Genomic DNA, 65,222 nt, shown 5'->3' with positions numbered 1-65,222 from the left:
AAAAAATGAATTTTCGACTCAAATATCTTTTCAAAAATTTGAGTTAATAGCTTATTACTAATTTTTTCTTATAGGAAATATTGTTTTCAGCATTAGGGCAAATTTTGAGAAAAATCAAATTGACAATTTTTGTACAAAAAATAAAAACCTAAAAAAAAATTTTTAAAAGCTGGTAAAAATTTATTTTGGACTCACATATCTTTTCAAAAATTGTAGATATTGGTTTCAAACTAATTTTATCTTATAACAAATATTGTTTTCAACATTCGTTAAAATTTTGAAAAAAATCGAATTGCCAGTTTTTTTTACAAAAAATAAAACTCTAAAAAAAAAACAATACTAAAACTTGGTAAAAATTTACTTTCGACTCAAATAGCTTTTCAAAAATTAAAAATATTGGCTTCAAACTTATTTTATTTCACAGTTATTTTTATATAAAAATAGAACAATCCCTTTTTTCATAAAAAAATAAAATCTACAATAATAGTACTCAAATTGGGTAAAAATTGATGCGAGTACATATAGACAAACTTTTAAGCAAGACAAATCGACAGACGGGATGGGAAGTTATCAGTGTGGGTCGCATCCCAGCCTCTTTTTTAATTGATGGAGATGAATCATTAAATACGATATCTAACTAATAACCAGTAAGGTACGCTTAACTATATGTCTACCTTGCTCGGAGTAATTTGCGTTGCAAACAATGATTGTAGTGTACTGATAAATGCCTGAATTTTATAAGGCCCTAAGTTAAAAAGTACGGGTTTGAAAATTAAGGGTTATTCTTTAAAGTATACAACTTTCCAATAAAATAAAAATAAAATTATTTTATTTAATTGCCATCAAATTTACTTCATCGATTTTATACCGACTTACTTATCCTAATACAAAAAATCGTCAAATGATGGTAAGTCGGACGACCCTGGATACCAGTTCAAGGGTCCGTCACGTAAAACTATGCGTTCACCAAACTTTTCCTTCAATAAATCGATTATATGACGGGAGTTGTGTGTGGTCTTGATTTTAAAATCTTATTTTGTGAACGAGATTTTTAGTCGAAAACCAATTTTTACCAATTTTAGTAGTATTTCTTAAAAGTTTTAATTTCCTATATATAAACAAATATAAATTGAATGAATGAAATAAATTTGAAGTCAATATCTTCTATTATTCACGAGAAATCGAGAGCCGAACATCAATTTTTATAAATTTTGCGAACTTTTTTTGTAGATTTTAATTTTGTATAAAAAATGACTGTGGAATTTTTATAAAAATGTCGAAAACAATATTTTCTGCGAGAGACAATTAGTTTGAAGCCAATATTTTTATTTTTTGAAAAGAAATTTGATTCGAAAATAAATTTTTAACAACTTTATTTGTTGTTTTCTTTTAACTTCTTATTTTTTGTAAAAAACAATTGTCAATGTAATTTTTCTCAAAATTATTTTTTTTCAGTTCTAATTTATAAAAAAACTATTAATTTGATCTTTCTTAAACTTAACTTGTTGGGTATCATTTTACAATATATAATATACAATTTAATTCAAGTCTCCAGCGTTATAAGTTCGTGAGATATTTTGTTTTAACTAAAATGTTAACCTTTTTTTAAATTGCAATGGTAAAAAAACCAATAACGCAATTTGGTAAGAGTCCTATCTGCAAAACAAATTTATTTGACGTCGGTATCTCTATTATCTCTTGAGGTATGGCCGAAGAAAAAACTTTCCAAATGTACAGACGTACGAACGTACGTACACACGCACGCACAGAATTATCTCTAAAAATCTGTTATTTAAATAATAGGAATCTTGAAACGTCGAGAAATGTGAACGTTTTCAAATCAACAAATCGGACCGATTACAATAACATCATATGGGAAATTGAAAATATTGTTTTCATCATTATTGAGAAATAGCGAATTGCCATTTATTTTACAAAAAAATTTATTTTCGACTCAAAAATGTTTTCAAAAATTTAAGATATTATCTTCAAATTAATTGAATCCGATAAAAAATATTGTTTTTAACATTCAGTATAATTTAGATCACATCAAATTAGCAGATTTTTTACAAAAAATAAAAATCTAAAAAAGCACCGCTAAAAGTTGTTAAAAATTGATTTTCAACAATTACTTTTTCAAGAAAACACGAAAACCTACAAACGTTTTTAATCAAGACAAATCGACAGATGGGATTTGATGTTTTCAGTGTGGCGCGCATCCCAGCCTCTTTTTGAAATGCCAAACTAAACTAAATAAATTTAAATGTCCGCCAGTTAAAAAAGCATCAACCTAAAGCCTTATGCCCCAAGAACGAAACACTCGTTTTTCGAAATGCTAACTTTAAGTTCAATCAACTGTCACTCTTTCACTTAACTATGAGAAGGGAAAGTAAAATGCTTTCTCATTTTTAATTAAACAACTTCTTAACTCACGTATGAATGATGTGGAAACAATTTTCAAAACTGTTAAATTTTTTGACTTCCAAATCTTTGATAATCGCCCCAAGTCTTCTGAAGTGTCCGGAGATTTTGTATTATTGTACGACAATAATACAAAAATACTCCCGATTACCAAATTATGTATTGACACTTTATTCCAAGCGCAATTAATGCAGAGTCGATGTATTCGAGAGAAACTGTTCACATATTTAAAAAAAAAAAACAGCTTTTGATGGCCTATGAAGCATTCAGCCGATTTAACGAACATTCTGCAAATGGCTTGTTCTTGAAAAGGAAAGTATGTTTTACTATTGCCTAAGGTTAGAAGACAACCACCTTAGTAGACATTCTTGCTTTCGCTACAATGATAAGGTATACGTCAATGGTCTTCCGGAGCAGTCAAAAACTCCCAACTTAATTTATGCAACTTAATTTTTTTAAATATGATTTTTGTGAGAATTTTAGCTGTGAGGCCTCATTTCGGATTGTGTAACTTTATTTTTAGAAAAAAAAAACAACAAAACATTCTATAAAATTTCAGGCATCGCAAGTTGACAAAATTAAACACAATAATTTTAAGTTTAAACATTCTATGCTGTCCAAATGAATTCAAAAACGTAAGAAAGGATTAAAGATCACTAAAATATCGGTCTAAAAGAGGTCAAGTGTTAAGTGCCAAAAGGCATTGTCTTATTATGTTAAAAAGCGACCAGACAGCGTGGTAGAACTTGTTTGCGCTACATAGAAATTACTTAAATGGATTTTCGTCTCACAGTTTTTGAGAACCTAAAATGATATTGACCTTAAGCTTCTTTATATTCAACACAATTTTTAACTTCCATAGGAAGCTTTTTTAATCTGTCCGTTTGGTCGAATTGAAATTTTTTACATTTATCGACTTTTCAACGTCCCTAGAGTAAGCAAAAGATTTTTAGATAGAAGTCTGTGTGCGTACGTTTGGGAAGCTTTTTCGTCGTCCATATCTGAAGAATTATATCGAGTTAAATTTTGTTATACAAATAATATTTCAAAAATATACAGACAGGATTCTCAAGAAAATGAATTGCTTATCAATTTCAAGCAATTTAAAAAAAATTAAATTGTTGAGTAACAAAACAAATCTCACGAACCAATAAAGCTAGCGCCTTGGTCATGTATTGTGACGTTAAACCAAACCATTATATTAAAAAAAAAAATCAATTAAGGTTTCTTTATACATCAAAAAAACTGATACAAAAATAATTATCACCTCGAATATTTTACGAACAAACAAAGACATACTTTATCTAAAAAATAATTGTATGTAATAAAAAATAACGTTTTTGACAACTGGTAAAATGTTGAGTAAAATCGAACTGACAGTTTTTTATTAAAAATTAAAACCTAAAAATAAACATTTCTAACCGTGCGTTGGTAAAAATTATTTGACTCAAATGTCTTTTGCAAAATTTAAGATATTACCTTCAAACTTACATGTTTCATCGTTTTCAAAATTAAGTTTTAAATAATTCATAACATTTTGGTGTGCCCGATACATAAGAAAGGAGATCCTCTAAATTGCGCCAACTACAGAGGCATCATTCTCCTTAACATTGCGTAAATGATCTTCTCTGCCGTATTATGTGAACGTCTGAAGCCATTCGTCAACAACCTCATTGGTCCTTATCAGTGTGGCTTCAGACCAGGAAAGTCCACTATCGATATTCAAATTACGGCAGATCTTGGAAAAAACCCAGGAGCTTCAAATCGATACCCACCATCTCTTTATCGATTTTAAAGCCGCGTATGACAGCATCTATTGGAAAGAGCTCTGCAGAGCAATATCTAGTTTTGGCATCCCTGTCAAACTTATCCGTTTGTGCAGAATGACGATGGAGAATGCACGCTGCTGTATGAAGGTCGGAAAAGATCTTACCGATGCATTTGATGTCAAAAAAGGTTTTAGACAAGGCGATGCACTGTCATGTGACTTCTTCAACATCGTTCTGGAAAGAATTGGGCAAAACTCAACCGTCAACACTAGAGGCACAATCTTCCAAAGGTCCATCCAATTACTCGGATACGCAGATGATATTGACATAATTGGAAGATCAAAGCGTGATGTCAGAGGAGCGTTTTTGAGCATTGCGACGGAAGCGAAGAAGATGGGTTTAGTGGTCAATGAGGGCAAGACCAAGTATATGCTGTCATCAAAAAAGGACACTGAACAACGATGTCTTGGACAAAACGTCACCATGGACAGCTATAAATTTGAGGTAGTTAAGGACTTTGTCTACCTAGGCACCGCTATCAAACGAAGAATATCTCTTGCAAATCGCTGCTTCTTTGGACTTAGAAGGCAATTGAAAAGTAAAGTCCTTTCTCGAGCATCTAAAATCACCATCTATAAGACACTCATCATCCCGGTTTTCATTTATGGCGCTGATGCCTGAACCCAGTAATAGTTCGATGAACGTTATAGTATGCTTCGAAAGAGAAATTCTTCGGGTGGTTTTTGGTCCCGTACACCTAGATGGAGAATGGAGGAGAAGATATAACGACGAACTGTACGGGCTGTACAGCGACACTGACCTAGTTAGCAGAATTAATGTCCAACGGTTTAGATGGCTAGGTCATGTAGAGCAGATGGACATCAACGCTCCAGCCCGGAAGGTCTTTGAATCCAATCCCGAGGGACGGCGCAGTAGAGAAGGACCGTGACTCAGGTGGCGCACCCAGGTGGGAGAGGACCTCAACCAACTTGGCGTGCGAAACTGGAGACAGCTAGCTAGGGACCGAGCTGGCTGGAGACGCATGTTGGTTGAGGCCCAAGTCCGCCCCGGACTGTAGCGCCACCTTAAGTTAGTAAGTAAGTCGAAAACAATATTTCTTGTTAGATAACATAAGTTGGATGCCATAATATCAAGTTTTCTAAAAGATATATAAGTCGAAATTCAATTTTAACAAACTTTGAGTAATGTTTTTTTTTAAGTTTTTATTTTTTATGAACAAATACTGTCCATTTGATTTTTTTCAAAATTTTACCAGATATTAAAAACATAAATCTTCGTTGCACAAAATAGCTTTGGAGGTAAAATCATATCTTATTCGTAAAATTTTTTACGTGACAAATATTTTTTTGCAATTTTTTTGATTTAAAAAAAATCATTAGTTGGATTTATGTCCAAGAATTTACTTGTTTGGTATCACGTTGCAATATAATAATATAATATATAATAATATAAAACAAAACTAGCCATGAAATTTTCTTGAGAGCCCTTTTTGAATCTTTTTGCATTATTATCTGTATAAAAAAATGTATTTGAAGACGATATCTGTTTTGGTTCTTGAGCTATGGACGGCGAAAATAAGACATCTTTCTTAAAACCTTTTATTTCTACTTTAGGGACCTTGAAACGTCGAGAAATGTCAAAAATATTAATTTGACAAATCGGACCCAATACAATAACTTCATATGGGAAGTTAAAAATAAATATTACTTAAAGTTCATTTATTTTTGATCTCAAATATCTTTTTAAAAATTTAAAATAATGGCTTTAAATTTACTTCATTTGAAAAAAATTATTGTTTTCAACATATAGTAAAATTATGAGAAAAATCGAATTTGCAGAAACGTCGACAGACAAATGGAAAGTTAATATTATTTTTTTTTTTACAATACCTACACCTAGGTATACGTATATCTAAGAAAATTTAATCGAATCACGTTTCTTGAGATGTTTTCTGGGATTTGTGCTTTCGAGATTTATTTATTACAAAAAGTTTAAAATCTAAATCTTTTACGATTAATTTTCTTCTTGTACATTTAGAATTTTAATACCCAAGGTCTTATTTCAAAAACTCTGATCTCTCTAAGGCATTCATTTTGATTTGTATTGTTAATAACTCTGTCCACTTTAATTCCGAACCTACTGTTCTGCTCTAATGCGTCACTCAAAACCCATAAACGAAACGTTTATATCCATATGTGATATACTCACCCGACTTGGCTTAAACGATGAGTGAGTTTTTAATCCCGCAGTAAAAAGAATCTACTCCCTATATAACGGTGCAAGTTATATCTACCAACAAAACAAACACAAAAAGAACCCAAAAAACCTTAAAGTAAAACAAGTTTCTTCTTCGTGTTGCTGTCTCTACGCTACTGAAACCTCCGTTTGGCCCCTCGATCCCTTTGGTAGCTCCAAAAACTATAAGCTTCACAAATGGCTTCGTCATCGTCGTTGTAGTCGTCGTCGCCATCATAAGCACCAGAACGAAAACGAAGCAACATTGTTGGTAAGGCAAAGGTTTCGACGTCGTCGTCGTCGGTCGTTCGGCATCGGAATCCCATGCTCCTCCAATCGAAATGAAAAAAATTGTTGAATTTCCGCTAGTGCCGGTTAGATGGTGCTGGGGGTTAATCTAGTGGAATTAATGGAAAGGAAATTCATGGAGCAGAAACTTAGATGGGGAATTTATAATTGTCGCTCGCTAGGGCTCTGGGAAGTTTGCCGTTGTCGTTGTCGTTGATGCTTGATTCCATTGCATTGACTTGGCCTGGTCGTGGAACGTGATGGTAAATTGATCCCTCGCTTTCGCTGCTGGTTATTGGTAGTTGGTACATACATACCTTCTTGGATGCTTGGCGATGTTATGGCGGTGATGGTGACGTAGTCCTGGTAATTGCCGTTTTTGTTTTCGCAAGCGTATTGAAAGTTGCTTCGTAGGCAGTTTTAAGGGCGAACAATCGATGAGCGCTTTTGTATAGGTATATACTCGTAGCAATAGCATTGCCATCCATTTGCCGTCATAGTGATGGAGTTGGGGGATGGCATAAAATATTGTTTTTCATTGTTTGCTTTTTAAGTCAATTATTGACTTTTGCTTTTAGATGGTATAATATTTTACGTAGTTGATGCAGGAATGGGAGGACTCAGTCTCGAATTCCAAATAGTTGTTATAAGTGGTGATTACAGTTAGAGAAATTTTGATCCTCTTAAAAGGAAGTTCATTATTTTTAGCGTTAGAAACCTATTTGCTACAATACAAAAGTTTTAGGAATGTTTTACAGACGTTGCTTTACCCATCAATTGAAATTGTTCAAGGAACTCTTACAAAACTGTCCAAACCTAGAAGATTTATAACTTTTAAGTTTGGATGCTCAGTTTGAACGATGCATTGATAAACAATGGTAGGTGCGTTAATAACTTTACTCGGATAGGTAGATTTATGTGTAGGTTTTTTGATAGAAATATATTTAAAAAAAAATAAATTAAAATGAAGACATATTCCAAGATTTTGTATACCTATCAGTTTCATTCTGATGCATTGTTAAGTAAAAATCTTTTTAATAAATCAGTGGGATAGCGGTTCTTTTTAGGAGTATACATATTTTTAAACTTATTATGAAAAAAATGTATGTTTTAGAATATAATCACGGCTTTTTTGGTTATAATAATGGTATTATAGATCCATATTATTCTGTCTATACGTAAACATGCATAATTGTCAAAAGCCAATTTCTACACGAAAAAATCCAAGGAAAGGTTTTCAGATTAATGTCCGTGAAATATGCAAGAAAATATATTTTTTTAAAAAGTTCTAATATATTTAAAAAGGAAATTAATTCGTCGACTTAGGGATACGAGAGAGACCTAAAAATGTATTGCAGATACTTAAGGTAGATCCCAAAACTTAATAACAAACGCTCTCAAGCCCAGAGGAGAACGCAAAAATAGAGGCTGGCTGAAAAACAACATCAGCTGCCACTGCTGCATAATACTTCTAGCTAAATATAGTCCTTTTATTTCATCAAGGACTATAGGTGGACAAATTTATAATATGGTCAGTGCACGCTCGATCAGACGAATGCTTCTAAACTTGAATCTCCCAAAAAGAATAGCCAAGAAAACTTCATTAATTAGGGCTAGAAATATAAGGTCCAAAAAAAATTGCTTTTTAATACAATTCTAACAAAATACGGATATAGTGATATATATTTTGAAAGATGTCATGTTACCGTTTTCTGAGGAAAATATGACCCTGCGATGGACCTTTTAGCAAAACAACGATTCGCAATGTACCGCAGGTCTTTTGAAAGATTGGTGTCTGTTGTACCCGTTGTCCCATGGCCAAGTCAATCACCTGATCTCAATCCTATTAAGAACTTGTGGCATGACCTTAAAAGTAAATAAGGGGTCAATATTTCACTAATGGAAACCAATTGTGGGAAGCGGTTCAAAGAGAATGATATTCGCAAACAAACATGCTAAAAGTTCATTAAAATATACACCAATATTTTCTTAAACCCTTTAGTAAAGCCATTAAAAATAGGTATTTAAAAATTGGAAATAAGTATAAAAACAATATTTTGAATTTCAAACTATACAAATGATAGTTTATCTTACTTTATATATTCCGTAAAAAATTAAATCAAAATTTGTTTAATTAAACAATCTTCACGGTTTGGGAAACCAAAAACTAGCTATTTTTAATAATTTCTAAAGTACCTCTGTGACAGTTAATCCTCTAGAACCTTTTGGTATATTTTTTGAAGAAAAATATCAGAGAAAAAGTACAAGAAATTAAGTCGGCAAACTAACGTCAAAATTTTATTTTTGAAAAATCTAAAAAAATCAATAATACTATTTCCTTCTTATTCAAACTTTCTTCGTATATTTAAATATTGTTATATTATTTAAGAGCCCACAAATAAATTACTTTCACATTCACAGGAAAAAAAATAATTCGATCAAAACCGACTTAAAGAATATAAATAAATAAATTGCATATAATAACTTTTTAAGCCAAGCAGCTTGTGTGTACATTTTATGCCTCAAAATATTTTATGCTACAAGAAAATTGGAAAATAGCATCGTCAAATTGTCAGCGTTAGCATTTAATAAAAATAAAAAAGAGATATTCAATCATATAACTTCACTATCTTACGACATGTTTAAGAAGTAAGGTCTTCATATAGTCTAAGATTTTCCCGTGAGTAATGAATGAGAATCGTAAATAATTCAAAATAAAAATTATATGAAACAAACGGAAATTGTTTTGCTTTAAAAACTAAATTTTTAAACCCATAATTTACTATAAGAAGTGTATTCTATTATTGGCATACAAATTTAAACTACTTCTTTTTGGTAACATAGGTTTTGGCAGAGTTGATGTAACAACTTTTCGTTTTGTGTACTGTATTATATCTCTAATTTAGTCTACCAAATTAATTCTAATTTTGTTATAAAAATTCAAAAATTCTTTTACGTAGGTTCATGGAGTGATTCTTCTTTTATAAGCTAGTCTAATCGGCCTACTGAGGCGGCTATTTAGGCTACCGTCTCTAAATTGTACACCAAATATACATTTTTGGACATTACACCAACAACACACTTAGGTAAAGTGTGAACTGTTGAAAATATAAATTATCGATTCGGGCCCTTCGGAATTTTTGTGATTGGACTCTTGAAAATTTAGTCAAAGATCCACTGTTTTTATCTAAACAAGCTTATTTTTGGTTGAAATGATGCGTGAACAAGCAAAGTTGTCGAATAGTGAACAGCCGCCAGAAACATGGCAAGAACTACCAGCTCATCCAGAAAAAAAAAAACAGTTCGGTGCGGATTTTGGGCTAGCAAGCATCGAAGTCAGTGCCACATGCAACACACTACGAGTAGCAGCGGACGAATTGAGAGGCGAGTTTGATGAGCAGTTAATATCACGTTTGATGCCAGTCAATTGAGAACTAAGATCGTGCGAATAAAACCCCTATAGCCTATTTTGTTGGGGCTATCGTAAGGGTCATGTTTATAGCGATAAACCCTCTTGTATTGACGCACTGAAATCCAACAAGCATATATTCCTGAGAAACTGACGGAAATTAAAGAAAAGTGTCACTGAATTGGATTATGCGCAATTAACATTTAAGGCGCTTTAATCTTTGAAATATATCGAAGTAACTATTGATTCAAATTAAGATTACATTCGTTTTTCTGAATTGTATGTGTTTTTTATTAAATTTCCAATCAGTCGTTACATTCTGTTCAAAGCATTTAAAATAATGCTTTCAAAGCATAACTCACCCCAACTCAAGCTAATATTTAAAACTGCAGCGTTTTATCACATATAATTATAGTTCGCCAAAATGTCACTCACGTACTTGTAGATTGTTTTGTGTACTTTGAATATGCAAGTCAAGAAAACCAAACTGATATGTAGAGGTTTACTTATTAAAAACGAGAGCTTGTTGATTTAGTAAAAAAATGATTTTTAAGAAAATCAATGAATTTAAAAGTAATTTGTTTGGACGAATTTAAATATGACTTCGATGTGTTGAAATACCTATTTAAAATAGATAGATATTTACTGATAATTTTTTATTACAGTAAAATATACATTACATAACAAATTTTTTTACAAACATCATTATAGCATGGCGTTTGCAGTTTGCCAACGTAAAGAGCCCTCTATACAAATACTTTTCAATAGGTATTAAAAAGCGATTTATGATTTTTTTGATGGTTATATATAAAATAATTTGGCATTCCTCACCAAAATCGTGCCCCTCTCGGTACCAACTATTTTGATCTTGAATCGCTTTTATGGACACTCTTTTCACGACTTATTCATTCATTTTAAAAACGTTAAGAAAGTAGTCCGCTTGTTAAGAGAAAGAGCCCTATTTTTACTTTGATGTATTACTACGACCATTACTATTTATAACCATTACCCTCGATTTATCAATTTTAAATACAAAATTCTATTGCTGATTCTGCAGAATTTCCGGAGAATGCGCAAACGTGACTATATCGTCTGCAAATCTACTCCGAGCGGCAAGTAATCTAAAAGGTAGTCTATGAATAGTTCAAACAAAATAGGGCTTCATGTACAAATTGTCAGACTTCCGAAGATGATTCGAACTAGTCAGAGAGTTCTTTCCTGTCCATACTGCCGCCTTTGTTTCTCTATATAAGTTTTCAAGAACGCGACCAAACTTTAGTGATAACCCAAGACTATACAGCATATAAAGGGTTTTTCAATAAAGACGGGAAGATGTTGAAATAGAATAAAACTGTGAGGTATTCACAAATTATTTATTATTTGATAGGTGCATGTATGTCATTAAGGTTGGAATATGACATCATTCAAACACCCGCCTCGGCTTCTTACGTTGACACGTATCCGAGTGGTCCAATTTTTATTGACCTCTACATTAAATCTTGTACAGAGCAGAGATCCTAGATTATTTTGGGCTAATGTGCGTATTTTAAGTGGGCGCAATAAGTCGCCTGTTATTTGTATTTGTGCCTATCAAATGACATCGTATTTCGAAACACTTCTACTGGCAGATCCAAATCAAATATCTTTAAGCTTTGCGTTACCGTTTATTCACATTGAAGAGTTAGATGCTCCATTCTCCATGCATGCAATGCTTATTGCATTAAGTAAAATGAAAAACAGCAAAGCTCCGGGCTTAGATTGCATCCCGGCTAAGTTTTACAAAAATGCCAGCTCACAATTTCTTGAACATATTTTAGTTTTGTTTAACAGAATTTTTGATAAGGAAGATATCCCAAATTCTTTCCGTTCTTCATCCATCTCTTCAATTTTTAAAAAGGGTGACCCAAACCTTCCTGAAAACTATAGGGGAATTTCTGTCCTTAGTTCACTGCGGAAGCTATTCATTTAAATTATTTACTTAAGACTTTCTAGTTGGGCTGAAAGTTATAATAAAATAAGCTGTTTCCAAGCTGGGTTTCGTGCTAATCTCTCCGCAGTGGACAAAAAACTTTACTCTCACTAGTGTTGCTAGACGCTTTATAGAAAAGAAAACAAGTCTTAATGCATTTTTCGTTGATTTTAAAGCAGCCTTCGATACCATCAACCGAAGCTCATTATTATTTAAATTTTCATGTATCGGTTTATCAACAAAATTTATAAAAATTTATGAGCAAATGTTAGTGGTTAAAAATGGCATGAACACGTCGAAACAATTTAGGTCAGAAACAGGTGTCCCACAGGATTGCATTTTGAGTCCCTTGGTTTTCTCGCTCTTTATAAATGACATTATATACCAGGTGGTGTTGTTTTTTGGTGATCTAGTTATCAAGGTGCTCCTTTATGCGGATGACCTTCTTATTTTAACTGATAATCCTGTGGCGCTTCAACTCCAAATTACCAAGTTAAAACAATATTGTGATTTGTGGGACCTTCAAATAAATAATGCGAAGTCTTAGATCATGATATTCAGACACCATAATCGCAGTGCCCGTAATGACCGTTCTTGGAACTTGAGTGGTTCAAATATAGAAGTAGTGAAGGACTTCAAATATCTAGGTTTCACAATAGCACACAATCTAAACTTTCGAAGTCATATAAAAGATAAATTGACCGCAGCAAAAGCAGCTATTAACTGTATGTGGTCAAATTTTTTCAATAACAAAAATATAGATCCGGCTTCGAAATTTAAAGTGTTTGATTTAACCAAGAAAAGCTGCCTTTGCTATGGAAATGAAGTTTATTGCTACATGCAATTAGACGAAATAGAAACTATCCAAAGATATTTCTTTAAGCGAATCTTTAGACTCCCATCTAATACCCCCAATTATGCCATACACTATGAGTCGGGACTACCACAAATTTTTTTAAAGAATCTTAAAGCGAATGCAGACTATATAATCAAAGCCATGCAAAGATCTAACAACAATTTGCTGAAAAGGATTCTCCTAAGAGCGTTACGCTTCAGATATACACCTTTTAAAGATTGGAGTGAGTTGGGAGCTGGCACTCTAGTCAGTAATAAAACCATTTGCAATCGACTACAGGAAGACCGATTTGGGGCCCCGGTGTTATGGTATGAACTGGACCCATAGGTTTGTTCTAATGCAACGCAATTCTCCCCACATACTCCGTTTTCACGGAAGCAGCTCTTTCAGACGGGCAGCAAAGAGCCCAGACATCAATCTGATTGAGTATTTATGAGAACTCATCTTATCGAAAACTTACCAGATAGGCTTAATTAGTGCATACGGAGTAGAGGAGGCCCTACTCGGTACAAAGCAAAAGAAATCAACAAGATATCTAAACAACACATAGTGATGTGTATAGGTTTTTTATTGTTTGTAAATTGTTCTATAAAGTGTTTTTTTCAGTGTAAGTTGAATAAATATTTTAGCTGTCCATGTTACGACTGTGTACGCTATTACTTAATACTAAGCTGAAACACAATATCCAACAAAAAAACATAAACACTCATTTTTTTCAGACGAAAGCCAAAAAACTTTTTCGGCCCTATTTTGTTTTGAGTAGTTTATTTACAATATTTACAAACAAACTGTTCAAAGGAAAGAAAATATTAAATATCCTTGTCGGTTAATACATTTATAAGTGCAAGGTATGTGATGTTTTATTGTATTTATATACTAATCAAAACAACAAAACTGTCTTTTAATATGTCTGAATATAAAGCAATACCTTAATAAGTGACAATCATTTACGACCAAAGCACACAAATTATGTAATGTATGGAGTAAGGAAGATATTATATGCGGTATACCCATTTATACGTATAGACCGCGATATGGCATATACAAAAGCAGTTACATATCAGAAGAATAAAACATGCGAAAATCCCATAAACATGCAAGTCCTTATACAACACCACAAAATTACTTCATAATCTTTGTGTAAATCACCGCCACTCTCTGCCAATCCGACCACCCTTGTCGCACACCTAATAATTTCGTTTTTCGTATACAACAACCCACTATATACGCAAAAGCTGGATATGCGACTATGACTATATACAAGTTAAGGTATGATATCTCAAGGATCACATTCAAACAATGGGTGCTTATAGTTTAGCTGACTGTAAATCCACATATCTTTATATTTCAAGTATACTCAAAACAGAGCGCTCCGAATTCGAAACAGCGATTTTATTATTATTATTATAACTTCTTTTATCCTTCTACCCACATACATAGTCCAATAATGTTTACGAATGTTGCGTGGCCGACCTTTTAAGTTCACCTTCCCAATATAAATAAATATGTGTATATGTATGTTTGCTAGTCTTCTTTTTTAATTAAATTATCCCACAGAGTTATTGCGAGACCTATGGCAAATTTATTGCACTTTCAGACTGAAATATCGAAATGGTTTGTTGATGATGATGATGCGCGAGAGCCCCTCCTGACCATACAAGGTCTTGATCATTTGACTCATTCTGTAGACAGAAATGAAAAAAGAAATAAATACAACCCCACAGACCCCAAGTTCATAAAGTACGCAGCCATTATGTATTGTACCTGAGCAGAAATATAAAGACGGTGGCTATAGAGCTTAGAGTCGCACAATCGAAACGAAGACCATTTGAGTGTCCTTTGCATATCCACAAATTGTGACGAAAAATAAAAAAAAAACACGGACACAGGGAAAACGCGAATATTGAATGGATATGCGAAGTCCTTAAAATATGCAAATGAAGAAATAAATATTGGTCCTGTTTTAGACGCACATATTTCTTTTATTTTTTTATAAACACAACTAAGCAAAACTCGTGGTTGTTGCATCTAAGGGCCTTGTAAAATTGTCTCTGCCGCATAAATAGTTGTGGATATACCATTCACAGAGAACGACACTAGCGGCAGCAAGATTAAGATGCAAAATTCTTTATATGCAATACTGAAAATAACATTAAATTAAAAACAGGCATCGTGCGCTGCGTCGTCGTCATCGGTCGTCGGTCGTCGCATCGCCTTTAAAAACCTGCAAGTATCATCGCATCGGCCCAGCAGCGAGGCCAGGATGGCTGTCCCGGTCGCTATCCTGCAAGCTGACTTAGCGGTTGTAGATAGCGTAATTGGACGCGGTAAAGGTAAAAGTATAATCATGCAGATGGGTAGATTTATTTACGTCATAGGGTTGCCAAGGCAAAAGTATTTGTTTTGTGTAATATTAAATATGGATAAAAAGGCTAATTTGAATTTTGTATTAAGCCTTCAACTGGGTTTGCTGTAAGGTTAAATGCACCAAAAAATGGAGACTTTTACAATCTTCATTTAGCAGTAAAATGATTAAGATTGATAAATAAGTCATTTAAGCTTTAAAAGAACATATTATAATTTGAGGCTTTTGAAAATTCTGTGAAAGCAGGATTTTTACTGAAAACCTTGCTTTAAAACCTCAAGGAACTTACAAAACACTTAAATTGATCAGTTATTTTATTTTTATTCAGTTCAAAATTTTAATACTTGTCATATTTTTTTTTAAGTTTATCTTAAGTTTTTAAGTGGTTTGGTCGATGGCCGTCTACCAGACTGACATTTACATTTTAATTTTTATAATAATAATACTATGGAAGAATCTAATATAACATTTTCAAAAACCAAATTTAACAATTTTGCAAAAAAATTTGCATACATTAAAAACTTTCATTGATTATAATATAAGTGTTCTGTACGTAAGGCACTTAAACAATACTGGTATAAGACTTCCCACCCTGGTTCTCCATTCATCAATTTTATGGTTTCTCCTAGACTGGGTACATCAATTCAAAATTATGTTTTGCGGAATTTTTTCACAATTGGACAAACTCCGAAAAAATTAAAGATGTCTTTCCGTTATCTTCGATTGCATAGATAACACAATAGAGGAAGATCTGGACGGTGAGGAATAAAGTTTAAGCTGAGCAGTACACCTCTGACATTAATGATTGTACTGATTTTGCGAATGGTGTGCTCGGCGAAGAAGTGTGTTGTATAGTGTTGTTTATCAAAGATAATTTTGGTTATTTTGTACAATTTGGACAAACGAGCTATGATATGGATAAGAATTTGCGAGCACAGAAGGGGCGCTGCTTAGGTATTTAGTTTAATTTTAAAGTATATTTTTAAATATTCTATCTGACCTTAATATTATAAGTTTAATTAGTTTTTCATGATGATCAGTAGCGGTCGGTGTGAGCAATACCATGCGTCCTTGTCGGTTGTTGTTTTGTAAGATTAGGGAACGGATCCAGAAAGGAATTCCTGATAGCTATAGCCTCTGTTGCGCCGCGGGCTGGCGGTTACGTAAAAGGTGCCGAAGCTTTTGTTTATCGATATTCCACGTGGAGCATCTGTTATGGACAGCACATCTAGATATCGGTCGTCTGGTGTTGAGTTCGAAAATAAATAAATTAAATTGGGTGGCGCAACAGTCCGTTCAAGAAGTAGGGCCTAGTGACTTACAACTCTCAACCATTCCTGTGTCTGAGAACTGATGTCAGGGATGAAAGGGACCTACAGTTGTAAGCCGAATCCGAACCACAAATTTGAGAAAGCACTTTTCATGACAAGAATTACTCTTGGAGAATTTGTCAATTCCTAGCAAGAGGTAGTACCTGATGTGAAAAAAACTTTAGGTGGCATAGGCAGAGATCGAACCCAAGACCTTTCGCATGACAGTCCATCGCACTAACCATCATGCCACGATTGCTACTGGAGTTGAGTTGCCTGTAAGAATGTTGGGATGGGTAGGGATTTTCCTTAGCATGTTAGTGCTAAGGTGGTGGAGGTATGCATCAATTAGGACGATGCCAGCAGCTTCGTAAAGACGCGTATTACTATAAAAGCGAACGGAATTTGGTTTCCTACAGAGAGAAATGCAAGCTCGGAGAACCTTACGTTGAAAAACTTGAATCTTCTTCATGTAGGTGGGACTTATTGTATACGATGTAAGTAAAAGGTAGGTTAGAATAGGACGAATGAGTTGCTGGTAAAGCAAAAGCTTCGTCAAGGTTTGAAGACCGCCTCTTTTACGTAAGAGGGGGCGTAAGAGAGAAAAGTCACCTTTGAATCTCTCAGAGAAATGAATTCCAAGATAATTTCCGCTTTGTTAAGGTCTTACTACAGTATTGTCAGAGAGTGTCAAGGATAACAGAGTCCATTTTGTTGCTAAACTATTCTTTGAGTCTGTTCTGTGGCACGTTAGTTCTGTTTTGGAAGGGTTGAGAGTTTAGAAATGTGCTCTTTGATTCTACGGAGAACTAATTGAGGACTTCTAGACGTTCTGTACGTTACTGAGTCGTCAGCGAATAAAAGTGTCGTTGTTTGTGGGTTATTGATCGGCTGATCAAAGGTGTAAAGATTGAACAAGTCAGGTCTAAGGACCGATCCTTGAGCAACCCCCGTTAGGACATTCTTCAGAGTCAAATCAGTGTTTCCTATTGAAACGTAAAACTTACGGTTTGAAAGGAAACTGTGTACAATACGGACAAGGTGGGTAGGAACTTAAAAAGATTTCAGCTTGAAGACCAGACCTTCTTTTGAAACGGAATCAAATGCTTTGTTAATATCAAGCAAGCAGGCTATTGTCGTTTAGTTCATGTTAAGACCAAAAGCTGTGTGAGCATGAAGCTTCAGCAATGCATTGAAAGTGGAATATTTGACTTTGAAGCCTAACTGGTTATGCTGTAATAGATCCAGTGATTGGCTTAGTGAGCGAAGTTTACTGAGGATCAGCAGTTCAAGAAGTTTGCTAAGATTATGAAGAAAGGATAAAGGGCGAAAGTCATTCACACTACTTGCTACTAGCATTTTGGGGATTGGGAATATTTTTGCTATTTTCCATTTGTCGAGGAAATAACTGTTGTTGATACAATTATTAAGAATTATTGTTAGGAAAATAAAAGCAATGGATGAAAGTCTTTTTATGACAAAATTGGAAATTTTATCAGGTCCAGACGATTTATTGGCGTTTCCACATTGGATTGTCTCGAAGAGATCAAATGGATCGGTAAAGGAGTCGTCGATAGTCGTGCAGACTGACGAGTTATCCTCAGAGAACGTTGTGAGGTGTTCAAAGGGCTGACAAGTTAGTCTCGAAACATAACTAGGAAGTCGGGCAGGTGAACGGGAAGGTTAGGAGTGAAATTCCTTTCAAAATTGGTAGAAAAGGCAGTAACCTTTTCTCTGTCACACGATGGGGAAGTGCCATAGAGTTGTAGTTCACTATTTAGAGGATATTTCTTTCCTATTATTTTGTTTATTTTTTAAAACGTATCTGGACCTGTTTTAATGACGTTGAGTCTTTTCCTAAAATGTAAATCAATAAATATATGTGTACTTTGATTTATAATTATGGTTAAACATTTAAATTGGGGAAGAGCACTTTGGTATTCATTTCCGTACGATGAAATATTCTTTGAAGAATTTTCCTAAGTTTTTGCCGATATTTATACATAAGACATGTGTGCGGAAAGATCTTTATATTTTTAATAGTAAACTAGGAGTTGTGCTTGATCAGCAAAAGTGTCTGTTGTGCAATTTTCTAAGAAACGGATACCAGAATCGATTTGGAGGATGAACTGGAAGATTAATTTTTTAATTTGTCCGTTAGGGAACCTTGGAAAATATCCCACTTAATTCAGCTGAGATTAATTAAATTATCAGCTGTGGTGGCTAGTATATAAATTTCGGAAAGGGAAGTTTGACAGCTAGATAATCAGAATCTGAAACAATAGCTGTGCCAGCGAAATTCTAAAATGAGAGAATCCTACAAATGATGTTGGGGGAACAAATGAAGAAATCGGGAGTCGAAGGCTTACAAGGGAATGTTGGAGTCACTCAAAAGAGTTAGAAATAAGCCACTCTGAAAGCTGCTATTTGATTGTTGTTTTGGCCAAGATGCAATTTTTTTCCAAAAAGTGGTTAACTTTAGTGTAGTAAGCTCTATATAATGATGATTCCGCTTCTTCAGTTAACTGATCGTACATCCTGTTTCCGATTTTCATCAACTATTCATTAAATTTTGAATCAAGCGAAGAAAGGTTATCTTCAGTTGATATTAAAAAAGTTCTTTTTGACTTTGATAAATTAACTTATAATTTCAAGACTTTGCAATAACACTGAAATCTATTTATTATTAGCTGCATTCCGTCTATAGATTCGGCCCGGAAGACTATATAGTCAGCTTACATGAGACCAGGAATGGATTTTCTACTAAGCACTCCTCTTACTGAGTTTGTTATACCGTGTATGTATAGACTGAACAGTAGCGTGCTTAAAACGCATCCTTGCTTATCTCCGATTAAGGCCCGAAACTGATTAAAAAGTTGTATTCCATCCCACATTCGTGCCTCGTTTTTTTGTATACATTGCTATGATGACTGCTATTCATTTTGAAAAGACTCCATAATGATAGAGCTTGTGGAAGAGATCTTCCCTAAGAATAGAGTCGAATTCTGCGGGAAAGTCGACGAAAAAACATACAACTTTTTGCCATTCTTCTTGTAGATTTCGGCTATATTCACTTAAGAAAATATTTCATCGATTGTCAGTCAAAATTTTAACAAAAGACAAACTTCGATGCAGTTGAATTTTTGGTTAGTAAAATACGCATGGCAACTCTACAACTTATACCACTTACTCACTCAGCACTTCCTCAGAAAAGCCATTTTAGTCGGATTCTCATCCCATCAATAAGATGAAACAACACAAAGCCCATTAAAATGAAAATAATACAAAAGGCTCAAAATGCCGGTAAAGATGAACTCAAAAAATAAAACAACAAAAAATCACAGCAAAAAAGGTTATGCAAACAAAAAGCTAAAAGAACAATAAGAAAAAGAAGCTTGCTTGTAGGTAAGTATAGAAGCAGCAAAATGAAAGAGTGGAACTTGAAATAAAGCCAAGAGGGCAAAAACAAAAATTAAATTAATGTCAACGATAAAATGTCGTCGTATCCATCGTACTCATCGCTGTCGTCTTCTTCACCTCCTTGGTCGACGTTTGCAAAGATACCGTCACCATCATCCCCGTGTCTTGGTGATCTTCGTCGTCGTTGTTGTCAACGTGGAGCAAACCTCTCTCACTCTCAAGCCGAACAATGCGAGATTTATTTGCAGATTTATCACACAGAGGATTGGCAGCGCGAACCACATGCCCTGCCTGAGAAGGATGGACTTTTGGCGTATAATTTTTGCTATGGAGATCCTTTCCTTTGGTGATATGTCCAAGCCAATGCGCAAATATGGTAAGGTTGAAATGGCTATGTCGACTGTGGGCACTTCCATTAAAGGGCAACCGAACGGGCTCGTAAATGTGTATATAGAAGTATTCACAACAAAATAATTCAAAAAAGCCTACGACATCTTCAGCTGTGCTGGTTATGGAAACAATCTCAGCATTAAAATTCTTTGAATCATCTGCGATACCAAAGCATACGACAAGCAAAGGTTTTAATAGCAAGGTATTCTATACAGGTCACAGTCCCATCATAAGAACGGTCAGAGAATTTTAAGTAGAAAGATCTTGCTGAACCAGTCTGCTAAGAATTTTACGGAATATAATTTGATGAGCAAAAAAATATCAAATACTCTTGGGTATATACATACATATATTCAGAGAATCTCCATTAAAAGATACAAATATCTACCTAACTTAGTAAAATTTTTGTCAGTTGAAAGATTTGCGAAACGTCTGAAATGTGTCAACTTAGAATGACCAATGACAATCAGAGTGCTTGATGTCCATGCGAAAACTTTATTTTTCATCAAATTTCAAGCATTACAAACACACAATCTTGGGATACGGTGTTATTGGTTGTTCTCAGGAATTTTTTAAATTTTATTTTGAAAAGTCCAAGGTTTTATATTATACAAACCGCCGTAAAAGATGTTGTTTCTATAAAAAAGGACAATTTGTATGTTTTGAGATAAGTGTGTCATGAGTACAAAAAATTGACCTTTCTTGACTTAAATCAACAGTTTTCATACCCAAATTCACTTATTATAATTTAAAAACTAATGTTTTGTGAACAATTTTATATCTCAAAACAAAGAATAAAATAAAACAAATTTTAAATATATCACAAAATTTCAGCACTAATAAATATGTAATGCAAATATGAATGTGTTGCATTAAAATAAACAAAATTGCGACACTGAAATATCTTGAAAAAAAAGATTTTTGACAATTTTAAAACTGTTTTTACTCTATGTTAGCAACAGTATTTGGTTTAAGCTTTGAGTTAGGTGCTTTATGTTAACAATGTTCAAGGTTTTTAGACATACTTACATACTTAATGTGGCGCTACAGTCCTGTGTGAACTAGGGCCTCACCCAACAAACTATATACGTCCGAAAATTGAATATAACTCTCATCTCTGGGCTGGTGCTCCAGTAACTTATTTAAGCCTCTTGGACAGTATTCAAAAAAAGCTTTTAAAACGGTTGGTGACATCAACATCATCAACTCGTTTACATCACTCAAACATAGACGCAAGTTTTCTTGCCTCACTCTTTTTTACCGTTATTTTAACGGACTTTGCTCTAGTGAAATAGCCAGTTGCATTCCTCCCCTTAAATAATTTAACAGTAATACCCGCTCTTCTAGGAATGTCCATCAGTTTACCATTGAGCCCAACTTCGGCCGTACTATGAAGTAGAGTGATTCTTTTTTTAGCCGTACTACGCGAATGTGGAAAGCCTTGCCTTGCTCTATCTTTCAATGTCATTGCACTGTTCAGAAATTTAAAACCGCAATGTACACCGACACCTCCTATCCAACCCTTCCTTTTTTTCCTAATGCTCTCACTGTGTCTTTGGCATATTAAAGGTAGTGTTCGCCAATTATAAAAAAAAAAACTTCTCCATTTAGCTCGGTCGCTAGTAAGATGTCTCAAGATTCGCGCTCCAAGTTGAGCGCCAACTGAATCGCGGTCTTCCTCTACTGCGCTGTCCTGTGGATGTGGATTCGAAAACTTCCTGGGCCACAGCATTAGTTTCCAGGCCCTCTACATGACCCCGACATCTTAGTCGTTGAACTTTTAGCCTTCTGGCTAAGTCTACTATGCTGTACAGCCCGGATGGCTCGTCGTTCCATCTTCTCCTCCCTCCCCTTTGATGCATACGGGACCGTAGATCACACGAACAACTTTCTTTCGAAATCAACCAAGGTGCTTTTATCCGCTTGTGTCATAGTCCATGCTTCTGCACCCTATAGTGGACGGGGATGATAAAGGTCTTATGTAGGTACACTTTGCTACTCAATTGCTTTCTTAGCCTAAAGAAATAGCGAATATCAAGAATTACTACTTCTTTGGTCTCAGCGCTGGTGTTGTTTTCTGTGTTTACAGCGGAGCCTAGGTAGACGAAGTTCTTGACTAACTTTAAAGTTACGTCTGTCGATGGTGACGATTTGACCGAGACGTCGTTGGTGTAGGTCCTTTCTTAACAACAGCATTTAATTTATTTTGCCCTCATTAACCATTAAACAAATTTTTTCCGCCTCTGCCTCAATACTCACAAAAGCCCCATTGACATAACGCTGAGCTCCTCCGATTATGTCAATGTCATCAGCATATGCTAGTAATTGGACAGATGGTTGAAACAGTTGTCAGTGAAAGCTCGAGTGGGGAGGTTCATGTGCTCGTCGTGTTCTGCATTTTTTTTCGATTATTTGTTGTCTTGTCTCCCGTCCGCGTCCCCGTCGCAGTCTCGTAATGTTCATTTATTATATATGAAATAGAACCAAATACCAAAACAAAAAAAAAAAAAAATGGTGATAAAAAAAATATAACAAATTAAACTAAAACAACAGAAAATAATAATGATACAAAAAAACAGTGAAAAACAACAGCATTCATAGGGGAAGGCGGGGCATAACGGGCACCCGGGGCATAATGGGTCCTGTTTGTATTTCCATATCAAATAAAGTGGCAGCTTTGAAACGCAATCTACCTGCTCAGACATATCGCTCGCTATTGCATGAAAACCCTTTTTTGATTTGAGATCGCAGTTGCTTTGTGTTTTGAGCAAAATAAGATTTTACATAGTGTTTATGTTATTTAGAGGCATTTAAAAGTGTATTTTTCTGAAAACTGGGCAAGTGAATTTTTGATTCCATTTATTAGTAAGTGAATATAGTTTATATATATCAGTTTGTTTTTCCATTCATGCTACGTTTGTAACTTATTTTTGCAATGTGTCTATACAAAGTGTTTGGGGCAGAATGGGCGAGGCATAATGGGCATGGGTGCCCATTATGCCCCGTTTACTTGCATGAAAAGCCATTTTGCTCCTTTGTTTTGAACTACGATCCTATCAGCATTTTTCTTATTTTAGATGGTTCGGAACTATGTGAGGAAGACCCAGCGACAAGAATGGAGCAAAGACAGGATGCTCCGAGCTGTTCAAGATGTAAGGTCAAAAAAAATGAGCTGTAAAGCTGCTGCTCGAAATTACGAAATTCCTCGAAGCACCTTACAAAGATTTGTAAAAAAAGCTGATCAGAACCCCGACCTTCCACTTGTGATTGCAAAAGTGGGAAACTTTAAGCCCGTTTTTTCAGAAGCTCAAGAAAAAGAGCTGGCCGAATATCTTAAAGACATGGAAGGCCGCTTATTTGGCTTCTCGATGAAAGAATTTCGTGAATTAGCGTATGAGCTAGCGGAAAAAATGGGTTGGCCAATAACTTTGATGCCGAAGCACGAATCGCCGGAGAAGACTGGGCAAACAATTTTTTGAAACGTAATGCAACAATTTCATTAAGAAAGCCAGAAGCAACATCTGCGGCTCGGGCTATGGGGTTTAACCGAGTAGCTGTGGCAAATTTTTATAATTTGCTGGAGGAGTGTATTGAAAAATATGGATTTTCCTCAAGCAGGATATTCAACGTAGACGAAACTGGGATCACTACCGTTGCAAAGAGTTTAGGAAAAATTCTAGCAACTAGAGGGAGGAAGCAAGTAGGATCGTTATCTTCTTCAGAGCGAGGACAACTACTAACCGTGGAAATTAGTATGAGCGCTGATGGTTCGTATATGCCGCCAATGTTTATTTTCCCTCCAAAAAGAATGAAAGCCGAGCTGATGGATGGAACACCACCTAATTCATGGGGCGAGTGCAACAAAAATGGATGGATAACTAAGGATCTGTTTTTGAAGTGGTTCAAAAGATTTATAGAATGGTCACGCGCAACCAAAGAACAACCAGTTTTGTTACTTTTAGACGGGCATGCAAGCCATGTTAAGAGCATTGAAGTCATAGATGTTGCAAGAGCAAGTGGTGTTGTCATGCTCTGCTTTCCACCACACTGCACACATCGAATGCAACCCTTGGATGTAACGTTTATGAAGCCTCTAAGCTCATATTATGGAGATGAAGTAAAGAAATGGCTCAGACAAAACCCTGGAAGAACTGTTACACACTACCAAGTAGGACAACTGTTCGGAAAAGCCTATTTAAGAGCTGCTACAATGACAATTGCGATAAACGGCTTTCGGAAGACCGGCACATGGCCGGTAAAACCAAATATATTCGAAGACCATGACTTCTTGCCTTGCAAAACCACGGATATGTTATATGAAGAGCAACCTACTTTTGACCTAAATTTGCAAGCTTCTCAAGTGCAACAAACAGGCTTATCAACCACTGATCCACTTATGTTAACAGAAGCTTCATTTACAAGAGCGGTAGACGCATCAATGCTGTCCCATCCACTTACGTTATCTACAACCCCTGTTTCGACAATGAATGATCAATCCACGACACCAATTTCTTACCAGAAATCCGAAATGCCAATAAATGCATTGATACAATCTACAAACCATGTTTTAGCAATTGACGATGCGCCAACGCCCTCAACTTCTTTCCATAATTGTTCACCATCTCAGATTGTAGCAGTTCCCAAAGCACCACAAAAAAAGAGAGCTTCTAAGCGTCGGGGAAAAACTGCAATTATTACAAGCTCTCCTTACAAAGAGCAGCTGGAGGCTGAAATCACCAAGTCCAAGCCTCCCACAATGAAGAAAAAGAAAATCATCGCAAAGATTAAAAAAAAACAAAAAGGCAGAAACTTCAGACAGCGAAGAAGACGAGGAGTGCTTGTATTGTGGGTATTTATACTCCCAGTCTATCGTAGGATGAGTTTCCTGTAGAGCTTGTGGCAAGTGGCCTCATTGTTCATGTGCTGGAGAGGATGATGTTGATGATGAATCCAACCACATATGCTCACGTTGCAATCCAATTTAGCTCCATGCCCATCATGCCCCGCCTATGCCCATTGTGCCCCAGCAGCGGGGCACAATGGGCAAATTGAATGATGTTTTAAATTGCAAAAAAAAATATTTAATCATTTATTTTTAACAAACTGTCTAATTTATATTTATTCCTTAATAAACCTTCTTTTAAATAAAAATTGTTCAGATATTCCTAACACATTTTTGAAATTTTTATTAACAATTATCCTTAAAGGGCCCATTATGCCCCGGCTTCCCCTACTAAAAAAAAAAAAAGCAACACAAAGGGAAAAAGAAATAAATAATAAAAAAAAAACCTACCAGAACACAATAAGTGCATTCCCTTCACTCTTTCTTTCATTTTTCTCTACAGTTGAGTGGCTCAGCAGGTGCATGCATTGGGCTAAGCTTTTTGAAAGCTCGCTCAATGATGTGTATGTGTTGGTTCATTCAATAACAAATGGATTGTAGATTACTGTTTTGATTGTCAGGGTCCGGACCAATTTAACGTCACTACTAAAGGCAAAACACTAGTAGTGAGGTTGTATTGTAAAGATCTTTAAATAATCTTATACAGTAATATACTTAGAAGTTCGTTTGTTTTGATTTTAAGATTTTTTTTATATTGCAATGACTGGTTATTTTAGAGTAGACTATAGTAATGTTCGTGGGCTAAGATCGAATTTTCTGTCTGTATACATCCACATTAATTCTAACAGACCAGCTGTTTTGGCATTGAGTGAAACCCAAGTAGGTGAAGATTCCGATCCTGCTGAATTTTTTATTCATGGGTATTGCTTAGTGCCATTATTCTTCTCTCACCATGGTCTCGCCATAAATATTAGGAATGATGTTGCATATCAACTTTTACCACAATACGGTCATTGTACCAACTCCCTTTTTAATTTCATGTGGTTAAAACTTTCAGTGAATAAGCACATCATTCACTATTGTTTTCTTTATCGGAGCCCAAACCTGGACAGAGTTTCAACTTCTCAGGAATTTGATGCTCTGTCTGACTCCATACAAAGAATTGTCTCCCTGTATCCTCACACTGAAATCGTTATTACGGGCGATTTCAATGTTCACAATTCTTCGTGGCTTCGCCATTCGGGCCAGACAACGCCCGAAGGAATGTGTGCTGAGATTTTTGCTGAGTTTAACCATCTTACTCAGCTTATCAATGAGCCTACTCGAATATCAGACGTTAACGGCCGAGCAGAAAATACCCTTGACTTGTTTCTCACTTCTGATCCTGATAAGTACACAATCAGTGTATTGACGCCTCTAGGCACATCGGACCATAGTGTTATATCTGCTAATTTCTCGTGTCAAACAAATCCAGTTAAAGAAAGAGCTCCAAAGAGGAGCGTTTGGCAGTACGAGAAAGCCAACTGGGACGGTCTCAATAATTTTTTCAGGATCTTTAACTGGTCGCTATGCTTCCTCGGTAGCGACGTAGACTCCAGTGCAGATATGATTTCTAGTATGATTCATTTGGGAATGGAAACATTTATCCCGAATAGGGTTAAAAGTATTAAACCCAAGGTTAAATCATGGTTCGATTCGAGCTGCAAAGAGGTTATCAAGGAGAAAGAGGTGAGCTTCCGGTGTTTTAAAGCCAACCCAACTGAGGAAAACCGGAAAAAGTTTAAGCAAGCCAGGAAGGCCTGCAACGCCTATATTCGAAGGACCAAATTTTTACATGACCAAAAATTACGGCAAAAATACTGCAATGTCCCAAAGGCAGTAAGAATTTTTGGTCATTTGTAAAAAACATGAGGAATTCTTCCTCTTCCTCGGTTCCTACGCTTGTTGTCAATGACACTCCTTTAGTTAGCTCTATTGATAAAGCCAACTTATTTGCAAAGCAGTTCGCCGAAAATTCCACCTTACCAGATAGTGTCATGACTCCCCCAGTTCTTGAACGTTTAAATGATTCTATGGGACCAATCTTTTTTCGTACTCGAACTGTGGCGAGAGTTCTTAAAGATCTCAACACTCATAAATCCGCTGGCCCAGATGGTATCCCCGCTATTATTCTGAAGAGGTGTTCTTCGACCCTGGCAAAACCACTGCGTAAGCTTTTCCATCTATCCTATTCTTCTGGGCTCGTTCCGAGTAGTTGGAAAACTGCATTTGTTCAGCCAATTCCAAAAAAAGGCAAATCTTCTTCTCCCACAAATTACCGACCGATAGCACTAACGTCCCTTCTTTCTAAGGTCATGGAAACGCTGATTAATTATCAGCTTAAGAAATATCTTGAGGAACGGAAGCTTCTTAATGACCGGCAATACGGCTTTCGTAGCAATAGGTCCACTGGTGATCTCATGGTTCATCTCACCGAACAGTGGAACAGATCTTTACATCGTTTTGGAGAAAGTAAGATTATTGCACTTGATATTTCAAAGGCATTTGATAAAGTTTGGCATCTTGCTCTCTTATCGAAAATGCGTGCTTTCGGTATCGACGAATCTCTTCTTCGTTGGATTAGAAATTTTCTCTCGAACCGTTCAATACAAGTTGTTTTGGAAGGATTCAAGTCTGAAACTCATAAAATAAACGCTGGTGTGCCCCAGGGCTCCGTTTTGTCTCCGACCCTCTTCCTCATTTTTATAAATGATCTCCTGTCTGCTACTTCTAATCCAATACATTGTTTCGCTGACGATAGCACTCTTAGCTTTTCATATTCGTTTCCAGACTCACAACCCTCCTCTTCGGATGTGGAACTGCAACGGCAAAATATGATTAGCTCATTAAATTCCGACTTACACAGCATTGTACAATGGGGAATAAAAAATCGTGTGGAATTTAATGCTTCGAAAACGCAATGCTGTCTTGCATCGTTAAAGCGAGATAAACCGTCTTTGCCACTATCTATGAGTGGCACTTGCATCAACGAAACAGAAAATGTTGACATCCTCGGAATGTGCATCAGCAACCACCTATTGTGGAGCGATCACATACGCGATGTTGCCAAAAATGCCGCAAGATGTCTAGGTTTTTTGAGACGTTGCAAGAAATTTTTTTCTCCGTCTGATCTGGCTACAATCTACAAAACCTATATACGTCCGAAACTTGAATATAACTCTCATCTCTGGGCTGGTGCTCCAGTAACTTATTTAAGCCTCTTGGACAGTATTCAAAAAAGAGCTTTTAAAATGATTGGTGACATTAATATCATAAACTCGTTTACATCACTCGAACATCGACGCAAGGTTTCTTGCCTCACCCTTTTTTACCGTTATTTTAACGGACTATGCTCTAGTGAAATAGCCAGTTGCATTCCTCCCCTTAAACAATTTAACCGTAATACCCGCGCTTCTAGGAATGCCCATCAGTTTACCCTTGAGCCCAACTTCGGTCGTACTATGAAGTACAGAGATTCTTTTTTTAGCCGTACTACGCGAATGTGGAACGCCTTGCCACGCTCTATCTTTCCCTGTCATTGCAATGTTCAGAAATTTAAAACCAATGTACACCGACACCTCCTATCCAACCCTTCCCTCTTTTCCTAATGCTCACACTGTGTCTTTGGCATATTAAAGGTATAAAAAAACCCTTTTAGTGTTTGCTAATTATAAAAAAAAAAATATAGTGGCTCTAGTTTTGACGTGTACAGTGTATATCTGCGTTATTTTCAAGTACGGTGTTAAAAAAATCGCATGACAGTGCATCACCTTGTCTAAAACCTATTTTGACATCGAAATGTTCTGTTAAGTTGTTTCCAACCTTTATGGAGCAATTCTTAATAGTCATCCTTCACAAACGAAGGAGTTTAGCAGGGATGCCAAAAGGCTCTATACAGCTCGTCTCCGTAGATGCTGTCATATGCGGCCTTGAAATCTTGAAAAGATGTTGGGTGTCGATTTGGTGTACGTGGGCTTTTTCCAGGATCTGCCGTGGGCTTTCCCGGTCTAAAACCACACTGATGAGGACCTATCAGGTTTTTGACGATGGGCTTTAGTTGTTCACATATTACGACAGAGAAGATTATGCAAGCGATGTTAAGTAGACTGATTCCTCTATAGTTTGTGCAGTTTAGCAGGTAAAGATGCTGAGGTTCCATTCATCGGGCACGTTTTCTTTCGACCATATCTTACAGATAAGTTTGTGCATGATCTTAACTAAATTATCTCCAGCTGCTTTGAAGAGCTCTCCATTCAAGCCATCCGCTCCAGCGGCGTTGTTAGACTTCAGCTAAGATGTGGCAATGTTTGCTTCGTTTGAGTCGGGAGGACGGGATTGTTGGCTTTCGTCGTCTATGTTGAATGGATCATCCTGCTTGACAGCAGAATCGGGTTCGTCGTCGCCTTTATACAGTCTGGTGAAATGGTCTTTCCATATCCTCAGCATTGACTGCGGTTATACTATGATATTTCCACTTTCTTCTTTGTAGCCTTCGGTTCTAGGTTTTGGTACTTGTGAATGTTTTTGTACATAGATAATCTAAAAGGGAGCAGTCAAAAATAGACATTCGTTTTTTAACCGTACATAAAATAAACGATACGCGAAATGCCGTAGTGCAACTCCAATTCATAAGCAGCACTTCAAGGAGAAAACTAATAAACTCACAGATAGCCTTACAATTTTCACATATTTGTATGGTCAAAAATACCATCCCTGACAACATTTTACTCGAACACAGGAATGTCATAGAGTTGTATGTCACTGGGTTTTAGTTCTCAACGCACTGTTGTACCAACTAATTTATTTATATTTTTAATATGGTATATATTTTTACTATTCCGATACTATAAATGAAGGCCCTCTTAACTGCTTTCACTATAGAGCAATCAGTCCACTTAACATCGCCCATCATCAACAACCTGATAAGTCCTTATCAGTGTGTTTTTGGACCAGGAAAGCGCACAGTCAATCAAAAATTCATGTTACAGATCCTGTGAAGACCCAAGAACATCAAATCGACAACCACTATCTTTTAATCTATTTCGGGGCCGCATATGACATCTACAGGGACGAGCAGTACAGAGCCATGTCTAGTTTTGGCATCCCATCCAAATTCGTCCGTTTGTGCAAGACTACCATACAAAATTCGAGCTAACATAACCTTTCGATGCAAAACCGGCTGTCTAATTACTAGCATATGCTGATGACATTGATATAATTGGAAGAAGTCAGCGTGATGTCAATGGGGCTTTTGCAGGTATTGAAGCAGAGACGCCGAAAATGGGCGATTTACAATACCGACGTCTCCGTCAAACCGTCACCATCGACAGACGTATTTTTGAGGTAGTTAAGGACTTTGTCTATCTGGGCTCCGCTATGAACACAGAAACCAACACCAGCGCTTAGATCGAACTAAGAATTACTATTACCAGCTGTTACTTTGGGCTAGAAAACAATTGAGTAGCAAAGCCCTATCTGGAGCGACCAAAGGGGCGCTAAATAAGACCCTCCTGGTTATACGGTGCAGAAGCATGGACTATTTTTTCACTATTGAAGATCATTTTGGTTTTACCAAATAAAAGTTTGCCATCCGCGTCCCGCATTAATTTTTTAAGGAAAAAAACAAATTTTAACTGCCATGCATTCCCCATATGGCATCCTTAATATATAATGTCATCCAAATTAAACATAAATTTCTTCTTCAAATATTTACAACATCAATGAACTTAGTAACAACCCTTTTGCTGGTTTGGTTTTGCTGTTCAAATTATTTCAATGTCACTATGAAAACCAATTTAAACTCTAAAACCTAAACGTATACTCGTATTTCGTACAACCTAAGTCGCACATATTTACGAGTTTATGTAGGTATATCCTTTCATCCTAACATATCTCTATTCGTTGTTGCTTAAAAGCTTTTAGAATAAACAATGTTTAATTATATTCCACCACACACTCGGTATAACCATATACCACCATCACCAGCACCAACCCCACCCTCATCCTTTAGTATATATTATTCGAGGTTGCGTTTGTTGCTGCCACGCCAACATATATCGACACACTATAGTATAGCTTTAAAATTACGCATTCATTCCCATTGTTATCTATATTAAGGGCGGAATTCATTTTTAAAGGGGTTACTGTTGGGGGATGATATGATGCTGCTCGGCACGGCTCGGTTTGACTCGACTCGACTTGGCTCAGCTCTTACGGCTCTTGGATCCTTTTGCCATTTTATAATGTGCGTATGAGTTTATCATGCCCCGGAGATACAATGACAAGCTTTATCATCACATCTCGTCCGTAGGATTAAAAAGGATCAACGGTCTTCGTCTCTCGGGTAACAATAGGTAGGTGAGGTATAAATATCTTGCTATAATGATTTCGTCCGTTGCCGTTCATCCTTTTAATCGCTGCAGGGGTTTAAGGTGAAATAACACACGAACCATCTTAATGGCAGTTCTGCTACACTCCTCCCTTTTATATAAGGTCGAAAATATTCTCTATGATGCCTGTTCTGTTCTGTTTTCCATGCTTCGAACTAGGACTGGATAGGATATGACTTTGTAGATTTTCTACTCCAGAGGGTGCACATCACATCAGACACTCACAGCCGAATAGCCAAATAACCGGTTAGGTCCAGCACCAGCCCAATGTACACAAGCTTTCCAAATATATAGCCTATAGTAAGTACTTTTCACATACGTGGATTGTATTCGTATTCGTATAACTAGAGATATCCTTGCTCGTTTTAATGTGTTATTGTCTAATTATCAGGTAATGCCGGAGGACTTGCAAGTATCACTCTGAAAATTTATATATTCGCACAACCCTTTTGCCTTTTCTATTATATGATGGCTTAGGCAAGGCATTCATATGACACACGTAAAATTTTAAATGAATTTTCCGTGCAAAGTCCTAAGGGATATAATAAAGTATTTAAATTGTGAATTATAAATAAACAAGGATAAGGTTGTTGTCAAAATAGCATTGGGCAAGATTATATTTTCGTCTCGAAAGGATTAGGGCAATAATTTGATACGATTTCTATGTACACCTTCCTAGCTCTAAGGTGTTGGTTTCTAAATGAAAGGGTAAGATAGTCATTGTTAGTAGGTATGCATATATGTTTGTGATATATGCACTAGATTTTTTTTTAAGAAGTTAAAAGATTCTGATATGCAAACAATGCATTTATTAAGTAATAAGGATAAGGTATCAAGTCAAGTCAGAAACTAGTTATTATATTTCAAAGACTTAAACGATAGTCCTGATTTTCCAATTTCTTTATAGAGGGTTAAAATCTTTGTCCATTACCTTTAAGTGAATTGAAGCTTAAAAAATATAAAACGCAACTGACTGGGTGTTTTTTCACAAATTTGTATTTTTCTTGGAATCTTAGTCACGATTTTTGTGTCGGTTCTTCTTTACAGTTCGTATAGGATTACGTCATAAAGTAAATTGTATATGGCTTAAAATCATTTTTGTCCATATTTAGTTGTTAACTGTCTAATGAAAACCATCTAAAAATCAAAAATTTAGATTCTAGGGACTTTCATAACGGTGATTAAGGAAATCACGGAGTTAGGTGTTAATCAGAGCAAAACTTAACTGATACTTTTTTCGACCAAAACTAAATAACAGCACTACAGGGACTCTTCAATTCTTTCAAAGAGATGTCTTTAATGTTATGCTGCTACCCCTTCCAGTAGACCTACACTTCAAATATTTAAAATCTTGTAGCCCACTAAGGCTTAAAAAATGAAATAGTTGGTTTTCCAGACCCTATGGGCATGGCAACACTATAACAAACGGATTCCGGTGGATATTTTTGTGACGAACACCGACTACTGCACCCTGCCTTGAACCTTGGTAAAGATTTTAACGTACTGTTAATCAGAGAAAAATGCAAAACACTCAATTCAAACTGAAACCAAAATAGAAACACAGCTTTTATGGCTTTTAATTCGGGAACAATATTTTCTATACTGGTCCAACAATATCGGAATTAACTTTCCAGACTCAACATCAACCCCCGTGTCAATCTCACTTGAGTTTCAGGTCAAAGTGGCATTGATGGAAGTGAACGGGCTGATGAGTTGGCCCGCCAAAGATCGGCCCTTCGTAGTCTTGTCGTCTTGTAGCTGTGAAGGGCAAAATGTTCTCAATTTTTCTCACTGAATTCAACCACAGGTGGAACAGTCTAAAGAACTGTACCATATCCATCAACATAAGGCCTACTTATAGTAAGACCCTTTAATAAGTACTGCTTTGCATATGCTCATGCACGATATAGTCAGGGTCACTGCAATATGTACCGGAAATTAGCCGATAGGGGAGTATGCAGCAAATGCGGGTATCCCTCATTATACTCACGGCCTCATCTGAGGAGACCAACTGAAAACACTTTTTCTGTAAATTTTCTTCCCTGGCTGCTCATTCATTATTGGGCTGGGTTTAAGGTTGATTAGCTTGCTTGTGATTATAAAAGCTTGCTGTCTGCCGGTTAGGTAAAGTTTGGCCAGGTGCGAAGCTCGAGGTTGTCACAAGGGAAGACATTACTAGCAGACCTAGAGTCCGCATTTGGATTCCAATCGAAGCTGCTAGTATCGAGGAAATTCTCGAGATGATCAAGGTTTGTAATCCATCCCTGCCGACGCATACCTCGAAGATCGTCAAACTTGAGGAAGCGAAGGGTCTTTACAGGAGTGCTCAATACAGAATCCTTGGCTTCTCTAGCCTTGACTAATAGTTTCGAATCCATCAAAATTGGAATGTACAAAAAATAAGGTTATCGCGGATATCGGGCCTCCTACAACCACAGAAGGTTGGTGGGCCTGGGACGTCGTCTTTTCTCCTAACAGAGGGTGACTATTCACCCATGCCCACTTCAATCACGTACGGTGTGGCATAATGATGGAATGCTTTAGAGAAAGCTATAAACCTCGACAAATTAAATAAAGTCCAACGTTCAGCTTGCCTATGTATAAGCGGATCGCTTCCAACGACCCTATCTGCGGCACTGAACAACTTACGCTACCTAATATCTCTTGACATATTTAGCAAACAAATAGCTGCAAGCTCTGCTATTTGCCTCAAAGTTTCGTCCCAGTGGACTAACAACAACATTGGCCACTCCGTAATTCTTAGATATTAAGAATCAATTCCAAATCACGCAGACTTCACCATCCCCAACAATAATTCGACAGAAACTTTCAGATTAGTATGTGTTTCAGATCTTTCTGGGAGAATAGGGCATTCCTGGAAGACGAATCGATCCATTTTTATACAGATGGTTCAAAAGAAGGGGTTGGTGGAGGTGTGTACACTGAACGACTGAAATTAAGTCTCTCATTCAGCCTTCCTACTTATTGTGCAGTGTTCCAGGCGGAACTATTGGCGATAAAAGAAGTCTTGTCCTGGCTTAAAGAAAACGTGATATCAACGTCTGATATCCGTATTTAAACAAACAGTCAGGCCGCTTTCAAATCTCTAGACTGTTTCTACAAACTGTATAACGGAGATGGCACAGCAGTTTAATATTCACCTTTACTGGTTGCCGGGCCATAGAGACATTTCGGGTAACTGTGAGGCAGATGAACTCGCCAGGAACGGTACCGTGCAACCCATCTTACCACGTTTGGCAAATACTGACATAATAATCGCTACTTGTAAATTGTTACTAATGCGAGACGCTATAAGGAAGGCAAACACCAGGTGGAACAACATCACGACGTGCCAGGCCAACAGAAGATTTAAAGCGTTCAAGGTGCTTGCTATCCCTGAGCAGATCGCATATAAGCTTGATAATAGGTGTCATAACCGGACACTATTTAATAGGAAAGCACGCCACGCGGTTAGGCGTATTCTCAAATGACTTTTGCAGAAGAGGAAGATGGGGAAACAGTTCTTAACCTTATCTGTTCATGCCCTGCTCTAGCTCAAAAACGCATAACGTATAGAAGTATTCTTCTTTAACGATCTAAACGATCTTAATAATATCAGCATAATCAGCCTCTCACGTTTCGTAAGCTACTTAAACTGGTTCCATCGAGCTTATGAGGAAGCCTCAAAATTCATGTGGTATAACAATAGGCCATTAAACTGGCCTAAGTGTGTCCGTTTTCCATCATGGACAGCCACTTGAACCCAACCTAACCGGTTCTAGAATATGAAGGAAAACTTTATCTTGATGAACTTTTCGAGATGAAAGTCAAAGGATCGTTGGGATCTATTATTTTGGTCAATATAAATGATTACATAGGTCAAACGAGTTAATGGTACCAAAACGGCGCTTTCAAACGGTAATTGAGTCGCACAGCAAAGGTTGCTTGTCACTGCCATCTTAACCTAGTACCTATACCTGAGGTGGAATCGGCTAAGGTGATAATTAACTATCATATTTTTGATAGGTAAATTTTCTATCATTTTGGTTCCGTCTGTGTAAAATGATTCAACTCAATTCAATTCTACTGAACAATTTCAGATTCAAATTGTCAAAATTCGTTGTTGCGTTGGTGAAATTTTAAATTGAGTCCTATAAAACATCTATAAGTAAAAGTATGAAATTGACTGAGTTTAACTAATATTCTTACTTTTCTTAATTTTTTTTTTAATCTCGTAAGCTTTGTCGGTCACAGGTATGTATTTATTGAACGGAAAATAGCTAACTTAGAAAATGTTCCAGTCATTTGTGTAAGCGTCTGGTAGCTCTATTCGGAATAAACATATTTCTTTGAAAACGTCTATCACATTTTTGTTGTGACAGCTTTTTAGGTATCAATTTGACTATCACCTTACAATGATCAAATTCGTTCAGCCGATTCCACCTCTGGGGACTTTAAAACATCGTCAAAATTTTCGATTTAACAAATCGGCCTGATTACAATAACTTTCAACGTTCCTTTGAAATTGATGTATTTTTAAATTCAGACTTGAAAGAACTTCATTAATATATTACAGAATTTTAGTTCGAAAATGTTTGTTTGCTTAGGAAAAAATTGCATTCATCTAATAATCAAAGAATATCAGAACTTCCAACCCAAAAACTAATAACTTTAATAAAAGGTTTAAATAATAGTTTCCGATATTTTCAATTAATAGGATGGCGTATTTATAACAAGTCAATATTCGCTATGAAATTAAAAAACCTGATTCGTTTGTACGTTTTCAAAAACGAACATTTTTTTATTTTAGGTAATAAGAATTCAGTTTAAATGTTAATTATTCCTTTATGTCACATTTTTCATTGAATATATCTAATATAAAATTTCTTTCAATCATCCAAGTTTATAAGATTAAATTTTTGATGCAAACTAAAGTATCCCCAACACACATGAAGCTAAACTGTAACCGTTTATTTAATTCAATTTTAACACACAAAAGATGAACGATGCAACTTCGTATGCTGATGGTCTTTTGCAGCGCACTTGGCCCAAAACTATGCATCATCATATTATACAACTCCACCCTCTTGGCCTTTGGGCCAGATAAAGAGTTAAATTATATCCCTGGCAGGGACGTTACTCTTTGTCAGAAAGTTAAACTGCTGCTTTGAAGTACATATTCCTCACAATATAGAACAAAATCCCGCATGGCCGCATGCAACGTCTAAACCCATCGTCATACAAAATGCACGACTCAAAGGGTCATTTATAACTTTGTGTAATATTTATGATTATAATTTGGCAAAGGCTCTCTTTTGCATCACATTAAGGAATTTTGGAAAATGTCCAACAAACCATTAGTTAATGTTCAGTATTAAAATTTTCCCTCAAGGGTAATGTCTCTGGGTGTGTAGTGTATGTGTATATGCATAGTGAACTTTGAAATGTCCTTAAAAACGATGGATCATCAAAGTTAAACATCAAGGACATTTTGGCGAAGTTTAAGATTTCGTTTTTTTTTATCAAAAGAAACAAAACTAATAAACATTAAAATTAATTAAAATGGAGGCAAAATAACCTTTTTTTTATTAAAAAATAACAAGACAAATTCTATAAAAACTTTTTATCATCTTATAATCATAAGACAAGTTTCCCTTTCATGCAACAATCTTCAGACTTAACCACTTTACTCTCTTTTCCAATCACTGGTCGTCGTCTTTTTCTCCGACTTTTATCAGGAACATCTCACATTTTATAACTAAATTATAAAAAAATAATATTCATGTTTTGTAAAGTGCGAAACTATAAACTAAATTTTACGACTGCCACACTGCCCCGTCTACAGAAGCACGTTTTTATGCCATAAAGATCCTTTTCAGCGTTGCCTCGATTTCAGCTTAAAATACTTCTCAGCTTAGTGCTGCCCGGCAGCGGTGTGGTGTATAAAAAAAAACAAAAAATCGTGAACTGATAAAGCGATTCGATTAAAAAATAGTATATAGGAAGGTATACCAGCCCGCCCCCATCATCATATTCCGAGCCGCCACCGAGTCGCTGATGTTGATAATGCGATTCTCTGATATTTTTCAAGACTTCCAACCACCATCACTTCATTCGACTAGGTTTTCATATAGCTTGCTATGGAACTTGTTTTTTTTTTTTGTTTTTCCAAAGTCAAAGTCCAGAACTCCAGAACACCAGAACCTAGCATGTGCGAAAAAATTCTTTACACTTTATTTTCTTCTGTGCCATAATTGCATATTACTCTATTCCTCCTGGAGCAGCATATATTTCTCTCCTTTCCGCCCACATGTTCATTATTTACGACACAAAAATCCTTGTTGGGAAATGCTATATAGGAATATATAGTACGGGGAAGGCACTCGTATCCAGAGTGTATGATGCCAAGCAAAACATACTTAACTTAGTTCCATTCCTTGTTGCTGGAATGTTTTTCTTTGGACTTTTTTGTTTTGCACTTGATGTTGTTTATACCTATTAGTTATTGTGGAACGCTTTTCCTTGTTGCTCCTCGGTGCTTTCCATTAATTCCTGGCAGCTCCGTGTTGTTCGTCCAGGGCTGCATCCGAGGGTATAACTAGAAGTAGAAATATGAAAAGGTCAAAAGTAATAACTTAACAAATTAGCTTTATTATTTTTTCTACTTGGATGGCGTGATGGTTTTCTGTCATGGTCTTGAGTTCAATCACTGCATGTGCTACCAAAAGTATTTTTCACGGGTACTGCATCTTGCGAGTAATTGACGAATCCTCTAAGAGTAATTCTTGTCATAAAAAGTGCTTTCTCAAATTAGCCGTTCGGATTCGGCTTAAAACTGTAGGTCCTCACTCTCCAGTATTTTAAAAATTATTCTGTACTCAACACTGATTAGCAACGAAGCTCACTTTTGATCAAATGCGATTACATCAATAATTTTAACTGTCTTATTTGGATTGATTATAGTAATCATGAGTTTGTTAAGACACATATGCTTTATGGGTTATTGGAATAATAGGTCCGTACATGCTTAAAAAAAGATGCTGTCGAGAACGTCCACGATAAAGCTATGATTACTGACTTTTTGTACAGGAGTTTTGGTTTCAACAAGACGACGCAACATGTCACAAAATGTATTCCACATATTATTTACTGAAGGAAACATTTGTTGGCCGCATAGTTTAACATTACGAAACCGTGAATTGACCTTAAGGCTCGTGCGATTTAACGGTCATTTGACTATTTTCTGCAGAGATATGTAAAGTCAGTAGTCAATTGAAATAAGCCCGAAATGATTGACCATTTCGACAAAAATCGTTGTCGACATTATTGCCGAAATATAGCCAAAAATGCTGGTAAAAAAAGTAATTAACAACTAAAACTCTAGATAAGACAACTTCTAAGCCAACCGTGGCAGTCAAATTCCAGAAGTTATACTTAAATTATTACGCCAGAAAATTATTCTTTGAATCAAGCCAATTTCATGTCATTAAAAAAATAAAATTGACAGTTTTCTTACAAAAAATAATAACCTAAAAAAATCACTTGAAGTTGGTGAAATTTGATTTTCGACTTAAAAATATTTTTTCAAAAATTTTAGATATTGGCTTTAAATTAATTTTAGGTTACAAAGAAAATTGTTTTCAACATTCAGTAAAAGTTTGAGAGAAATCGAATTGACGGTTTTCTAACAAAAAATAAAAACCTAAGAAACAATTACTTAAAGTTGAAAAATATTAATTTTCGACTTAAATATCTTTTCAAAAGTTTAAGTAATTGGCTTTAAATTAGTTTTATCTTTAAAAAAATATTTTTAAACAATCGCATTCGATAAAATTTTGAGACAAAACGAACTGACAGTTTTTTTTTACAAAAAATAAATTACTAAAAGTGTAAAAATTTACTTTCTATCTTTTTAAAAATTTAAAATATTGGCTTCAAAATTATTTTATCTCACAGAAAATATTGTTTTCGACATTCAGTATCCTTTAGAATAATTCAAATAAAAACTTTTTTAAGAAAAGTTGATAACCTAAATTCCTTTTTAGCAAGACAAATCGATTGACAATACTTGAAGTTATCAGTGTGGGTTGCATCCCAGCCTCGTTTTTAAATTGCTATGGTATACAAAACACCAACTAAATTTTTTAAGATACCTTTTTGGAACTTTTTATCCATTATTATCTGTATAACAAAATTTATTTGAAGTCGATGTCCCCACTGGTTCTTGGGCTATGGACGATGAAAAGTCCTCTCGAACTCACATCTCTCTTAAAATCTTTTATTTCGACTATGAGGACCATGAAACGTCGATAAATGGCAAATGAGGACTTTTAAATTGTATTGCATTCAGCAACAAGTAAACATTATGAAACTTCTTTATCAATTTTTTCGTCAATTTAAGTCTACCGATTCAAAATAAACCAATGCTTCTACTTTTAGGAACAAGCAGGAGAACGAAGGTAGTGGATTTCAGGGCAAATGGTCTTTCAATAGCTTAGAAAATTTTGTATTGTGGCTTGTACCTATTCCTATATAAATATTTTTGCATCAACATTGCTGATAATTCCAATCTGTCGAAGTTTTAATGGAATATGGAATATTGGAAAATAGTGTTTCGAATGTAACCATCAAGCTTATCCCAAAAAGTTTATTTAATAAACTGCAGTATTATCACATATCGTCACCTGAGTTCTATCCTGTTCAGTAGAGCATTTTTGACGAAATTGAGTTAGAAATGCAGTTTTTATTATTCTAGGGCGCTCTTTCGATTGGCGCAAACCGTTTTGTGCTATCTCATTTAGTTTCTTTTTGTATAATATTGAATAATTAATAGTTTATCTTTTAAATCATATCTTCTTATTTCTTTCTTGTTCAATATCCACGTTTATATATTTTTTGTTCAATATCCTTATAATACTTCATTTATTTCTATTTTGTTCAATGTTTAAATTATTTTGTTTATAATTTGTACCTTTTTGAACAAAAAGATATATATATATACGAGATTACCATTGTTGGACTTAATTTTGGTATATTCTTATTCAGCTCTGATCTCTGACAATGCGTCAAAGTGGAAAAGAGTACCTAGATGTAAACGGCTAAAAGCATATAGAAAACGCAAAATTCAAATGTCTTCAAGTTGCAAAATTATTTGTCTCATTACTTTTTTTTCCAAATTTTCAAATATTCAATGCTTTTCGGGTATTAGAAGACGATGAGAAAGGCCAATTTTATTCCAAAATCGTGCAAAGACTTCAACCAAAAAGAAAAGGAGCAGTAGTGGCATCTCGGAAAAAGTTTAAGTTTAGATACTTGGGACTTTCCGAATAGAAGTGAAGAACGAGATCATGATGTTCATCGCAGTAATAGTGAAGCAAAGGCTCAGCGTGATATCGATCGAAAAAAAAACAATTGTAAAAAGACAGTGGTTATCGGTTATGATCTGCAAACTATTTTTTCGCTATACCAAAAGCAAATGTTTCGAGTTTCTTTTATAGCGGTAAATATGATGTATCTATATAATTTGACGGGATTGTGCCAACATAATAAAACCACCTACTGCGGAATTTGGCACGGAACGCTACGCGCCTGGAATGACATAGCATCTGGTCTCAGAAACAAAAAGGATTATTTTGTGGATGCTGTGCACAGTGGAATAAAAAAATAGTTAAATGATTTGTAATTTTACAGCCATGTTTCCTTGATAAGGATTCTGAACGGAATGAACTTCAAAAAAATTAAGCTTAAGATTGCGCAGCTTAGAAAAGAATATGTTTTGAATTTTAATAAAGCTAGTCTGGATCAAATAAATCGAATATAGAAGCTACGACCTTCTTTACTTGTATTATAAGACAAAACATAGTGAGGATTTTCAAACGGTTAGAATCGCTAAAATTATAAGAAGTTCAAAGTGTAAGATCCTTCCTACTATTGTACAAAGTGTTTTCAACATAAAGCCAACCAAGGAAAAGAAAAAAGACATTTAAGCAATGTTAGAAATGTAATAATTAACCCTGGACAATATATCCAGATATAGAATAAAGTCAATTTTAACTGGAACCACCGTAGAAATAAAACACAAATTTCACCTCTAAATGCTTAAAAGCTCTCAACCTAAATTTAAAATGAACTTATCTAAGCATTTAGAAGCGAAACGTATGTTTAATGTCTCCGGATGTTTTTGGCAAAGTCGACTTTAACTAGATTCGGATTTCTTAGTCAGGGACATTGAGTTCTATTATTTACTGTTATATTATCACCTTCAGCTAATCAAAATTTTTAACTTCAAATAGGAAGTTATTGTAATGGGTCCGATTTGTCAAATTGAAAATTTTTAAAATTCTCGACGTTTCAAGGTCCCTAAAAGATTTTTAGAAAGATGTCTGTGAGTGCGTGTGTACGTACGTTCGTATGTCCGTACGTTCGCGACGTTTTTTTCGTCCTCCATAGCTCAAGATTCAGAAGAGATATCGATTTCAAATAAATTTTGTTATGCAGAAAGATAAAGAAAGGGCTCTCAAAAAAATTGAGTGGGTGGTTTTTTCACCATATCAGTTTGAAAAAAAGGTGAAAATGTTGGTTAACCCTAAATATCTTACGAACCAAAGACTTGAATTAAATTTTATATAATACATTGTAACGTGATATCAAAGAAATATATTTTTTGAAAAAAACCCATGGAACGGTTTTTTGATACATCAAAAAAACTAAAAAAAAATTTGTCACCTCCAAAATTTTATAAATAAAATATGATTTCATCTCCAAAACAATTTTGTGCAACGAAAAATATTGTTTTTGACATCTGATACAATTTTGAGAAAAATCGAATTAACAGTTTTTTTTATAAAAAATAAAAATCTAAAAAAAAACATTACTCAAAGTTGGTAAAAATTGAACATCGATTCAAATATCTTTCAAAAACTTGAAATTTAGGCTTCAAACTTATTTTATCTTATAAAAAATATTGTTTTCAACATTCGATAAAATTTTGAGAAAAATCGAATTGACAGTTTTCTTACAAAACATAAAAACCTAAAAAAAAATGTATAAAAGTTGGTAAAAATTGATTTTCGACTCAAATATCTTTTTAAAACTTTGAGATATTGGCTTCAAACGAATTTTATCTTATAAGAAATATTGTTTTCAACATTTTATAACATTTTGATAAAAAATCGAATTGACAGTTTTCTTACAAAAATTTAAAAACCGAAAAAGAATTAACAAAAGTTGGTAAAACATGATTTTCGACTCAAATATATTTTTAAAAATTTGAGATAATAGCTTTTTACTAATTTTTGCTTGTAAGAAATATTGTTTTGTACATTAAGACAAATTTTGAGAAAAATCGAATTGACAGTTTTTGCACAAAAAGTAAAAACCTAAAAAAAATGTATAAAAGTTGGTAAAAATTGATTTTCGACTTAAATAGCTTTTCAAAAATTGTAGATATTGGCTTTAAACTACTTTTATCTTTCAAAAAATATTGTTGTTAACATTCAGTCAAATTTTGAAAAAATCGAATTGACTGTTTTTCTACAAAAAATTAAAAACCTAAAAAAAATTTAACAAAAGTTCGTAAAAATTTACTTTCGACTCAAATAGCTTTTCAAAAATTAAAAATATTGGCTTCAAACTTATTTTATTTCACAGATAATATTGTTTTCGATATTCAGTCATTTTTATATAAAAATTCGTTTTTTCATAAAAAAAATAAAATCTTCAAAAAATAGTACGAAAATTTGGTAGAAATAGATAAGAGTACAAATAGACAATCTTTTAAGCAAGACAAATCGACAGACGGGATGGGAAGTTATCAGTGTGGGTCGCATCCCAGCCTCTTTTTGTATTTAAAACGATACAAAATACTGTGAAAGAACCAAGTGTGAAAATTGAATTGAAGACTGTTTCTTATTTTTATTTATATTATTTTTTAAAGTTAAATATGTTTTTTATTAAGTAATAATACATACAAATATAAAAGAATTACTCCCTAATTTTTTGTTTAAAAAAAATATATTATTCAACGCTCTGTTGAGAAATAAATCATTTATTTGTTTTTTTTTTTAACAATGCAAACATACCAAGATATAAGTCGATCTTACCTTTAGCGAAAAAGTGGTTGAAATGATTTAAAAGTTTGTATATATTATAATTATATAATGGAAGTTAACAATAAAGAAGAAGGAGAAGTTAGGAGCTTGCTCGTATAATATTTAAAATACGATAAAGCTAATAATAATCACATAGCATTGAAATCCTAAATATGCAAGGCCTCTTTCTCATCAAACTTATTAACTGCGGCCCTGCTTATATGTCACTAGTCCGCACAAATATGGTCCAGGATTTATGTGACAACATGATTTTGGGATACATCGTCATACCTAATATATACGTAGGTACATATAAACAGTCGCCTTGGGTCTGCTGCAACAACATCTCTTCTGATATTTTTTCCATCCACGCTACATCTGAACCTCTTTCAACTTTCCATCTATTTGAGGAGCGAGGTACAAGTATGTGTATAGTAATACCTTCCTACTTTTTTTAAGGCCGGGCCCAAAAGCCCAACATCAGTGTTACATGTTTACATCGTTAACAGTTCATGTTTCTCTTTTGGGCCCATACAGCGCGTAAAAGAAACGCGTATCATGTTGATTTGCACGTTCAGATAGAAAAAATAACAAACGCTCCTTGTGAGAGCCCCGACGAATAAACACGTCTTACGTAAATGTATCTTTTTTACAAGGAAAATATATTTTAAGTTGTAGCTTAGCTGTTGGTCTTGGTAGGTGAGGTAAACGTAGGCTGGCATGGAGGTAGGTAGAACCTATATATGTACCTAGTCATCGTGTCGTCGTCGTCATCATCATCGTCGTAAGTTGCGTCGTTAAGTCGTCCGACTATAGGAGAAACAATCTTTCTAGGTTTACCTGGAACGCGTATATACAGATACTATAGTATCTAGGAGGTGCGATTATCATAAATTTCACTCAACAGCATAAAGGTGAGTAATGTCGGTTGGCAAAAAAGAGCTCCTCCACACTCGATAAAATTTATGTTAACGAATCGAACAACGCATGGCTGCAATCAAAATTCATAGACCTAAGGTACCCTTCATGTGAAGCACTTTCCAAGAGGTGGGTACGCGCAAATCTTTGTGCATACAGCAATGGCGATGTGTGTAGTTGTATCTTAGCGTGTGCTAGGTCAACACGACGACGACGCCAAGCGGCGGCGTATCTAAATGCATTTTAGCAATAATTTTCATTTGTTAGAAAAGTTAGTTAGTGTACGCGAGAGAATGAGTGACGAAGGTTAATTAAATTAGTATATACCTACTTTAATGTAGGTACATGCATAGGTGCCGCCTAGTATACTATTTTTGAAGTGACTTAGTGATGGTAGGCTTTGTGTGCTGCTGCCTACTTGCAACAAACTTACACACATCAAGACTAACTTATAAACGCAAATTATATTTATACGATGTGATTGCGTGATATAAGATATTACTCTGGATAGTGTTTCAAATTGGTAATTATACAAGCTTTTTAATTGATGTTGTTGAGCGTTAATTGCATGTGATGCAATTAGTATTTCAATTTCATGCACATACGAAACGCATTCACAGTGAAATCAAGACTTGTTTTCACATCTAAAATTAAAAAAAAAAAATGGATTTTTTAATGGAATTATGTATGAAAATATAGGAACGATAAGAAGTCACGATCTTTATTTAAGAATTAAAATAATTGTATACATTCAGAACTAACTCTGCTTTTATGATGCATTAAGGCAACTTTGTAACAAGATGTGTATTAAATTAATAAAAAAAACTGATATATGTTTGCGTTGTTAAACAATTAAAAATATATCTATATTAATTTCAGAAATGTTGGAATTAAATTGTTTTGATCAATTTTGTACAACTAATTTCTCAAAATCAAAATGTTAGTTAGTCAAAGTTCTGTAATTTAAAATGCAGTAAATGGTCTGAAAATGGCGAAAAAAAACATTATCAACAGTATTTTTCGTTCTTAGCCTTTTTTAATATTTATAAACCAATATAAATATTCTTTGAATAAACATGAATTTTTCTGTGAATAAAAAGTAACTTTTTCATTTTTTAAATTAGTTTCAGGCTTTTTATATTTTACTAAGTGGTTTGGTTTTCGATCTGGCAGAACTTTTTTCATAGTTGGTCTTTTTGACAGCTGATACATGATTTATGCTCAGTATTGTTTCAAATTTTATATTGATTAAACTTGTTCTTGAACAAGTCGTCGTGTAAATTCATTACCAAAATAATGGTTCGGTTCTCGCGACGACGCGATGCGTCTACCTAATATTTAAAAACAATAAATCATAAATTATTTTGGTTTACAGAACTAACTTAACAGTGTTTTAAAATACAAAATTTATGATTTCCTCAATATGACAGAATTCTGATCGTATAGCAAAACATTAAAAAACCATCGAATTGAACCGACTTAAGAAACACAGCTTATCAAAATGGCTACCACAAGAGTTAGACAAATTAATTACAATGGAGTTAATATTTGATAGACGTGTTTAGTACCTACTAAGAAGTAGTAGAATCAAATTAATTTTTTAATCATAAATTATATTTCATTTTAAATTTTGTGAATAATCTCGATAAGGGAGGCTTTCGATGACTGTTGAATGAAATATGTAAAGTTATTTCCTTCTCTTCAGTATTATTTTTAATATTTTTAAACTTATATTTTCTTAGTTCCTAAATTTTAAAAGTAATGATGCAGTATGAAACAATTCGTGATTTTCATCAAAATAAGACTTTTATCACAACATCGTAGTTGGTATAGAGCGTTGCTTTTTTATTTTTAAGAAGGAAGTTGAAATAACGTTTCAATTTTTGTAAAATGACTCTAAAATATCTTAATCGCTTTGAAAAAACCATTTTTTTTTTAAGCTAGAGCTAACAATTTAAGTAGGTTTTAGATGGAAAGAATGTTTGGTCAATATTTTGTCTCACATTTAAACAAAATTCTAAAATATTTCCATCATTTTCACTAAAGACTTTTTCTTATAGTCTCAAAAATGTAAAAGATTAGTCAAAAACAAATAGATATAATTCATGAGTATAGGAAAAATTAGGTTTTCCTTCGGCTTTTTTGGTCACTTTGATCGTGGCAATGAAACAAGGTTGTTACATTAACTTTTCCCGACGTTTCGGCAGGGGTTGCTGCCTTCCTCAGGGGAACTTTATTAAACATGAAATATAAAACACATAGTACAATATTGTGGACAACAAGAATAAGAAAAAACTTACAATTTAACAATTAAATTTTAAAACAATGTAAAAAAACACTTCTAATTAAGAAGTTCAGTCTATAACTACAAAAAAAAAACAAAGAAAAAACTCTTATGAGGAAACAAGTGAGCAATATACAGATGATATACTCTGTGTGTCTTGCTTGCGATTCATATTGTTTTTGTTGTTCAGGATATGGAGCGTTTCGAGTGTATATCGCTTGGAAGTATGTTTTTCCGTTTGAAGAACTTTAACACAATCGAAATCCGGAGAATGACCTTTGTCTATTGAATGGGCCGCCAATGCGGTTTTAGCCAGGTTATTGTTTTTGATGTCAGATTTGTGGTTGGACAATCTTTGGCGCAAGAATTGTTTGGTGGTTCCGATGTAGCAAAGATTACATGTTTCGTCAGGTTTACCTTTGCAGTTTATTTTATAAATCACATCAGTGCGTTTATCTCTGTCTATTTTGGTCTTTAGTTTGGTGAAAAGGTGTCTAATTGTCTGGTTAGATTTAAAAGCCAATCGGACATCTTGGATGTTTTTGGTGACAACTTGCTTAAAACTCTCAGCCAGTTTTGGAACGTAAACAATGCTTTTGAAGTATCCTTTGTTGTTATCCTCACTTTGTTGTTTAGCGCGTCTGCATTGTTGTTGTAAAATTAAGCCACGAATAATTGCTGGCGGGAAACCGTTGTCGCTTAAAATTTTGGTCACTTTGATGGTATTTGAATGGTGGAATCTTACGTCACTTAACGTAAAAACTTTGTTAATTAAATTGAAAGCTGTGTTGAAGATTATGTGTTTGGCTTGGTTGGACCGGAAGTTGATCAGACGTCCTGATGCTGTTGGTTTTTGAAGCCAATCAAACGACAATTGAGTGTCCATACGGTGGATTTTGACATCAAGGAACGATATAGAGTTGTTGTTTTCGTTTTCAACAGTGAACTGCAGTTTGGAGTGGAATCCGTTCAGGATCAATAATAAGTCTGCGACTTTATATTTGTCCATAACCGCAAATATGTCATCAACATATTTCACTATAAAATTTGGCTTTGCATTACATCCAGTTAAGCATTCGTCAAGTAAATGGTCCATTACCAAATCAGCAATAGTGGGCGAAAGAGGGTTACCCATTGGCATTCCAAAAATTTGTTTGTAGATAATGTCCTTAAACTGCAAATAGTTGTTGTCTTTTAAGCAAAAATCCATGATTTCAATAAATTTAGTTTGGCTGATTTTGGTATGTCTGCTAATCGTATCCCATTTCTTTTTAATAATATTAATAGCCAATTGTACTGGGATGTTAGTAAATAATGAATTAACATCAAACGAGACCAACACATCATTACTTTGTAATTTAACATTTCTCGCTTTGTCAACAAATTCGTAAGAATTTTTTACAGTGTATTTTGTTTCATTCGTCACTGATTGTAAAATTCTACCAACAAATCTGGAAAGCTCATAGCATGGTAAATTCAAAGATGATACAATAGGACGCATGGGCATGCTTGGTTTGTGCGTTTTTGGTAGTCCGTAGATAGAGGGAAGCTGCGCGGTGTATGTTGTCATTTTGTTCTTTTCCTTATCGTCTATGTGGTTGTTGTTGTTGAGCCACTTAACAACTCATTGTTTCGGTTTTGTAGTGTTGTTGTTGGGTTATGTCTAACACGCCAATACGTACTTCGGTCAGAGAGAAGTACACTCATTTTGTCATCGTATTCATTACGCTCCATCGCTACAGTCACATTGCCTTTGTCCGCTGAGAGAATAATAATATTTTTGTTTCGCTTAAGGAAAGAGATAGCTTGTTTGTTGACATAAAGCACATATTTGGCAAACTGGTCGCTGTTTTGACAACGTTGAAACGAGTGCAACATATTGCCATACTGTGCTCTGATCAGTTCTTGTTCCTTTTCGTCTTTCACTTCTCGTATTACTTCTTCTCCATCAGCTATTAACTGAAACAGAGGGAATGTTTTTTTGTCTATTGGTAGCGCAAATTTTTTTCCCAATGACAAAAGCCATTTAATTTCTAAAGGAAATTTTATGGTGGTTCTGTTATCAAACCATTTTTCATGGAATACGATGTTGAATTTTTTCCACAGAGCTGATTTTAAGTCGTCTATTTTATGAATGTTCGTTTGTTGTTTACTATTGTATATGTCTCGAAAAACTTGTTTTTGTTTCGTTGTGAATTGTTTATATTCAATTGCCACGATCAAAGTGACCAAAAAAGCCGAAGGAAAACCTAATTTTTCCTATACACATAAGTATATATTCATTGGTCAATACATTATCTTTTAATTATAATTCATGATATTTTAGAAATAAAATTATTTAATTAATATTTTGTCATACACGTATATGTGCCATTTTAAGTTTTGAAAGGAACATCTAGAATTTGACGTCCATTTTGTTCGTATCATGAAGAATTTAAGTGAACGTTTTGAAGCAAATTTTCGTCTATTAATGTAATTTCCGTTTTTATTGCATCCTTAAGTTCGTCTGGTGTACGTGGTTTTTACTCGTAAACACGTGACTTCATACAACCCAAAACTAAAAACTCGCACACCGCTAAGTCAGGTGATCTATTATTCCAATGCATATCTCCAAAATCTGAAATTAGGCAGCCGGGAAACATATCGCATACAACGTTCTTTGTAGCAGTGTGAAGAAGTGCTGAATTTTGTTGAAAACCAGCCATTTGATAATTCGTCTTCTTCTACGCAACTCTGTCATGTACGGGCACTATTGACGGTTCCCTTATTCCTCAAAAAAGTAAGGACCAAGGCTTTAAAGGTTTTCTACAGCATAATAACAAAAATGTCGCTTATTTACAAAACCGTCAAGGCACGAAAAGCGTTTCATTACTCATAAATACCAGCATATCGTCATTCACCTCAAATAACAAAAGCTTCTCTAAAGAACGTCGACTTTTTTGCGGAAGTTGTTACAGTACGTACGGGGCCATGCGTTGTTTTCAAGAAATGATTCGTATGCGGACAAACAGCGAAAGACACTCCACTGCTCCATGGTAAAAACTAATGGTGTTACCAACGTTTTTTGAAATACTTATACAAAGTTCCTCAGTCTATCATACATTTTATTGACAATTAAATTTATTCAGGCCGGTATAACTTAAGTATACAATTAATTTTATTGATTGATTTTATAACAATATTCATTTAACTTTGTTCTTGCAACAACTATTGCAGAATATTTCTAAAAAATCGATATATAAGGTGTTTCAATTGTTGTTTCTGGTTTAAAAAAAAAAACAATGTCGAACTGTGTTTACATTGCAGTTCAGAAGCATTTGAATTTAAAAACCCACTACAATGCTCCAAAATGTTGAAAAAAAATATAACTATTAGTGCAAAGAGCAATAGCTTATTTTTGGTTTAATGTCTTTACCAATAAAAGAACCATTGCCGTATATTGAGCAAAGACAACGTAACAAATAATCATTACATCTTTTAAAATTGATTGCTTGGTGCTTGGAATCATAGGTTCTTATTTCCTTCGAAATTAGGAAGGAGCTGAATGTACTTTAACGTCTTTGAGCCATGCTGACTAAATTGTTGGTACTAAAAAATCATCGGCTAAACTACTTTATTTCCAGAAAACAGTCATTGTGTCATGCCCAACAATAAAGCAGCTCTGACACATTATTTGAAACTAATGTTTAAGCCATAATTAAAAAGTATTGAAAGATTGGACTTATTGAATGTCAAAGGTCATATTTAAATAATAAATAACATGTTATTATCTTATAGCTAATTCCTTGAAAAGTACCAATAAATAAATAAATAATCTAATAAATGTTGGTAATAAAACGAAAACCAACAAACCTTTTAAGAAAGACAAATGGACAGAAGGGATAGGAAGTCATCAGTGTGTATCGCCAGCCTCTTTTTCATTAAAATATTTAGAACTAGACCATTTCTTCACTTTCTATATTTTCCTTGGAAACCAATGTACATTTATTGTTGAGTTTTATGAACCTAGATTTAGGTTTTGTAAAAAAAAGTTCTAAACGAATAATAAAATTCTTTCATAGAGTTCGGCTAGGATTTTCTGACATACAATTTTGACATTCTATCGAGTAATAATAATTGAATGTTTCTCAGTTTTAATTGAACACATTAAAAAAAAAAAACGGTTGCTTAAAATTTATAAAAAAAATATAACATGATCATTAAATCGTTAAAAGAATTAAAAACATTGCTAAACAGAGTTCTTATATCCTAAAAGTAAATCAAAGTTTTATCCAAGACTGCAATTTAAATCAGAGTTCTTATGTTCTAGAACTTGATGAAAGAAATGAGTTAGAACGAGTACCAACTTTTCAAAAAACCGAGTTTTTGAGACCAGGAAGGAAATTGCCCTTAAAGTTTATTATACTGCAAAATTAATTCCAATAATATTTCTCACTCAAATTCTTAAAAAAATACATTCCCGTAAGAATGTATTACGCGGCATTTTTTCGAAAATGATTTTTTAATGTGGCACTATACTAGAAGTTAAGCGCCACATTTGGCCTGGGTTTCGCTGTCTTATCATGTATACAAAAGAAAGTAAAGAGCAAATAAAATTGTAACAACCGCCAAGTTTTCTCAATGGAATAATGTTGCTCCCTGAAATTTGTATTATCCGCCATTGAAATTATGCTAAGTGACATTTTTAAAAACCTTATTGTCTTAAGCAACCAAACGTCCACACATAAGTTTTGTTAGATGTCGCATAGTTTAACCGAAATTGTCGCTTAGCACACTCTTCCAAATAGAACTGGCTCCATTTTTGTCGGTTATAACACTCCAGATACGGGTTTCTTTTATTTTAATATATTTTTAAGTAGGTTGATCATTTTGAAAAATACTTAAAGTACTTCGTTCGAAAGAAGTTTGACTGCACCATACAAATTTGTATCTGGGTCTGAGTGTGATCCGTTGTAAACAGTTGGGAGTTCATCTTGGCATAATGATTCTATACAAAATTCAAGTTCCGATGAAATAATAGAACATCGAAAATTAAACGAGATTCCAAAGCCGAAAGTCATGGCCATTGAGGTATGTAAATGTAACCGGGGTTGATGGTAGACTAAAAAAGAGCTCGTGTTGTGAAAAAAAATAAATCTGTGCAAAGAAATCCATGCAAGAGCTGCCAAAACAAATGTGCTTCTAGATTAAGTGGGTCACAAAGGCAAGCTGTTTTCGACTTTTATTGGAAACTGCCACATACACAGCAAATAGATGATCTATTATCTTGTGTTGATCGTGTTCCTATCAAAAGTCGACGACGCAAAGAAATTGAAAAGAAGACAAAAACAAAGGACATTTCGAATTCAAGGATAAATCCCAAACCATATGAGGTGGTAGTGTTGATATACAAAGATTTCCGTGATTGGAAAAAAGAAGCGCTGAAGTATTTTCCAACTAAAGGAGTAAAATCCGAGGAGCAAACTAATTTCAAGATAACGGAATCTAATATGTTCGTTTTTTCTAAATCATCAACTGAAATAAAATATTCGCAATTTCAAACACCTTCTCTTTTCTATACACTGAATTTTTGTTGCCTTGAAGAATTCAATGAACCTGACATTCTATATTCGTCCAAACTGTCAATACCAGGCCCGAAACGCAAGGATTTAGAGAGTCTGCTTAAAAGAAAGTTTATTCCTGAACGATACATTCAAGAATACGAGGATATAATACATACAGAAGGTGAGAAACAAGACGAATCTTCCGTTTTTATGCCTAAAATTAATTAAGTAATTCTAAAGTGTCCTTTTTGATTTTTTTGAAATGAATGTTATGTTACTTTTTATAAACATTTTTATTATTAATGAGAACAAAATAAAACATGAATTAAACGACACAATTTATTTCAAACTTTTATTTTTTGTGACCATTACAGTGTCTTAAGCGCCATTTACCATTGTATCAAGCTCCAATGTCTTGACCACGAAAATGTACTAAGCGACAAAAACTTGTCTTATCTGATTGAAATTTTGGTTTTACAATGATGTAAAGTTTTGTATTCTGAAAATCCGTCTCCAAATCTGTTCCTTCAATTACAATACACAAAAAAATAACTAAAATCAATGAGACGTTTCTTTTTGTTTCCTGAACAATGTTAAAAATGTTGCTTAATACATTCTACTGGAAGGTAACTACATGTAGAAATTTAAGTTGGCGACACTATTTAAACAGGCAACCATTTTTTTTTAGTTTGGTATGGCTTTTCAAGAGTTGAGGACGTATGATCACCTTGAAAGGCGTAGATGTGTTCAAAGTTTCCAAAATAAGATTGCTGTTGATCCCAATTTTCAAAGCACAATATTGTTATATTTGAAGCCTTAATATAAATTAAGACATCGTTATAAGCACAAAATCTAATTTTTTTAAAAACGATGCTGGCCATAATATAGCAGGATATGTGGTTTCAACAAGACGCCGACTTGCAAAGTGTTAAACAGCACGTGTCACAATTATTGATATATTGAAATAAACGTTTGTTAACTGCCTAAATACAACTTTTCTTTAAATGTATTCTTAAAAAATATATTTAAAGAAATTATGGAATACCTTTAACAACTTTAGAACTTGAAATTATACACTTTCATACAAAAATAAACACACACTTTAATATATGCGCTATTCTTAATAAATACTAAGATTAACTTCTTTTCGTTCTTACCAACTATAAGTTTATAGTTAGTATTGCCCTGGGAGTTGAATTTAATTTGCAAATAAATAAACTTCTCATATCATCTGAGCCATTATGATTTGAGAATATATATACAAAAATCCATAAACAAAAGAAACTAATATCTTAGCGCTAATAATTCTAAGCTACCTTTTTTTAGCTAAGTATCAACCTTATTTATGCGGCTATATACAATTACACAGTAGGTAATAATTCCAGCTTTCATTGCTCATAATAATTTCAATAACACGAATGTATGTTAAATTTATGTAAATAAAATTGGTATGACAAAAATGGGGACCGAAATTCCAACTTATTATTCGTGAGAATATTCCATAAATCAAATCAAAAAGAAAATGCCAACGAAAAACACGAATAAAAGTTGACAAGAAAACGAAAACTATTCCCATATTCTTCGTCAACCGCCATGCCAGCCGTCAACGTCAGCCGTTACCGACGCGCCGCACACCGACCGCCAACCACGTCCTCAAGAAAAGAGATTTTGCTTGGTAAGGAATTTTTCATCCTTATGCAGGACACGATTATATATTAACATGTTTTTTAATTATTATTTTTGTTTGTATTTAATTTTCGAGCTAAGCCGTATTATAAGCAGCTTCAGCCATCATACATAAAATTATATGAATGTTTATATGACGTGAAGAAAATTACTAAGGTATTGTTATTTACATTGTGGAATTTTTAATTATACCAGAGAAATGTGTCCTTATAATGAAGGTACGTACAAATATAACACATCGTATACATAATACAATTTGTATTTGTATAAGGTAGGAATAAAATTCGTAAGATCAACTTAAGAAAGTTTGTTTAACAGTATAATAATATATAAATAGTGGGTATAGGATTTGTATGACTTATATATAGAATATGGTTAAAGTAAATATGCGACTATAAAGGAATTTGCATTTAAAAAATAATGCGTTTGAATAAAAAAGGTTTTTCTGATTAAATCACACATTTTCAGTCCACATATATTTATATAAAATGTTTGTAGGGTAGAAGGTATTTTAATTGGTCATAATAAACTCAATTTGATTGGGAATCAGTTTGATGTCCATGATAAGAAACGCTTTGGATACCTTAAAAATGTATCAAGTTTAAACAAAAGTTTTTAAAACAAAGAAATTGCGAGATGGTTCCGCTTTTGAGACAGTAGACGGAATTGAGTTTTCAAAGCATTAAATTCTACATGATTTGCTGACAAGATCAAAATTTAAAGCGATTATAATATGCTGCCGTTGGTAGTCCACATCCAAAGGATAAGGATGAGAATCTACAAACGAGTATAAAAAGGGTACAGTCATCAGCAAAACTATTTAGTGAGTTTAAGCTTCGATTGTCGATTTGTCTTGCTTAAAAGCTTTTAGGGTTGGGTTAAAAAAGTTGTTAGTTGAATTATTCTTAAAAATGTTAAAATTACAAATTTGTAAAAAAAAATTGTAAATTCGATTTATCTCAACATTTTTCAGCATATTGAAAACAATATTTCTTATAAGTTCAAATTAGTTGGAAGCCATAATCTCAAATTTTTGAAATGATATTTGAGTCGAAATTCAATTTTTACAAACTTTGAGTAATATTTTTTAGGTTTTTATTTTTTATAAAAAAAAACTGTCAATTCAATTTTTTCTCAAAATTTTACCAGATGTTGTTATTTGTTTCTCGATCAAAATTGTTTTGGTGATAAAATCATATTTGTATTTTCGAGTTGAACATTTTTTTTTTCAATTATTTTGATTTATAAAACAAATCGTTAATTAGAATTATTTCCAAAATTATATTTGTTTGGTATCACGTTACAATATATAGTATACAATTTAATTCAAGTCTCTAGAGCCATTGGTTCGTGAGATATTTAGGGTTAACCAAAATTTGATTTTTTTTTTTTCAAACTGCTATGGTAAAAATACTACCCAAACAATTTTGTTGAGATCCTTTTCTGCATCTTTCTGCTTTATTATCTGTACAACAAAATTTGTTTGAAGTCGATATCTCTTCTGGTTCTGGAGCTATGGGCAACGTTGAAAACTTCGCGAACGTACGTACACACGCACGCACAGACATCTTCCTAAAAATCTTTTATATCGACTCTATTGCCCTTAAAACGTCGAGAAATGTCAAAATTTTCAATTTGAAAAATTGGAATCATTACAATAACTTCTTATGGTAAGTTAATAAGGAAGAGCGTCGGAGAAAAAACGGAGTCCTCCGGCACACCAGCGTTCATTTTGAATTCAACGGTCTAAAAGGTAATTTCTAACCCAAAAAAATACCAAATGAACGCATTTTCGATAAGAGAGCTTGATGTCACATCCTAGCAAATGCCATTTAGCTATCAAGTGAGATAATCTTTCTTTCTCCAAAACGATGAAAAGACTTGTTCCAATCTTCGGTAAAATAAACAATGAGATCACCAGCGCTTCTAAGGAACGTTCAAATATAAAGTATATATTTAAAAATAAGATATAGAACAATATTACTAGACTACGTACGATTCAGATTTTGCTGATAAAAACGTTGTCCGAATATTTAAGGAGAGCCTAGGACAAAAATTGAAAAATTGATAAAAGAATTGTTGTTCACATTATAGTCTTGTGTTTGATTGGACTATAAGCTTTTCTACTTTGAAACGTGAAATTGGAAAGAAACGATCTTTTGACGTACCTTTCTAAGATTTAGTTTACTAAACAAACTTTGATAACGGAAAAATTTAAAGCACTTACCATAGTAGTTTTAATACTTCATAACTGGTTTGACCCATTTTTCAGGAAATTAGAAGATTTCATACTTTCTGTAGTAACATTTTTTGTAATAATAACATTCATTATTTCCAATTTCTTCATCAATTTTAATTTTTGTGTTGTAAACACTTAAAATTTGCAATTTTACGAAATCACGTTCAAAATTCGATCCTTTTTGTATTAAAAATTAATCCGAAATTTTTACGTAAAGGAACTATATGGCATGTATTGCATTCGTAAATAATTATAAAATCGAAGTTTTAATCAAACATTGTTTTAAGATTGCAAAGAAGTCGAAAAAAGTAGGTCGGGTGATTCAGTCAGTCCGTCTGTCTGTCCTCGCTTCCTTTGCTTAAACAGTTGGGTCCATTGAGTTCAAACTTGGAAATTAAGGTTTTAAGCAGATTGACGTTAAGCGTTTTATTTCTTAAGATAAAAATAGAAGTATTCCTAATACAATGTTTCTAATTAAAATTCTAAGTATACCTCAAACAAACTCTTGTTTTGTTTTTTTAATTTCTTAAGAACAAATTTCTTAAAATTCCTAGAAATATTAACATTTTTGTTTTTCGAAATTCAATATCACAAGTAGGGGTTAGCAGTTTCTAATGGAGAACGGGTCGAAATACTGATTTACAGAATTTTGTATGATACTGTTTGGTCATAATGCCGTATGTCTTGAATTCTGTGTTTTGAAACTGTAAACTTATAATATTGTTAGCCAAAATCCAGAATGGAGAGAAAAGACTGTTCGTTGTGTATATCCCAATTTTTATCACAAAATATTGTATATTTTAGAAGCATGTTTTTGATAGTTCTGTTTTTTGAACTATGTGTAAAAATAAAGGCAGAACTTGTTTTAATGTAAGATATTTTTTGAAAATTAGAACAAAAGTTGTATCAGAATTCCCAAAAAGGATTATGGAAGCTGATAACATTTATTAAATATTAAACGCATAGAAATAATGTTACCTTTACAAAATTTACAAAAATAAAACTATTTCTAAAAGAAAAGCAAAAAGTTAAATAATTGATATTTTTATGAAACAACGTTACTATAAACTTTAACAATAACTGTTTTATAGAAATAAAAGAAAATAATGTGAATTTATATTATATTGAAACAATTTACTGTAGTAAAATTATTTTTATATTATGATATTTACCTATTTCTCAAAAATTGTCTGTTTTAAAAATTCTGTATATCTTTTGATTGGCATTAAACTAGCAATGTTACGGTATTATGCAAAATTTAAAAAAATGTTTTAGAATTTTCCTTAGAAAACTTTGAAAACTTTGAAATTTTCTTAATTTTTTTTTGGAAAGTTGAATTTATAATTTAGGAGATAAAATATTAAACTTTTGCTACTTAAATGGCTAAAAATGATTTTATTTTTTTACTTTCGGGAAACATAAATTTAAATTCAAAACATTAATAATAATATTTATTTTATTTTCGAGTTTCTCTTATAATGATGAAGTTGAAATTACCTCTAGTTAAAGTGCGTTAGTTCTAATTCCTTTAATTCCTTAAATATTTTAATATTAAAACCTTACAATTTCTTATAAAAGCTGATATGTAGAAACTTACAAAGAACATAATTTGGGATAGTTTTTTTTTGTTTCCTAAATATTGTAATCTAGAAAATAGAAAGGAAAACCTGTTATCATTAGAAAACTATACATCCATTTTCTTTTTTGAATCACGTGGTGCATATATACAGATTTGTCTTTAATTTTTAAATATCATATTACGTCACAAGCAAGTTCTTATTAAATATTCACACAATACAATGCAGGATTAGATTCAATAAACTACCGATTAAATTTTGTATTTAATATTTTTAGTTTTATATCGCCCAAACCATATATAATCTACACATATACTATTTATACAAAGGCTCTTTAAGATGCAAGTTCCGAATAATTCTAATTAATTCCCTTACAAATGTTATGCACACATACATAATAGCCATATTGGGAATTTATAATGAGCACATTATTCATTCGTCGCATAAATCAGAATCCGATATTCGGATGACCCCTTTTTCTATTCTCCCCATATCACTACACCATATAAGACCGCTATACCTACCTATACCGATGGCGGACCGGCCGGTAGAGAGAATATATGCATATAATAACAACAAACCAGCTCAAATAGATTTATTTGTGTGCTATCCCATCAAAGGTCAACTATTCTAAAGTCAAGAGCCCAAAAATAGCCTTTAGATGTTGCACCACCAAAGCAGCATAAGCATCGGGAACAAAAACAACAACAACAATAACAAACATATCCTAAAACAAATGCCACTTGAATCTGGGCATACAAAAACACTCGGAAGCTATATGAATGGACAATGGCCAGATCGGCCATCAGAAGAAGGACACAGGCACCGTTTATATGAGCGAGAAAGACCATGTGGCTGAACAAAGGACATTTTCCATTTGGCTTTTGGCTTTTGATATCCATGCATAATATAACCCACTCACATTTATACCCCACGACGGTATATGTAAGTATGCTTATGACGCTTATAGCTATATGTATCGCTTTATAAAAACACATATGCATGCATTTATGCATGCAGCAATAAATTACCAGCCGATGGTGGTTAAACGTGTAGTGTCCCCAGGACTTTCAGATTAGGTATACATTATATAGCTATACTATACGAATATATGTATATTTAAAACGGATTGTACATCATATCACACAATGTGCATGGATTGCATATGGTATGCAAAGTGCTGCTCCAGCCTGATGGCGTGGTGTATACGAGTATCTTTAGTGTACGATGTAGTACAGCTTATACACTCACTTAAATGGTGCTTTTCATATTGCAGTGATTTACATTTAACACGACATAAATCAGGCTTTTTCCACCGCACCAGCAGCAGCAGCAGCACTTGGTACCTACCTAGACAAACTAGCCACAAAAGGTTTAAGCATGAAACTATGGTCTATATAGAAGGTCTATAGAAGTAGAAGCAGCAGCAGCAGGAGAAACATAGGCTTCTTGGTCGCATAAGTTGCAAGTTACGCTGACTGCTGTAATAGAGTATGGTGAATAATCTAAAGGCTATAGATACGATGTATCCATTGTATGCCAGTGTGCTGGACATAGCATATGGCTTGCTCTGTGTGGTGTGTATATAATCTTGTTGGCGTAGTATCAGAAGTTCATCAGACAAGCCTTTTTTTGTTCTCAGCAGTGTTCTTAAGTGTACTTTTTAAACCACAAAATGTGGTGCAGACCAAACGATGTTTGCACTTGAATATAATATGCACTTATGCATAGGCATTACCCATCACTCGGTGCTTGACTGGTGAACCGATTTTTATATTAAATCAATAAAATGCTAAGGCTAAAGTGTTGAATGCATAAGTCGTGAATATGTATGAGGAAGTTAGGATATATTCAATAATATTCACTCCTAGAAAAAATGTATTTAATATCCGTTTATGTTTGATTTAATGGAAAATTATAAAACTGTTCAACATTTTGAGGTATTGAGAGCTTTAAATTTATTTCATACATTTTCAGCGGCTTACATTAACAGTGTAGTTTTAGACCAGGAAAGTCCACAGTCGATCAAATATTCACATTACGGCAGATCCTGGAAAACACAAGAACATCAATTCATCTTTTTATCGATTTCAAAGCCGATTATCACAGCATCTACAGGAACGAGCTGTAAAGAGACATGCCTAATTTTGGCATTCCTGGTAAACTCGTCCGTTAATGCAGGATGACCATGGAAAATTCACACTGCTTCAATAAAGGTTGTCAAAAAAGGTTTTAGACAACGTGGTCCGCTGCCATACGTTTTCCTTAACATCGTCCTTGAAAGAATAGTCGTACGTCAAAACTAGAGGCATTATCTTTCAAAACCCTGTCCTTTTACTCAAATATGTTATAATGACATTGATATAATCGAAAGAACCAAGCGCAGAGGCGGAAAAAATGGGTTAAACGATTAATGAGGGCAAAACAAAGAACAGGTTGTCATCAAGATACGATCAACAACACCACCGACGTCTCATTCAAAACCATCAACAAACGTATCTTGGAGGTAGTTAAGGACTTTTTCAACCTAGAGGTGGAGAACAAACGAAGAATAACTCTTAAAAAGCTCTCTCTCGAGCGACCAAAGTGTCTTTATATAAGATCCTCATCATACCCGTCCAGCTGTACGGTGCGGATGCACGGACTTTGACAAAAGTGGATGAAAGCACCTTGGGTCGAGAGAAAAATTCCTCGCGTGATCTACGGTCCTGTATGCACCTACAAGAAAAAGTCCAACATAATCGCTCATGCAATGTGGGATGAGCTGTGTGTCGAAACTACTCAGTTTACCTGGGGTGCATATAATTCCATTTAGACCATTTTTAGTTATTAATAATTGACTGAAAGCTCTCGTCATTTGTATATGATGGCCCGACCAACGACGTTTTTAAATAAATATGAAAAAATGACTACGCAATCCCGCTTTAGGTTGCAATAAATCCGTACGAAACAATTACATTATCGGTTTGCATATGACGTTCTTAGGTATCATGTGGACTAGTATCTTCCGAAATTTGACAACTTTGTTGGTTGAAGATAGCGTACATCTAGAATTGAGCTTTAATTTTGAAAATGATCATTATGCGATAGTAATCATAGTCAGTTTCTAATTGGTCTAGTGCTCATTCGCTAAGTGGTCTGTCCAAGTCATTTAAGGCGACGCGACGTTAAAATGGCTGTCTCGCATCGTTCTGCATATATTTAGGTAGAGTTAGGATGTTTTCGTCTTGACCTAGGGTTTCGTCAATGTATACAGGAATTGGATATACTGATAAAACAGATGGCTGTTGACTTGAAGCTCCCAGAGATTGAATTGCATCCTCCTGTATTTCAGAGGTAAACGGTTTTTTGGGACTTTATTTTATAACAAGATCTTGACGTTCAAAAATCTGACTTCCCGAATTGTAACCCTCCTATCGTTCAAGAGAGATGTTATACAACGCTGGAAAAATTACTATGTAAGTTTTTCCATCTGTCCTACTCTACAGGTGAAATGTGAATTCTCACCTACTTTCCGTTCAATTACACTTGTTTCACGTTTTTTAAGATGATGGTAAGAATGATTAATTTTCAGCTTGATATAATATCTAAAAGACGGAAATATCGAACGTTTTTGATTACCATCAAAATGACTTTTGTAGTAATATTTCAGTTTCATCTTCCCTTCTTTTCAAATGAGCTTTTGTCTAGAACTTTTAATGTACAACGTTGTTTCACTGATTACACTCAGTTTTTTATATTTATTTTTAAATTTAAATTCACATCTTTTTCCTTCGAAAATGGACTACAAACGTCTTATCTTATGAATCATTCATTGATTCAATAACCGTGCAGAATTAAATGTTTTGATAGCTCAACGGGCCAAATGCATAAAACTAAAGTACTTACTTACTATACTAATAGTATAGAAGTAAATACTGGGTAGCTCTGATACAAATGAGAGAGGTGAGTCCTTATTTGATTACTTACTAAACACTAACCTACTCATAGGTAATATTGGTAATGAACCCACTTTTGTAACCAAGAATAGGAAAGAGGTACTTGATATTACACTTACCTCTGAGTTCTGACTTGATCCACAATCTGATTTCAAACTGGCATGTCTCTAAAGAGAATTCCTTCTCTGACCACAGATATATTCAGTTTGAGCTCAAAGATGTGGCAAATACATCTACGGGTTTTCGCAATCACCGTAATACAAACTGGAAGCGATATAAGAGGTAATAGCACAACTGCTTGATCACAACCTTCTTAAAAGCTCCTCCAGTAGAGATGAACTAGACCTTTCTGTCTCACCGAAGCCTTCAATGAATCAGTGAGAACTTCATGCCCTGTAACCATTTTAAAGGGTAAAATGAAACCTTATTGGTGGCGTAAAGAACTAGAACCATTCAGAAAGAGCTGTCGCAAACTCTTCAATAGATCTTAGTACACTAGATCTCCTTCTGACTGGGACTGGGGCAAGCTCTAAAGCACTATAAAAAAGAATAAAGGAAGAGTAAGATGTCTTCTTGGAGAAACTTTTGTGGTAAAATAGAAAATACTTCAGTAGCCTCAAGACTCAGGAAAATTCTCTCAAAAAGTCCAACAATACCCAGTGCTTTGAAGACAGAAGCAGGCACGTGGACTATCACAGATAAAGAATCTCTTAATCTGTTATTAGACACCCACTTTTCAGGAAACTCTTACATACTCAACGACTTATCAAGCTTCTACAAGCGATTTAGTTGATCTAATAACGCGGGAAAAACTGCAATAGACAGCTTTGATCCATATAAATCTCCAGGACCAGAACTACAAAAATACTCAGACATGATCATTCCACCATTGGAAATCATTCTGACAAGCTGTTTAAGGTTGAGATATATTCCCAAAGCCTGGAGAATGGCAAAAGCAGTCTTCATTCCTAAAGCATTAAAACCCACCCACGTTAACCCTAAAGATCTACGACCAATCAGCCTATCATCCTTTCTTCTTAAAACCTTTGAAAGATTAATTGAAATGTACATCAGACATAACTTAAAACCATGTCTCATTTCCACAGCTCAACATGCTTACTATAAGGGAAAATCATTAGAATCATTCGCTGGTACGTTTTATTGAATATTCCCTCGAATGCAAAGAATATAACCTAGTAGCTTTCCTAGATATTGAAGGAGAAGTCAGTTCCCAGGCGATCAACAGCAATGGATAAGCTGAAATTAGAGAAATCACTCATACATCTTATAAGTCTCATGCTAAAAAGCAGGACAATAACTTCTACCATGAGAAGTTTTCAGGGTGATTGCCTATGCTGTTTATATAAAAATAAAAACCAATATGTAATCCCAAATCACTCGTCGGCCAGTAAAATGGTTTCGGTTGAATTTCTCTTAATTGGTTCAAGAAAACTATTTTTCCAGATCCTTGAATTATGAACTGAACCCGGCCATTTACAAATAAAACTTGTTAAACATTCCCTTGCATTAGAGGTAGTGCTTGAATGTTTATTGCGGCCTTACCCTCGCGGTGTTCATGTTTTTCCCTCTGTATTATGAGTTTTGGTGCAAAGTGCACATCTCTGCACACAGTAGTCTGATCAAATCATGTGCCTTGGACAACGATAGCTTGAAATCCTGCATCTATAACATACCATATTGGCATATTTTCTTCACGTGTAAATAGCTCCCCCTCTTTTCTAGGTTTAAGTACCATTTTATAAATATTGGTAGTTATAATTTGTAAATTAAATTTCTTCATGATAAAATACTTTTTTGAACCCTCAACGTTTTCTTTTCCAAAACGGTAAAGCATTTTGAAATTGTTACTTGCGGCAAATCTTAGCTTCTTGTAAATTTTTTCGAGTTCAATATGCTTCTATTGACAATAGATAAAATGGACCGACTGTTTTTTTTAAATTAAACTCACGAATACGAATATGTTGGTTTTCAATACACAAATGTATTTGTTATAAAATAATATCAAGGTCCTTTTTTATTTCTTGAACAATTTAAGGTGGCACTAAAGTCCTGTGTGAATTAGGGCCTCACCCACAAACTTCCCCATCTAGCTGTCCCTAGTTTTTTACTTGTGTGCACCACCTGATCTGCGATCTTCCTCTACGACGCACGCTGTCCTGCGGGCGTGGATTTGAAGGCTTTCTGAGCCGGAGCATTGGTTTCTATGCGCTTTAGGTTACCCAGCAATCTTAGTCGTTGGACTTTTACCCTTCTGGCTAAGCCTACGTCGGTCGATGGTGACGTTTTGACCGAGACGTCGGTGTTGTAGGTCCTTTCTTTACGTCAGCATGTACTTTTTTTTGCTCAGTAGATGCTGTCATATGCGGCCTTGAAATCGATGAAAAGATGGTGGGTGTCGATTTGATGTTATTTGGTTTTTTCAGAATCTGCCGTAATGTGGATATTTAATCGACTGTGGACTTTTAACGTCCAAAACCACACTGATGAGGACCTACTTGTATCAGGTTGTTGACGATTGGCTTTAGACGTTCACATATTACGGCAGAGAAAATTTTGTAAGCGATGTTAAGTAGACTGATTCCTCTGTAGTTGGTTCAGTTTAGAGGGTCTCCTTTTTTTAGAATCAGGCAAACAATACTGAGGTTTCATTTATCGGGCATGTGTTTTTCCGACCATATCTTACATATAAGTTGCTGCTTGCTCCTAACCAAATTATCTCCAGATGATTGGAAGAGTTCGGCATTCAAGCCCTCTGCTCCAGCGGATTTATTAGACTGCAGCTTAGATATAAAAATTTTTACTTCGTCTTAGTCAGAAGGACGGGACGGTTCCACAATGATGTTTCCACTTTTGTCTTTGCAGCCTTCTGTTTGAGGTTTATGTGCTTGTGAATTTCGTTTCACCTGTTCATAAAATTTTCGAACTTCATTCCTGCTTTTAAACCTCTTCGACCGAATGCTTCTCCTTTTTCCTGCTGAGAAGTCGGTGTTCCTCTCGCCTCTTCTGCTCATAGAGCTCGTGAGAAGTTCTCGTCCTTCTATGAAGCACAGCTTTGCATACCTGTTGTTTGGCTGCTTTTGCCTCCTGACATTCCTCATCAAACCAGGGGTTCCTTGTTGGTAGTTGCTTGAAACCCAGCATGTCAGAGAAGGCTTTTCTGATGGAATCTTGGCAATATTGCCACTGGTTATCGATAAATTGTG

General features: G+C 34.4%; 1 protein-coding gene across 1 annotated transcript; it reads right to left on the bottom strand.

Moving 5' to 3' along the window:
* Positions 1 to 38,269: 38,269 nt before the first annotated feature.
* Positions 38,270 to 48,522, bottom strand: LOC129941767 (uncharacterized). The gene is made up of 2 exons (XM_056050494.1): positions 47,433 to 48,522; positions 38,270 to 38,322 (listed from the first exon to the last, which is right to left on the bottom strand). Exons 1-2 carry the CDS (start codon positions 48,520 to 48,522, stop codon positions 38,270 to 38,272), a joined length of 1,143 nt encoding a protein of 380 aa, XP_055906469.1.
* Positions 48,523 to 65,222: the final 16,700 nt, after the last annotated feature.

Source organism: Eupeodes corollae, chromosome 1 (assembly GCF_945859685.1).
Source record: "Eupeodes corollae chromosome 1, idEupCoro1.1, whole genome shotgun sequence".
Classification (NCBI taxonomy): Eukaryota; Metazoa; Arthropoda; class Insecta; order Diptera; family Syrphidae; genus Eupeodes; species Eupeodes corollae.
This window is presented reverse-complemented; position numbering and strand designations above follow the sequence as displayed.

What these genes read in the sequence shown, in the direction of transcription:
- LOC129941767 (XM_056050494.1), bottom strand. Translation starts at nt 48,522, where the DNA reads ATGCCCATGCGTCCTATTGTATCATCTTTGAATTTACCATGCTATGAG. An exon ending in TTATAAAATAAACTGCAAAG is followed by an intron (nt 38,323 to 47,432) that starts GTAAACCTGACG and finishes TTCTACTTCTAG; the next exon opens with TTATACCCTCGGATGCAGCC.